This window comes from Hypomesus transpacificus, chromosome 9 (genome assembly GCF_021917145.1).
Source record: "Hypomesus transpacificus isolate Combined female chromosome 9, fHypTra1, whole genome shotgun sequence".
Lineage (NCBI taxonomy): Eukaryota > Metazoa > Chordata > Actinopteri > Osmeriformes > Osmeridae > Hypomesus > Hypomesus transpacificus.
Window position 1 is genome coordinate 16,387,880 of NC_061068.1, and position 54,835 is coordinate 16,442,714.

At 41.3% G+C, this 54,835-nt stretch overlaps 6 protein-coding genes across 6 annotated transcripts; 2 read left to right on the top strand and 4 right to left on the bottom strand.

Moving 5' to 3' along the window:
• Positions 1 to 2,078: 2,078 nt before the first annotated feature.
• On the top strand, positions 2,079 to 17,604 carry si:ch73-267c23.10 (serine incorporator 1). Its single transcript, XM_047025988.1, has 10 exons — positions 2,079 to 2,396; positions 11,527 to 11,688; positions 12,186 to 12,379; positions 12,889 to 12,968; positions 13,196 to 13,333; positions 13,531 to 13,700; positions 13,877 to 13,967; positions 14,169 to 14,370; positions 14,707 to 14,943; positions 15,143 to 17,604. Exons 1-10 carry the CDS (start codon positions 2,358 to 2,360, stop codon positions 15,279 to 15,281), a joined length of 1,452 nt encoding a protein of 483 aa, XP_046881944.1. The 5' UTR covers positions 2,079 to 2,357; the 3' UTR covers positions 15,282 to 17,604.
• Positions 17,605 to 18,317: 713 nt separating this feature from the next.
• tp53rk (TP53 regulating kinase) lies at positions 18,318 to 19,396 on the bottom strand. The gene is made up of 2 exons (XM_047025989.1): positions 19,105 to 19,396; positions 18,318 to 18,941 (listed from the first exon to the last, which is right to left on the bottom strand). The coding sequence occupies exons 1-2, from the start codon at positions 19,391 to 19,393 to the stop codon at positions 18,454 to 18,456; spliced, it is 777 nt and encodes a 258-aa protein (XP_046881945.1). The 5' UTR covers positions 19,394 to 19,396; the 3' UTR covers positions 18,318 to 18,453.
• A 5,700-nt stretch (positions 19,397 to 25,096) lies between these two features.
• slc2a10 (solute carrier family 2 member 10) lies at positions 25,097 to 30,247 on the top strand. Its single transcript, XM_047025347.1, has 6 exons — positions 25,097 to 25,208; positions 26,131 to 26,188; positions 26,962 to 28,227; positions 28,538 to 28,660; positions 28,992 to 29,127; positions 29,214 to 30,247. The coding sequence occupies exons 2-6, from the start codon at positions 26,185 to 26,187 to the stop codon at positions 29,305 to 29,307; spliced, it is 1,623 nt and encodes a 540-aa protein (XP_046881303.1). The 5' UTR covers positions 25,097 to 25,208; positions 26,131 to 26,184; the 3' UTR covers positions 29,308 to 30,247.
• Positions 29,660 to 37,227, bottom strand: csnk2a4 (casein kinase 2, alpha 4 polypeptide). The gene is made up of 13 exons (XM_047025348.1): positions 36,865 to 37,227; positions 34,965 to 35,265; positions 34,693 to 34,804; positions 34,459 to 34,560; positions 34,279 to 34,329; positions 33,902 to 33,961; positions 33,588 to 33,671; positions 33,208 to 33,318; positions 32,400 to 32,501; positions 32,118 to 32,218; positions 31,716 to 31,864; positions 31,451 to 31,540; positions 29,660 to 31,045 (listed from the first exon to the last, which is right to left on the bottom strand). Exons 2-13 carry the CDS (start codon positions 35,063 to 35,065, stop codon positions 30,927 to 30,929), a joined length of 1,182 nt encoding a protein of 393 aa, XP_046881304.1. The 5' UTR covers positions 35,066 to 35,265; positions 36,865 to 37,227; the 3' UTR covers positions 29,660 to 30,926.
• Positions 37,228 to 40,935: 3,708 nt separating this feature from the next.
• On the bottom strand, positions 40,936 to 42,625 carry LOC124471116 (transcription factor 15-like). Its single transcript, XM_047025467.1, has 2 exons — positions 41,911 to 42,625; positions 40,936 to 41,332 (listed from the first exon to the last, which is right to left on the bottom strand). The coding sequence occupies exons 1-2, from the start codon at positions 42,400 to 42,402 to the stop codon at positions 41,249 to 41,251; spliced, it is 576 nt and encodes a 191-aa protein (XP_046881423.1). The 5' UTR covers positions 42,403 to 42,625; the 3' UTR covers positions 40,936 to 41,248.
• A 4,657-nt stretch (positions 42,626 to 47,282) lies between these two features.
• Positions 47,283 to 50,119, bottom strand: LOC124471674 (transcriptional repressor scratch 2-like). The gene is made up of 2 exons (XM_047026243.1): positions 49,914 to 50,119; positions 47,283 to 48,124 (listed from the first exon to the last, which is right to left on the bottom strand). The coding sequence occupies exons 1-2, from the start codon at positions 50,068 to 50,070 to the stop codon at positions 47,283 to 47,285; spliced, it is 999 nt and encodes a 332-aa protein (XP_046882199.1). The 5' UTR covers positions 50,071 to 50,119.
• Between the last annotated feature and the right edge of the window lie 4,716 nt (positions 50,120 to 54,835).

The window sequence follows — 54,835 nt, forward strand, 5'->3', positions numbered from 1 at the left end:
CTATATGTGTATTGTCCGAGACCTGCTGCGTGACCTGTTGACCACAGCAAGAGACAACCTCACACATGTATAGAAAACCCGTGTATCACTAACTGAGAATCATCTGTTGTGGGGCATCATATCTATTTGAATCGTGTATAGTATGTATTGTCTAATTGTCTTATTGTACAACAAATGTATTGTTTTATTTATTATGGTTAGTTTAAGCACTCACATTTCTGTGAAAACTTATAAATTGAGCTAATTTCCCACCAATTTAACTAGCAGGGTTTTTTCATCTGTTCAGCTCACACACTTGGCATTACAATGTCTGAGAATGAAGGGATTTCTATAATGTCAATAAAAATGTCATGCCCCCCAGTGGGGACTCAAATGACAACCATGGCAACCGGGAAACATAGTCACACATTTACAGCCTCAATAGTGTCACTCAGGTCGCCTTTGATTTATTTGGGAGTTCTTATGCCTACAGAACAGTAGCTACCCTTGTCCAATTCTTCACAGAATTATAACATCTTCGGAAACATCCCGTCTTCCAGATTAAGAGAGAAAGAAATTGAACTCTAGGCTCTAGGATAACAATTGACCTTGCCAGGCCGTGCCCAAAAGGATACACCATGTAATGTCTTAAGATGTTTAATTATCTAACAAACTTTGTAATGTTTTGCTCTCTCTTCCATAAATAATGTAATCCCATGGTAGACTTTCTCTCAATTGTAGGCTACCAAAATATTCATTTTATTTATATCTCAAGGGCTATATTCAGTGTGGTGCCTTATGAAAGACGAAAAGATAAAGGTTCTTGTACCATATCAATAATCTTAGTATTGTGATCGCAATCTTGAACTATCTCACCCAGTAGTGAGATAGTTCAATAGGACTACTTGTTATGTGCTGGACAGCCATTAAAACATTATGACAGCCATTTCCTTTGTTCTCATCCATGCTCATCTACCGTCTGTCCAGACCCTGCGGAGGTTGGAGCAGCAACAGCTCATCCGCAGGCGCCAACTGAGCGAGGAACAGAGAACGTTTGCCTTCATCATGACCAAGAGACTTGGTCAGAGGGGTGCCAGGCCTCATACTGACCCTTCCTACTCCACCACCACCTCAGCCTTCTCTGCCCTCCCACTGAGAATGCCTCAGTCCGCCCCTGCTGCCCTTGCCACCCACACCACGGGCAGTGATACCTTTGGCAGCGCCAAGGGTGCCAACAGCAGAGAAACCAAGTTCAAGGTTGAGACATCCTCCAACCTTCAACTAGAGGACTGAATGAGTATTGGGAGGACAATAGGGAGACAAGACAGGGAGAGCACAACTGTGAGTGCAGGTTGCAGATCTGACTAAATCATTGCATTCTTTCTTACATGAGTCAGTCTCTGGAATAACAGTTTACACATCCAGTCATATCAGATCTTTAGAGGAAGGGGGGATCAAATTAATAAAGATCTTAAGAATATTCTCCAAATAAACACTATCTTCTAAACTACCCACCAGCTGCCTTATGGATGGCATGCTGGCATGTTTATAATATTATTTCCTCCTTTTCTTTGATGTAGGATCATGTGAGTATGGTCAGCATTCACTGGTCAGCAATGTTGTAAATAAGGACACTCAAAGCATAGAAAGACTAAGCTGCCACATCTTTCTGCAGTGGCGTTCCTCATAATACTGGCCACAAGGGGGTGTCTGTTGACTATACTATTACTTCTGGATTCAGATGAAGTCAACTGTTTTTTTACTTGGACGTGCAACAAGCAAATCAGTCGCTTATTTCATATTCCCTATCCAAATATAGAACTGAAAAATGTGTAGGCTACAGTAGGCTATATTGCATTTGAATGTTATACAATCACAGTAGATCTTAAAAATCCTTAAATTTAAGTTTCCTTTTCAAGTATCTAATCTTGCTTTAAAATCAACAATGGACACGGGATTTCTGATTATATAGAATCGCATCATTAAACAACTGCTTTCTACAACGTTTCATTCAAAATCTTTGCATTCTGTGGTTGCACTTTATAAACGTTCTTGAACGTAATGACATCATCGAATGACGCATGAAAAAAACAGACCTAATTAATACAGTAGACAACTGTAGATTACTGTAGCGTCTACTGTCTCAAACATAGGAAAAAATTATCGCACTGACAGTTTAAGAAATTAAGTGGCCGATAGCAAAGACTAACCACATCTTGATAATGATAAAATATAATAATGTATTTGTTTGAAAATCTACAATAGGTTACAGTTGTGTTTGCGCTTGAAATCCAACCTGGAGGGGCAGGAAATTAGCGGGTTTCGTTCGAGAAAGAAAACGGATTTACATAGTGCTCAGGCGCTGAAACAGGACGACCATGGGAGCTTTACTGGGGGCCTTTTCTTTTGCAAGCTGGGTAAGTTATATACCGACATCAGGCCATTTATTATCGGTTTTATTTTTTATTTAATTTGCATGGTTGATGATGAGTAGATTGATACAGCGAGTAGCCTACCCTAAGCAACAGGTCAGATGGTATAGCTACACTAGTGAATACATTTACTCATTTAGCAGACGCTCTTATCCAGAGTCACATGTCACCCATTTATTTCCAGAGGAAATACAGCAGGAAACCTACATCTTCGTCTTGACTGTGAAGGCTATATTTGAGTTGTTTTTATTAATGTAGGCTACAGTGATGTCAGCACTGCCAGATATTTCAAACGTTTCACGTAGACAGTGTTTAGGTAGGGCCTACCTTTTTATAAACAAATATACGTTTTTTATAACTAATTAGCTTTCTGTTGTATGATTATTATAGGCTAAGTACAAACGTGTTTATAACTGTCAGTGGATAGAGTGAAGACAAATAACTACACTAAATATGAAAGGGTTAATCAAAGCACAGTAGTCATCTGCTCCACACGTGATGAACTGGATTAATGTTGCTTCCATTGCCTAATACGAAAACTAAAGGCCATATTTAAGCCTGTTAATACACAGCAATGAAGGCACATACTATGGCTGAATCTTGTTCTTGTAAAGCAAAAATGCTTGAGTTAATTTATGCAATGAGAGCAACAAAAAGAGGACAAAGGGTAATCTGCCCTCTTGTTGCCAGTGTTTGGGCCCCACAGATAACATAGTCGTATTTTGAGTATGCTACAGTTGATAAAAGAATGTCAAACCCTGTAGTAAAAACATGCAACCAATACGGTCAAGTCCATTGTCCAAGTCCAAGGTATTACATTATATGGTTATCATACTCTGATTGAGAGTTGTTTGCCTCCCAGACCATCTATGATTGGATGGAGGTCAGAGGCTGGCACACTGGTTGCCTCCTTAGTCATGCTAAGGAGGCAACTGGATAGGTGTCTTGACACGTGCCCATGGCCTGGCCTACACTAAGTCGACCTTGCCTGTCTACATGGAGTATTAACTTGTTTACAATCTTCAAGCTCAGGTGAGTGCCTTAAAGGGACAATGCAAACACAAGCTTGGAGTATGTCAGAATAAATGTACAGTGTCTCATCAAACAAGTTAGATGAGTACATCTGAGTCAGTGTTTATCAGTAAAACAGAGAATTTATCAGTAAAACAAAGCTTATTACAATATTTAAATTAGTCATGCATATTCTGAAAGTACTCAATGGGTAAAATAGAGGAGGAAAACAAAACAAAAAATTATGCGTTATGGATGTGACGAGAAATGACAGTCTAATGTAGAAAGTTTGATATTGACATGATCATGGAGTTTTAGGTGAACATAAACACATAGCAAAAAGTCTTTTATGCATAATTTTATGAGGAAAAACCTGCATTATGGTTGTGACATTATTCTGTTATGGATGTAACGTGTCTGAAAAACACACAGAATCTGTTGGGAAATCAAGAATCAAATTTTCACAGCGCTTTTCTCAACATCTAAAATAACTTGTGAAATAGTTTTATCATTAAGAAAACCATCTGAAATGTCACTGGAGATTTTCAAGATGGCCACCAAAATAGCATTGATAATGACATTTTGGGCCCTATTTTAACAATCCGAAACGTAAGTAGCAAAAAGTGAAACGCAAGTGACTTTGTGGGTGGGACTCCGGCACTGTTGCTATTATACCGGCGGGATAAATGACTCTGCGCCTGGCGCAAATCTAAAATGGGTTGGTCTGAAGTAGCTACATTACTCATAGGTGTGGTTTGGGCGTAACGTGCAATAAACCAATCAGAGCAACATCTCACATTTCCTTTAAGAGCAGGCACGCTTGTTATCTTGCGGATTGCTATTATAACGGAATTTGCCACAATTGTTAAAAATCAAGTTCACATACAGAGACTCATGAAACTTTTTTCAATCATTGACATGGAAGAAATGTAACGTAGCTTGCAGGAAAAGGAGCCTGGCCTTGCCAGTAGTGCGCACGGGCCAAGCATGCACCCTTAAAATAGCATCTGAATTACGCACCATTGACCTTAGACTAACCTTTTCCTGGTCTGTGGCGGAATAGGGGTTATGCGCAACATTCTTCCTGGTTCTACAAAACAGATGAAACTACTTCCGGCCGGCCGCTTTTGAGGTAAACACAGCGTAGTAAAGGCCACCTACTATAGCCGGTGTTTAAAGGAGCAACCCTCAATTACAATTTCCCATGTACACAGGATTGCCAAACGGACTTCCAGAGCCCCGAGTACCCTGGGGAGTAGCCCTTTTTTTTTGCTCGCAGACGATTAAAACAGTCAAACGAAGACTGTACCTGTAGAAGTCCAAGTGTACTCAAAGAATGCAGTGTTTGGCAATCAACTGCAACAACTACCAGTGTGACAGTATTTATTTACAGGTCAATTTTGTCGGTAGCGTAATCATATACACCTGCTAACTTTAACGTTTTGTTTGGCCTAGTGGAAGGCTAGTAAACGTAATTCCTTCTAGGAACGATAGGTCCTAGCTATAGAAACCAGAATAATGATATGGATATGACACTAAATTAAAATGAGCTTCTTAAATTAATTTGCTGAATTCATATATTTCATTGATAACTTAGCATTAGTTGTGTAGCTATGTAGCTTACTGTAACGTTGTAGTTAATGTGTAGAGCTAGTGCTACCTCCTGGGAAACGGTCCAACGTTAGGCTATTATAACATTATATGAACTCATCACTTTATTCCTGTCACACTTACCCTAATGTAGAGAGTAATACAACGTATAAAATCCTTGAACTTCCCTGTCAATATAAGTTATTTGGATCACCTAGCGCTGCAGATGTGTACAAAAGTGAGAAGCGGAAACGATTACATCTGTTTTCCGGTTCGAACGCTGAGCGCTCCGCATAACCCCTATTGTCTTTTGCAAACTGCTAAATAACACCAAGGAACGTTTGTATGGAAGCAAATCGTGACCAAAATTCAAATGAAAATGCATTTCCAGAAATGCATTTTCATTTTAAGAATGTGCCTGCATTATTTGACTCATAAATGAAATTAGTAATCAATCATCCTATTTGCATTTTAATTTTCTTCCTTAAGACTGCTCATTCTTTCACTTAATTAAAATGAAAACGAAAAAGACATTTGAAATTTAATTTTCAAAATATGCCCCAGCAAATAAATACCAAAATTCAATTTGAAATGTAAAATTTGCATTTTCATTTTCAAATTTTACATTTCAAATTGAATTTTGCCGACAACAGCTCCGCTATGTCCTTTATTTTTAAACCATTTAATAAATAGTTTTCGATGGACTCGAACGGGATGTGGATGGTTGGTCGTCCCCGTCCCATTTGAGGCTCCACAGCATCCAGCCGTTCCAGGACTGAAGAGAGGTTTACTATGGCAACCTCATTAATGTGTACGTCTGTGACGGCAGAGTATGCAGCCAAGCTCTCTGTGACTTGTTCTACTCGGTCACGGGCATCAGACTCAGATATATTATTAGTTTCTACCAGCTCAGCTAATTCTATCAGTGTCTGCACAATTTGAGGGAGCGCCATGATCTGTGATGCGTCCTCTAAAGACCCGGCAATTCAATCAATTTTCCCGGCACATTTGCCATGTAATGCAATGCGTATGTGCACACCGCCCCCTACCGAACAAGATGGGTAGCTCGGTCAGCAGGGAGCTGAAGAAGAGCGGCTACTGACGTCACTCTACGGCGCCGCTCAGAATGCATTTTCGTTTTCGAATTATGGGCAGTTCTTTGCGGGCAGAACATGAAAATGAAAATGCAATGTCTGCTCTGTTTTTTTTTATTATTATGGCATAACATGTGCAGTCTTGAGGAAGAAAATGCAAATGCAAATAGGATGATTGATTACTATTTTTATTTATGAGTCAAATAATGCAGCCACATTCTTAAAATGAAAATGCATTTCTGGAAATTTGAATTTTGGTCACGATTTGCTTCCATACGTTTGCGCCGGAACACACCCCCTCTTTTTGCTGAACTGCCCTGGGAGCGCAAGTTCCTTAATCCTTCCCTAATTTACCGACGTGCGTCTGTGAAGGGAAAAGTCTTTCCGTAGAGTGCAAAATAGGAATGATACTTGCGTCAGTGTACAAAGTCAATTGCGCTGGGTACAAGAAAAGGACCCCTTATCTTTTTTTAGATGGAGTTGTTCTCAAATTACTATTATAAAAGTTCAGAATGGTCACCAATCATCTTTAGCTGTGAAAACTCTCACACAGTCTTACAAATGATTTTGAGTAATGAACACAAAAAAGTATTTTTTTTAATATTTGTCTTTTTTGGGAAACCAGCATTTCTGATATGACGTTTGAACGTCATGGATGTGACGCGTCTGGACCAGTCTTCTGCAAATTACATAAAATGCCTACATAAATAGTGATTTTCAACATTAAACTATTAATTAAGCACTGAAATTAAAAACATTGAGTTACAAATAAACTGCGTGAAATACCCCCAAAACACAGTCAATGACCCCTTTAAGACATCTTTGATCGAAGCTGTCAATTCTACCTCAGCTTGATCCGACAGGTAGCGCGAGCAAATTACAGAGCGCCGCCTTAAATGCCTAAACCAATCGAGTCCCTCGAGCACTTTCGAGTTCCCTCTCTAATAGGAAGTAAATATTACAAACATGGAGCGGGGATCGAGGTTATGGCAAAGACGGTTACGGCAAGACAATTAGGCTACTCGAAATTTCAGTATCACTGGAGAAGATGTCGAGCGTTGAAGATGTTTAGGCTATATCATGTTACCCTAGCCTGACGTTGTCATACTCATAATTCTTGTCAGAATATGAGTCTGATAACTTTCCGTTGGGCTGTGACTATGGGGCGTAAATTGGATAGACCTACAACCAATCAGAGCAACGTAATATGTTGTTTGTTGAATTCAACCCAAGCGCTCTTTCGTGACGTGGGTGATTATGTTACTGTTGATCATCTGTCCATCATCGTACAAAGCCCGCCCTGACAATTTGATTGGTCCGAACAGCTCTTGTTTGGGCAGAGTTTTTCCCCAACTGAGCAACCCCAGATCGAACTTCCCGACCAAACTTTTTTGTGGGCGGGGCTAAGTTCGGCTGGCACCCAGGCTACAGTAACACAGTACACAAAGACCATTCAATAGACCAATTATTTGTTTGTAAACAATCGGGATGCGCGCGCACTGTGGCTGCAGAAAACCGGGAAAGGATAGCATTTTAAATGGCAAAAGGACCACACGGCTAATACAAATAGTTAGATTTAAAAAGACCAAAAGCGTCGAGGAGGACATGCCTATAGGAGAGAAGCGATTACCCAATGATCTGTCGCATCAGAATTTTGATTTGGGTCACGAAAGTCTTGAAATTTGAGTGAGAATGTCGCCCGGTACAGACCGCATAGTCGAGCGGCAACCATGTCTTCACGTCATGTCACAAAGTTCATAATTTTACACTTTTACAGTCAATTCTACATTTAAAAAGTCGAGCAGGGCAGCTTTCAAGAGATATGGGAATTCTGCTTTTAAAGTCAGCTGGTCCGATTATTTTTCTGATTTGTTTAAACTGACAATCTGAGTGAGACTACATCCCAGTTACACTGTTTTGACGTTAGCCTCAGTCAGACTCGCTCACTGGCAGTGTGCACAATGTTGTATTTCACTCCATTCTACACCAGAAACGTCAGGGAGGACTGCCTAATGTAGATACGAGTCTGGTGAAGATAGCCAGAATCTCGGATTTCTTTAACCTGTCTGTTTCATTCGTCATTTGCCTGAGAAAGCGACCTCCGTTAGCCAGGCTAGTTTTGCCCGATCACTTGGACAGGCTATTTAAGGGTATCGGGGTCAAGTGACTTTTGTGCATAGACAAGTGAACGTAAATGTATTTGTCCAAAGGCCAAGAGCCTCAACAAGTTAATATCAAGCCCTGCAATCCAGTGGCCAGAGATATATGATGACCTGAACGACACTCCAAGAGTAATAGAACGGGGAGAAGTTCGTCTTTTGCAACCCACATGCGCAGTTGAGCCTGCTTGACAGTTGTGTGACGTAGGGTGATAATTGGTCTATAGACAGTTCCATCTAGTTTCCTAGACAGAACCGGAGAATCCGGTAACATCAGCACCTCCCAGCTGATGCACACTAAAACCCACAGAACTTCAGACAACACATAATTTTATAATACATCGTTCTCAAGAGTCATTGGTCCGTCCCACAATCACAAGACAGACACACAGCTGTCCCAGGGCCAGTCATTGCCTCACTGCACATCAAAGACTTCCATCCTTCAGTAAGATCAGTCTAATCAATAATATGGTGTCGTCCTGCAGACTGGGCAGAGGTCACATCTGTGGTAAGTTAACAAGGTGGTTAGATGGGCCGTAAACATAGAGTAGAAATATAAAGACAGATACCAAAATTATGTACGGTAAATACAAAATAATTTACAGTATTACAATTATTAATACAGATCTTATATTCACATTTACATTTAGTCATTTAGCAGACACTCGTATCCAGAGCGACTTACAGTAAGTACAGGGACATTCCCCCAAGGCAAGTAGGGTGAAGTGCCTTGCCCAAGGACACAACGTCATTTTGCTCGGCCGGGAATCAAACTGGCAACCTTCTGATTACTAGCCCGTTTCCCTAACCGCTCAGCCACCTGACTCCCCATATTCAATTATCCATTTCATGAGTCCGCCCAGATCCTGGTTTTATATAGTTTGTCCCCAATACGAGCCCCTCCAGACCCAACTTCCCGACCAAATTTGTTGGTGGGCGGGGCTAAGTTGGGCTGGAAGCCAGGCTAGTGTTACCCATGATTCCGACTATAATCATGAAACACGTCGGTCAAAGGGGTTATGACAGCCGAAAACACAATTGTTAGCTTTGCCGTTTCATTTGAGAACATTTCCATTGTGTTGTGAACAGTGTATTGTGAAGATTTACATTGTGTAGCGTCCTTAACGTCACGTCCATAACACATCATTAAAGTTTTTAAAAGTAACAAAGGGGCAAGATTTTTTTATTAAACTAACCATTGGTATAAATAAGCTTTGCACAGAAACTTTGGATGTTGTAGCATTGGCACGGTGATAGGTAGAAACTTATTCTACTAAACGTTACGGACGTGACTTGGCCATGGAACTCACTGACTCATAAACAAGAGGCTTAATGCATTTAAGGAGTTGTGCTTTAAACTCAAGCTGAGCATACACAATGCTCTATCATTCCCTTGTCAATCAGGAAAATGCTAATTGGTAACATTTTATTGAAAACTGTAGTCCATTTACCCCGTTCTTGAAATGGTACAAAACGGCCATTTGACAAATGTTTTTTTTGCATGAGTGCACAACTTGAATATTATGTAAAAGAGTGCAATTGTCTATACATATAGATCAGAGTGGTTACATGCAACACAATATAGACCTAAGTGAACATTTTAACAACAGTTATAATTGTGTGGGCACAACTTTTTTTTCTATGGTAAGGGTGAACTTTGCATGGATTTGCCCTTGGTCTAATTGGTCCTCGGAGACCGGACTACACTGCTATAGACCAATTATCACCCTATGTCACACAACTGTCAAGCAGGCTCAACTGCGCATGTCGGTTGCAAAAGACGAACTTCTCCCCTGTCTATTACACTTGGAGTGCCGATCAGGTCATCATATATATCTGGCCACTGGATTGCATGGCTTGATGTGAACATTTTGAGGCTCTTGGCCTTTGGACAAATACATTTACGTTTCACTTGTTAATGCAAGAAAGTCACTTGACCCCGATACCTTTAAATAGCCTGACCAAGTGATCCGGCAAAACTAGCCTGGCTAACGGAGGTCGCTTTCTCAGGCAAATGACGAATGAACAGGCTCGGTTAAAGAAATCCGAGATGCTGGCTATCTTCATCAGACTCGTATCTACATTAGGCAGTCCTCCCTGAAGTTTTTGGTGTAGAATGAAGTGAAAAACAACATTGTGCACACTGCCAGTGATCGAGTCTGAATGAGGCTAACGTCAAAACAGTGTAACGGGACGCAGTCTCACTCTGATTGCCAGTTTAAACAAATCAGAAAAATAATCGGACCAGCTGGCTAAAAGCAGAATTCCCATATCTCTTGAAAGCTGCCCTGCTAAACTTTTTAGATGTAAAACTGACTGTAAAACTGTAAAATTATGAACTTTGTGACATGACGTGAAGACATGGTTGCCGCTCGACTATGCTGTCTGTACCGGGCGACATTCTCACTCAAATTCCAAGAATTTCGTGACCCAAATCAACATTCTGATGTGACAGATCAATGGGTAATCGCTTTCTCTCTTACCGGCTGTCCTCTTCGACCTTTTTGGTCTTTTTAAATCAACTATTTGTATTATCCGTGAGGTCCCTTTGCCATTTTAAATGCTATCCTTTCCCGGTTTTCTGCAACCACATTGCGCGCGCATCCCGAATGTTTACAAACAAATAATTGGTCTATAGAAAGAGGATAATTATAATGGATCTGATCAAATCAAATAAACATTTATTTGTATAGCCCTTTTTACATGCAAGCATGTCACAGAGGGCTTCACATACGCCCATAGAACTGCCCCTCAACCAACGTAAACCCTCAAGGAAGACAAGGAAAAACTCCCAGAAAAATTCACAGCAGGAGAAAAAATTGAAAGAACCTTGGGAGAAGCAATTCAGTGAGGGATCCCCTCCTCCAGAGACGGTTGGTGAAAGAGAGGAGCAGAACACAGGCTTAACATAGTCATACAGCAGGGAATGGTCAATGGGTTTTGAAACACCAAAATCCATTGTTCAACTTGGTAGATGCAGGAAGGGACCGGGAAACTCGCTTTTGCCCGTCATGGAGACTGGTTTCTGGTTGGTAACAAACCGGAACATCTGATGAAATGTTTTTCTGTTTTCAGAGAAGCTGACTGAAACAGTTTGAGAATCACATAATATTGTACACTTAAAAAAAAGAACAAGGAATTGTTACAGTTTCCCACTGGTGGCAATGTACAATGTCTATACACTTCAATTCACTGGACTTCTGTCTATTCTCTGTATATGAGTGAACGTTGCTTGATTTATTATCTGCTCTTTTTCCTTAGGTGCCATGTCTTTGTAGCAGTGCAACATGCCTGATGTGCAGATGCTGTCCCAACAGCAAGAACTCCACAGTGACGCGAGTCATCTATGCCTTCATTCTGTTGCTAGGGACAATTATAGCCTGCATCATGCTGTCACCGGGGGTTGATCAACAGCTGAAAAGGGTATGGACCAATCAATGGCTTCCCTGTGTGTGACAGAAGTTTGTTCAAAAAGACGGACCACCTTTGAATGAAAGATGTGTGTACTGTGAAATTTGCTTTGGTGATGGGGCTTTATGTTAAGATATGTTTTTATCTGCAATTTTATGTACTAGTGCACAGTGCCAGTGATGAAGTCGGTGATAAAGATGTCAGTGAAACACACAAATACAGATTCCTATAGATAGTGCACAGTGCTCGTGATAAAATTGGTGGCGCACACAGACAGATTCCTGAAATTATAGGGCACAGTGCCCGCGATAATGTCGGTGACACTCACAGCTTTCTGGAATTATAGGTAGATAGTGCAGTACCCATGATGCAGCTTGTGATGACAGTTCTTTTCAGTGGTTTTAGTACCTATATTTCTCAGATCACAATTGAAATTCTCTGTCATCCCTGAAATACTTGTTCAACCTCTACATGTTGTTGTGTTTCCGTTGTTTCTCCTTGTGTGACAGATCCCAGGGTTCTGTGAAGATGGAGCTGGCTCTTCCATCCCGGGTGTCCATGCCAACGTGAACTGTGAGATCTTTGTTGGCTACAAGGCTGTCTACCGAGTGTGCTTTGGTATGAGCATGTGCTTCCTGGCATTTGCTTTGAGCATGATCCACGTTAAGAACACCAAGGACCCCCGTGCTGCCATCCACAACGGGTAAATATAAATGTAAAAAATATCCTCTGCGGATAAAGGCTGGTGTGGAAGGTAAGGTTCTAGAAAGATGAAATACAATAGTCTAAATTAAAATTAAATTCAGTACCTGGAAGTTAACAGAAAAGATTAGGACTATGGACTATGGATTAGGACTAAGGACTATGGATGAAAAGGAACCATTTTGCACAAATGAGGTTCCGGCATAATTCAGGAAATTACAGATGTTACAGAGGTGTGCTGGGTTGCAACTTGGATCACGACACATTCAGTTTTCTGGAAGAGCCTTAACCTATTTTCCAATGTCAGATTATATACCTGGAAAAATATACCTTCAAAATATCTTTCATTTCATTCCCACTTGACATACAAACAGGAAATCTCTAGTTATTAATCTTTATTCGAATGTATAATTTACTGATTATAAAGATCCATAATCATAACACATGAATGTTAAATGTTAAGGTAAAAAACACTTTGCCCACTGACAGAGAATTTCCTCCTTCTCTTAGGTTCTGGTTCTTCAAGATTGCTGCCATGGTGGCAGTGACCACTGGTGCCTTTTACATCCCAGAGGGGCCTTTCACCCGCAGTAAGAACTATGTCATCCTTTTTTCAAGCAGTAATGGTTTGGAATTTGACCAATCGCACTTGTTGTAATCAATTAATGTAAAGGATATGAGCATTCAGCTGCAATTAAGGTTATGTCTATAACTATCTACGAACTTATAACTATTTTAGTGCATTGTTTGCTTTGTGATGAAATGCATTGTTGACCTGAATGTTGAACCTGTGCTCTACTTGTGACTGTGGTTGCAGCATGGTTCGTGGTGGGAACATGCGGGGCTTTCTGTTTCATCCTTATCCAGTTGGTTCTTCTGGTAGACTTTGCCCATTCTTGGAATGAGTCCTGGGTGGACAAAATGGAAACAGGAAATGCCAAGGGCTGGTACGCAGGTAAGGAGAAATTATAAAATGTATTTAGAATTAGCTTACAATATTTTTGTTGTGTTATTGTAATTGTTTTACAATATCACAATATTTATTGTTTAGTGTGCATTTTCTACTGTTTAGTCAGACAATTTACTGCTGGTTGAGATTGGCTCCACAGACAAGTTTTGAAACCTAATCCAATCTGATTCTGTCTTGGATAGCCTTACTGACTGTGACAATCCTAAACTACATCCTGTCGTTCATCGCCATCATCCTCTTCTTCGTCTTCTACACCCAGCCAGAGGGATGTCTTATCAACAAGTTCTTCATCAGCTTCAACATGCTCCTCTGCTTCATGGCTTCTGTTGTGTCTGTCCTTCCCAAAGTACAGGTCAGGCACACTGAACCATTCAGCTACATTACCTTTCTACTTATCAATTTGTTGAAGTGATAAGTGAACCGATTTAAATCAATATACTTAAAACACATACACTTGAAAGCTGGAGGCCTTTAGTTATAGCACTGTTGCTGACAACTAAATCTTCACAAGGTACTGTGTGTGTGTAGGAGTCCCAGCCAAGGTCTGGTTTACTTCAGTCATCCATCATCACCTTGTACACCATGTATCTGACCTGGTCTGCTATGACCAACGAGCCTGGTGAGAGATTTGTTTTAAATAAAAACACCCATTTTATTGAGATGAAGCAATCTCTAATAACCTTACATTTTTTAAAACAGGGAACTTGTAGTAGTAACAACCTAAACGTATTATACTGAATATGTCCCCCCCCTCCCCCCCACACCTATCCCTCTTATTTTCCCTTATGGATGATGGCCTCGTCCGAACCACCCCCCTCAGACCGGGCATGCAACCCCAGCCTGCTGAGCATCTTCCAGCAGATCGCCGTCCCAACGCCGGCCCCTCTGGAGATCGAGAACCAGACAGCAGTGGTGATCATCGGCACGGAGGTGCCCACTCCTTCATCGCCCTACCTGCAGTGGTGGGATGCCCAGAGCATCGTGGGCCTGGCCATCTTCATCCTCTGTATCCTCTACTCAAGGTATTATAGCATGGGAGTGACATACAAAATTGAGGTATGGTTTGAACAAATGCACAAGCCCCTGCTAATGTGTGAGAAATGTAACCGCTAGCATGCAGAGGCTGTGTATTGAGGTTGATGCAAATTATGTTGATGCTGTTTTGAGAATATTAGTAAATGGACTGTATTGGTTGCTGCTTAGCATATGTTCATACAGCAAGCAGAACTAACTTTAACCATAACTAACCCTAACTTAAGTATTACTATAAAGCAGTACAACTGTCAGATCAGATAAAACCACTATTGCCTGGGATATTACAAGCACTATTGTAAGGTCCTTTTTCTCCTTCTGGGCAGTATCCGTTCCTCCAACACCAGCCAGGTGAATAAGCTGACCATGGCCTCTAACGATGCCATCATCCTGGCCGAGAGCAATGCCAGCACTCCGGTCGAGTCAGAGGGTGGGGTGGTCAGTGGGCCCAGGCGTGTGGAGGACAACGAGAGAGACGTGGTCCAGTATAGCTACTCTTTCTTCCACTTCATGCTCTTCCTGGCCTCCCTCTACATCATGATGACTCTTACCAACTGGTACAGGTCAGTAGACGCCTCCAACTGCGACATACATTGCTCATAGTATGAGTTTACATATGAGAGTAAAACTATTCTTTTTATGGAAATGCTTTCCTCAGTTCATGTCAAAGAATTGTAGACAGCACTGCTAAAAGTATAATAAGCTACTCTACTCTATTACATGGGAAAGTCTGTACATCACTTTGTTGATTGTTTTTATTAGCCCTGACGCAGACTACAACGCCATGACCAGCAAATGGCCAGCCGTGTGGGTGAAGATCACTTCCAGCTGGGTGTGTTTGTCCCTCTATGTGTGGACACTGGTCGTCCCCATGATTCTAACTAATCGGGATTTCAGTTGAACACACTTTAGCTTCTCTCTTCCTTTTTTCTCCCTTTTCAGGCAAACCTTTGTCATGTATTATATGATTTATGTCAAAACATACAGTACAGTACACCATGTAATCCATAAATATTTGTTCAAATAAATTAGCCTTCACTTTTAGGAGGGTTAATCCCAATAGACTGATGCATACTTAGATTTGGACAACACCACTGAATAATTTGTTCTGTGTATTAAAAGTGCCATAAAGCCTGAACTCGATACCAAATGTTTGTTAGATGCACTATGGGAAATGTAGACCCAACGAGGAGAGATTGATTTGAATTGCCATACATAGGGGGACCAATTACAGTGGATTGGATGCTATGCTAAATAACACTTAACCAACTTGCATGTCACAATCACTGCTTGATATGTGGTGTTGTATTGGACCATGTAGTTTACACTGTGCAGGCCTAAAAGTGTTCATTTAATAGTGTTTGTCTTCTGGAAATAGCACTTATTTAAGTTTTTTTTGTATAACGCTTACTTAGTTGTTGCTATTAACTTTGTAATTGAGTGATTTTTCTTGTTCTTTGGATTGTGGTTATGACCATAGTGTGCTGCTAAGCCTTACATTGCCTTATGTTGATGAATCTTTGAACAAAGCTATATATTGGTACAGCAATTAGAGTTTTCAAAAGTTTTTGAATGGATATACACCACTTAAAATGTGTGTGCTTCTGCCAAACATTTGTGTACTCTTGTCCTAAATGTTATTTAGTGTTTATGAGTGGATCAGAAGAATAATGTCCTGCTTACTGAAGGAACAAAATCATATTTTACTTCCTTATAATACAACTGCGGGCTATGACTTTCTAAAATTGCAAAGCCGTCAAGTCGTCATCAAGTCAAAAACATTTTGTGAGCTTGACCCTTATATGCACAAAAATAAATAATAAAATACTGCTTGATATTAGCACTTTTAAGTATTATAAAATGTCTTTTTATGTCAAATTTATGATAAAAAAAGGGATGTTGTAGGACATAATTTAAGCATGACCATATGACATGGCTTACAGTTTACGTATTATTTTTCGTATCAATTTGAGACCATAACAACCTATTAAGCCATATATATTGGTTCAGTTCTTGTTTAATACCTTAAACAAGTTTTCTAAACTCTTAACGCACCAACACACTTACCACACATTCATTCAATCATAGCACAATGTTGTAAAAAACACTAACATGAGATGGAATTACAGAAACTGCATTCATTTATGCAGGTATGTGTCAGGTCTCACAGTATGGATTATAGATTGTGTTTGCAATGCAGTTTCTTTTGAAGCCTCTCTACATTTTAGTTTTGTTGGGTTTTGTAAATGCATTCATTTTGTTTCTTTTGCTGCATAGATTCAGAACATGATGACCCATCTCAGAGTAGCTTTATAGAATGTACGGTTACTGTATTGAAAAAAATAAGACAGAAACATAATTGCTGCAGTAAAGGCTTCATTTGCAACAGGACATTACTACAAGAAATATGCAATATAGCTTCCATTAACAGTATTACCCTAGCTCTGGCCCTTCTCTGAGCGCCACCACACATTCCAACTCCTCTCCCTCTCCCTTGTCCCACTCTTCTCCCTTGTCCTGGTACTTGTCTTCTACTCCCTTGTTCAGACATTACTGTATTCTTACTTTCTTGTGTTGCTCTATATTGTAATTTTTCCACACCAGATCAGCCCAAAGTGGTCCTCTTTACTGTCTATACCATATGGTCATGCAATTTAAAGAACTTCAACACCTGAGTGTTTCCTAGTTGGGAATCAGCTTTGATATACAGTATTTGCATAACTTCAGCTGTTTCTCAGTAGCAATGGAATAAAATACAGTGGATATATTTGTCTTTCAATTTACAATATAAACAGCTGTTCACTTTGACTTTAGCCAATAATTTAGGTTTTGGCAGTAAAAATCGATTGTTTGGGTCTTGGTTGAGCTTGTGTGTAAAAGAAGTTCAAGCATTTAAAATGTGTGTTTACTCTATGCATTGTGTGTGAAAGCAACAAGAAAAGTGTTTATTGTACAGCCTACACAGACGGATGCTGTGCTAACTGTGTTAAGTTAGCACAACTGTGTTAAGTTAGTTAAATTCCTTGTCTGTGCAAACTTTCATTGCGAATAAATCCCTTTCTGATTCTGAAGAGTTTAGGAAACTTGTTAAAGGTATTGAAAAAACTGTCATAGCAATTGTAAAAAAACTGTAAATACTGTAATTGTGATGCGGGTGTCAACAGTGCTTCAATCCGTTGAACTGTTCGGGATGTGTGAAGAAATAAAGAACAAGTTTTACAACAGTTGTTCAATGCATCTAAATTATGATTTCACAATCAAGCTGTGAGTGTCTGGCTAATAGCAAAGCTTTAAAGGTCTACCTCCAAGGAACTCAAGCATACAAACATGTCAAAAAAGGTGTACACAATAAGAAAAAAAGGATGTTTCTACACCACATTCTGTATTAATACTCAAATTTGAATCGATTCTGTTGTAGATCTTGAGTTTTTTTCTTACAGTATTGTTTTTACCTGTAGCATTTGGAATGTAATACAAAAGGACCCTGTAGATTATGATGAGGGCATGCAAGCAATACAAAACGTAACCTTTCCATCACGCATGCGTGATCTGCCCTGTTGCACCTATTGCCCGAGAGCCATGTAAAGAGTGCTCAGCTGTGCCCATAAAGCCTGGATTTCACCAACCACAATAAACTAACCTTGATAAAGGCTTTGCTACAAATTATAAACATACTTAACTAATGGCTCTTTCACAAAAACTTAATACACTTTGAAAATGTCAAATAAAAATACTGTTTTGAGATCATTCAACATTTTTCAAAAAAAGTTCACTTTTTAGTGGCATAAGTGGATTATATCACCGTAAAATCGTTGGAACTTAATTGTGTAAATGTGTTGATGAATAAATTAAATCAACAAGCTGTGAATGAAATAATCAGCACTATTTTTTCTTACCATGTGTCATAAGGTTACCCATTTGGAAACACACAGCTAAATCAACAGAACCAAATAATTTATTACAAAAGGTATTTGCAGACAGCAGTGGTTACATTTTTTACATTACATTTTCAACCACATCTCACAATCTGTCAAGCGAGTATGTCTAATTTATTTTCATTAATTTGGTTAATTTCAACCAACCATTGACCTCTTCCTCCCTCTCAACCTAACTTCGTCAAGCTTTTTAATGACTGCTGAGGATTTCTTGGATGAGGCTGCATAGCTCTTCAGCAGCTTCTCAAACATGGCTTCTGTGTTGGGGTGGGTGCTCAGAAAGGCTTTCTCCAGCACATACATGTCTACTCCTTTATCCTCAGGTAAGGCAGAGATGTAGCTCAAACCAAAGTCAATGAGAACCAGGTCAATTTCCCCACTCTCTGCACTGGACTTCAGAAGCATATTGGATGTAGTAAGATCTCCGTGGACTACGTCCTCGTCATGCATCCTTGCCAGGATCTGACCCATCTTCTGGGCAAGTTGGTCCAGATGTGCTTCCCGGTTTTCCCGGGCAAGGTGGATAGCAGCAATGTGGTCTCTGACGGTGATGGAGCTCACTATGTCCTCAAGGAAGATGCAGTGGGAGGCATAGTCCACGAAGTAAACCACTGGTGCCAATATGCCTGAAGTGAGACAAAATCGGCTAGTTTAGTCTTTGAGCGCACGCCTAACACATTTTAAGGCTGATTCACTTCTGATATGAAAAGAAAATATTAGTTTCTGGCGAAGTCAACGTCAGAATATACAGTAGTGCTTCATTATAAGGACGTTTTGTTAGCTACATACCTGCTTTTCTGCAACGTAGTATTGAGCGTACCTCTTGAACAGTTCTGCGGTGTGTGAGCTTTTCGTCTAAAATAGGATGCCTGTACAATTTCGGAAACCTTTCTTTCACAATAGTCGGTTTGCCCAAAAATGTTCTCCGGTATATACGAGCTTCGGCTCCTTGCTTCACCAATTCTGTTTTCTGAGGCAATTCCATGCTCATTTGAAGTGCCATGCTTCTGTTTTTAATTTGTTCTACTTTCTGGGATTCTTGTTCTCTCATCTTATAATGGTAGACATCGAGGTGCATTACCCCCACCTACTGTTTGGGAGTGTACGCCTGGAAATCTACGTTCAGCATCAAAATGAACTCCAAAACTCTAAACATTAAATACATAATAAAATATACACATATCTTTACACCAATCCCAGTTTCCCAAAAGAATGAGAAAAGAGCTCTACATAGGTTAACTCCCCCAATAAACAACCCTACCCCAAAAAATACATGCATGGCTGACAGTTTTAACTGTCCACCATATCATACAAACCATCACTATACCGCACTATCACCACCAAAGATTAATTCAATCCAGTGTTCACAAATCTTATACGCCACACCAACTCTTTCCCTCTCCTGTCTAGTCCAGTCATTTTAGGAAAAATCAAATCAAATCAAATTTATTTGTATAGCCCTTTTTACACGCAAGCATGTCACAGAGGGCTTCACATGCGCCCATAGAACTGCCCCTCAACCAACCTAAACCCTCAAGGAAGACAAGGAAAAACTCCCAGAAAAACTCCCACCGGGAGAAAAAATGGAAGAAACCTTGGGAGGAGCAATTCAGAGAGGGATCCCCTCCTCCAGAGACGGTTGGTAAGAGAGAGGAGCAGAACACAAGCTAAACATAGTCATACAAAAAGGTAGGACAAATTGCAACAGAAGCAAACTCAACTGATTTTTTATCCTCAATATGTCCAGAGTAAGGAAAAAAAATCCCTGAAGAATCCCATTAGGGGAAAATTGTGAAAAAGACCCAAATATAGCCTTTTAATATAGGCTAGCTAGCCTATTCTTTTTCTCACACGAATAGGGTAAAAATATTAACCTTTAGATATCACCATGAACATAACTGAGTGGATTACTTACGACAAACAAAAAACATATAGCAAGTTTTTTTAAATTGTTTGTTAACATGGGCAAACGGTGCATAATCTAATTAGGTTTGTGCTAATTTGCATAAATACCACAACAGATCTAAACGTTGGGTATAGCTTGGTGAAAATGTCTTGTTGACATACAACAGTAAAAGACTCAATGTTAAGGTCTGAATGGAACCCATTTAGGCTACCCATAAGCATTAATACATAGTCAGGAAGAAGTACTTTAAACCAGCCTTTATTAATTATTATTGCAGAGATGGGGTTTGGGGCTGGGTCGTTTCACCGTCGTACCACAGCTCAACACACATCCAGATGTTCCCAATAAATTGTAGTTGACCACCAGGTATGTTTTATTAATGTAGGTTGAATAATCCATGTAGGAGAAACAAAAGGAAATCTTTCTTACCTGAGTTACAGCTTAGTGACAGTTGATTGACAGTTGAGTGGACCTTGAATAATTGACTGGATCTCTGCCCCTTATGGTGACATTTGTTTGCCTTTATATTCTTTTAAGATGTCAACAAGATTCTGCAAGACATTTTCACCTGGCTATATCCAATGTTTAGATATGTTGTGGTATTTATAGCGCATACATTATTATGCACCGTTTGCCCACAACAAACCATTAAAAAAAAAACTTCCAATACACTTTTTGTTTGTCTTAATGTAAGTAATCATCATTTTCATGGTGATATTTAAAGGTTAAAATGTTACCCGATTCGCGTGAGAAAAATAATGAATAGGCGTAGGAATAGGCTGTATTTGGATATTTTTCGAAACTTTCCCCTTATGGGATTCTTTGAGTTACAGCTTAGTGACAGTTGATTGACAGTTGAGTGGACCTTGAATAATTGACTGGATCTCTGCCCCTTATGGTGACATTTGTTTGCCTTTATATTCTTTTAAGATGTCAACAAGATTCTGCAAGACATTTTCACCTGGCTATATCCAATGTTTAGATGTGTTGTGGTATTTATAGCGCATACATTATTATGCACCGTTTGCCCACAACAAACCATTAAAAAAAAAACTTCCAATACACTTTTTGTTTGTCTTAATGTAAGTAATCATCATTTTCATGGTGATATTTAAAGGTTAAAATGTTACCCGATTCGCGTGAGAAAAATAATGAATAGGCGTAGGAATAGGCTGTATTTGGATATTTTTTCGAAACTTTCCCCTTATGGGATTCTTTGGGGCCTTTTTTTCCTTACTCAGGACATATTGAAGATACAAAATCAGTTGAGTTTGCTTCTGTTGCAATTTGTCCTAGGTTGACCCCCTTTTTGGCTTAAAATTACTGGACTAATCTGGGCAACACACTCTATCTGGTTGAACAATTGGCTGTACTGAATAAAAGTTTTGACCTTTCACTTCATTGTCCCACTTTCTCTGCCACTCATCCATAACCTTCTCTGTAATGAGAGCCTTCACCTCACCCCTCCCCTGTGGCATTTCTACATCCACAGAACATGACGCTATGCTGCTTTGGCCAACCCATCCGCTACTTTATTTCCAACCACCCCAAAACAACCCAACAGAATCCAACCACAATTCCTAACCCTTGCACCTGGAGCAATAGTGTCATAACCTCAAATATACTACACTACACCGAGCTGAAGCAGCATCCGTCCATAACACCACTCTGAGGGGTCAAGTTTCTTCTATCCACTGTAATTCTGCCAACTGGAAACATATTTCAGTGGAATATACAGACAAATAAGATAAGTCTTATGCAAGTCATATGCGCCCCTCCACAGTTGCAGCTCCACAGTCCAGGATTAGGCACACATTTTCTGTATTCATGGTTACCACCTCACTTTTCGCAATGGACCTGGCCCTTGCAAACTTCTGCACTGTGTCTCAAAAATTGGCATTTTTAACATCTAAGAGGAGGAGGCACTTACTCCCTGGGAGGTTGCAAGCCTTAGAAATCTAACAGCACGGCAGTGGACTCTTGGTGGCTCTTTAAGTGGGTCTTTATACCTGCCCTGGACTTCATCAATCTTTGAACTACAAATCCTCCCAATTGCCACTTCAATGGTCTTTGTAGAAAGAAATTACTATGGTAACAGCAATGTTAAAAAAGGCCATTGTAGGCTGAGACCTTACTCTAGGGGCCTTGGTTTAAATCTATTTTAGACCATTTCCAGCAAGTCCTTCTTTTTCTCTTCCCTACATGTCCAGTCCCTACACATCACTATCAAAATGAAGCAGAAATGCCCCCCCCCCCCCCCCCCCCCCCCCAAAAAAAAGAAAAAATGCCATTCTTAAAATGTCATCATAACAAATGGTCAGCCATGTTACACAGTTTCAAAGTACAAAGTTGTGATGACATTGATCGGTCCTCAGAGCAATATAAACAATGACATAGCCTGAACTATACAGCAATATATCAAACAGCCATTACAACTGTCACTTAGAAGTACATTTTTGTATCACTGTTACAGTGCAGATATGGCCGGATGAGAAGTACTGACTGACAGCACTAGCACAATAGTTTGAATTAGTTTATTTCAAAGTTTTTTCTTCATGAATGAAATGAAATGCTGGATCCTTGATTTTCACTAGAGATCATTGCATTTTATGTTAATGAATTAACATGTTTACTGATAATCCACATGAATGCACTGTAATATCTCAAATTGAACTGTGAAAAGGTTTTACCATCGTAAAAATTCATTAACACCGAACTTCTACCATTCTCAACCTAACCTCTAACCTCTCTCTTTTTCTCTAGTGTCCATCAGTGACACCAGGATGCTATACAAAGGCAGCACACACTGGAAGAAGCAAATCTTTTGTAAAAGTGGAATTCTACTACCATCATGTTTTGTATCATTCTCATCCATAAAGGGCAGATGGTGAACGAAAAGCCGTTTCGTCAAGAACATGGTGCAACATGGAAAAATGGCAAAACTGATCTGATCTGATTGAAAGCAAAGACAAAAGCAGCAAAGAGGAGTTCCAACAATATAAAGTGACTGATGCAGCTATGTCCAGTGTAGTTTGCAGTACTGGGTTAGTGTATGTGCTGTGGTATGAGTTTTACTGGGTTAGTGCGTGTGCAGTGGTATGAGTGTTACTGGGTTGGGTGTTCAGCGAGTCCAGATGAGCACTGGGAGGCAGCAGGGTCTTGAGTAATTTGACTGATTCACCTGATTCAAATGAATGGTTGTCACCGGGCTTCTGCATAGTTAGATAACAACCCATTCATTTGAATCAGGTGTGTTGGAGAAGGGAAACATCTCAAACATGCAGGACAGGGGTCCCTGAGGACCAGGGTTGATAACCACTCTATTAGAGCATTGGCAATTTGTTTAAAATAATGAGAAATTGCTTCAATGATGTGCATAAGTGACTAGAATAGTTGCGGTTGAACAGATACTGGAGTCAGATGGCTGAGCGGTGAGGGAGTCGGGCTAGTGTCAAATGATGTTGTGTCCTTGGGCAAGGCACTTCACCCTACTTGCCTCGGGGGGAATGTCCCTGTACTTACTGAGAGTCGCTCTGGATAAGAGCGTCTGCTAAATGACTAAATGTAAATGTAATATTTAAAAAATGACAGAGAATTTCAATTGTAATCTGAGAAATATAGGTACCAAAGCCATTGAGAAGAACTGTCATCACAAGCTGCATCCCGGGCACTGCACTATCTTTAATTCCAGGAATCCCTGTGTGTGCCATAAAGCAGCAACTGCATTACAGGCACTGTGCACTAATGATGTATCGTTCGTGAACGATTCGTTCATTTTGAACGAATCCTTACTAGGACTCGGGAGTAACGAGTCCTCTCAAAGAGTGATTGTCGCATTGGCTCAGTACTGGTAGCTAGATGAAACAGAAATGATTTGTTCATTTCCCAACTGAGTCGTGTATGAGTCTTTGGATAATTTTTCACGTGACCTGAATAGGTTTAGTAGAGGAAACAGATACCTCATTCCCTTTTGCCTGACCGCTGTGTTTAGAATACTAACACGTGAATTATATTCGTTCACAAGTTATACTGACTGTTTTGTTATTTTCACTTTACATTTACACTTATTTCAGCGCAGTGTAATTGTTCGCCCTGATGATTAAATACTAGTGCGTTAATAAATAACAATTTCAATTCATACAAACTGTCATAATGCATTATGTTAATACGGGAATTTTTCTTTTAAAATAGTATCTGCTGGTTTACATTCACTAACATATACATGAGAGTATGATAAATGTTTGCAGTGGACGTATTCATGCCATTGAATTGGCTATGAAATCTTGAGCCAACCAATTTTACTGAACGAGATTCAAAGAACTGAGTCAGTAAAATGATCCTAACTCCCCATCACTACTGTGCCAATTTTACTTAGATGGAGCCAAACCCACTAAGGCTAGGCACTGATCCTAGTGGTCGGGAGCTCTTCCATTGTGAATGACAAAAAATGCTACATTTTTGTTAATGCTGCGGGTTATTGTTGTTCTGTTGTGGATGAATGCTTTTGGTCACTCAGTGGTGTGTAGGCCTATATTGTACATGTGAATATACCCTTTTTTTGTTGTGAATGGGTAAATGTATTTATGTATTTATTCATTTTGCAAAATAGCCTACTACTGGACATAGTGTCACATTCTATAGGCCCTCCTAGCCTATTGTTAATGGAATTTAGCAGGGACTCTAAATTCTCTGTCTCGATTGACTGACTAACTCCACATCATCTAAGTGTTCTCATTCTCCTGAAAACTGACAGACCACCCACGTGAATGAATACAGAGGAATTATTTTTTTAATGGTCCACGTATTTGGAATCTTTGCCATGTTCTTGGGAAAGTTGTCGGCCCCTGGCGTCAAACTTGGAAAAGCAGCGCCTAAGAAGTTTGCTGCAATTTGAGACTCTTGTTTTGCCACGTAGCTTGAACTTCTCGATGGGAAGATACCTCTTGTGCCCCAAATGTTTTTGAACATTGCAAAGTTTTTTATTGTGGTAAGTTAATTGACCTCAATTGTGCAACCGTGCATGGCCAGTCGCACTATACTATCTGTCGTTTAACGGAATACTAATAGGCTACAACTAGGCTACAGCAATAAAATGTTAACGGCTGATTCCATACATTTTTTTTTACAAAATAAAAACATCAGTTGTAGGCTTAATGGCTTATGTTTGTAAAAGTGTCATGCACGCAGCTTTGAATTAAGTTTGTATTGGGTTATGCAACAATTTCTACTCTTAAATTAAGATAATTTAATGGAATTGTTTACATGGTTGTCATTTCTCGATGTAGGCTGGACACATCGTTAATGTATAAGGGATATTGCTGGATCTTTCTGGTATTCAGGGTGCAACAGGCTACAATTTTTAGGCTAACAATAGGCAGGTTTGGGCTGAAAGCCAAATGTTAAAGTGCATTGTAGGTCACAGACAGAAGTATTTTCAGTCTACCTACGTAGGTTAGCATATCCTGTGGCAATATAAGATAATTCAAGTAGACTCCGCTCAATAGGCCCTGGCCACAGTAGAATTGATGCAGTAGGCCTACGCGTTAAATTCTCCAATGTTATCCTCTCCCATTTCATTGGATAGCATATAACCTGCCTATGTGACATGCTCTTAATCATGTGAACGTCTTAACCCTTTATCACATTCAAGTTGAGAAATGATTGAATTAACTAAACAGGACACGTTGTTGAGGCAAAGTGCCCTTCAATAAAATTATGTGCAACAACAAGGGGGTTGTCATGACTACAGAGCTGGATTGGCTCTTGTGTGCTCCCTTCTGTCGCGAGCACAGGACACTGTGCAAGCCGCAAAGCGCTTCTTATTTTTTAACTCTCAAATTAGATTCATGTTACTTTTTTCTTCTTCTTTTTTTTATTATCGTTGATTACATTTTGGAAACCCTTTGCAGAGCCTGTGTGAAATTCCAATCGCAAGGTGAGATGTGTGGAAAGGGAAATGAATAATGGGTAAGTATATAACGATTTTGTTTAAAAGTAGCCTAATTCTATTTAAGTACTAAATTGTTTTAATTAAGTTAATATTTTTATTAGATTACGTTTTTAATATTTTATTATGTTGATAAAGATCATCACTCAACTGTGAATTTATTTAATATTTAGAATGAAAGATGACGACTGCATTCTGCTTATCATCACCAACCATGTTGTTGTCTGTCTGGAAAATCTGTGAAAATGAAATATTCAAGTTTGTCAATAAGAAAAAAAAAAAAATGTATTGTTACCACAAAAATATTGTCAAATATCAAGATACAAGCTCACATTTTTGCATTAATAGTTCGCTAGGCCATTGTATTACAACTTTGCAAATCGTGTCTCGCAAAGAGAAAAATCTGTTCTAGTTCGAGTCCAGTCCAGTCCTAAACTCATAAAACCTTGACCAGAGAATGGCAGAGCTTCCTTAGCTTGGTCAATGACAGGCATGGAATTATGCCAGATTGATTAACATATCTGTTAACATATTTTGCACATGAAAGACACACACACCTTGATCTGAGATGCACGGTTCTGCTGTTAGATTTCAGTGAAAACATGCTTCCCTTTACTGATATAGATGATGATTTTGAACAGTATAATTTATTTGATCAAAGCACACACATATCTTGTTCGATGTTCTTTAATTTTATGAAGCTTTATTTTTTGAAAGTTGGCAATGGCTTTACAATAGAACATACAAAAAAAAAACGTCTAAACTGCTACTCACACTCTCATTTTCTTTCTAGGTTGTTCTATCCTGGTCCTCTCCAGTGTAGTATCCATATTGGGTGGCCTAGTGTTTGGCTATGAACTGGGTATTATCTCAGGGGCTCTGCTTCAGCTCCAGACAGAGTTCAGGCTCACCTGCTTCCAACAGGAGGCTGTGGTCAGTGCCCTCCTGGTGGGTGCCTTGCTGGCCTCCCTGGTGGGTGGTTGTCTCATTGACCGCCATGGACGCAAGAACTCAATTCTCTTCAGCAACGTCCTGATCCTGGGTGGAAGCCTGGTCCTGCTCTGCAGCTCCTTCCTAGCACTGGTGGTCGGCAGGATGACAGTTGGCTTCGCCATGTGCATCTCCTCCATGTCCTGCTGTATCTTTGTGTCCGAGATGGTGTCCCCCAAACACAGGGGCTTGCTGGTGACCCTTTATGAAGCTGGCGTCACTGTGGGCATCCTGGCAGCTTATGGAATGAATTATATCCTGGCTGACACCAAGGGAGGGTGGAAATATATGTTTGGTTTAGCCATCCCACCCACTATGGGTCAGTTAGTCTCCCTTGGGTTTCTTCCGTGCAGTGCAAGAGCCTCTGTGAGCCGAAGAGCAGGAAGGCACAGTAAAAGAAGCCTTAGTAATTCTATTGAAAATCCTGAAGAAAGGGAAATGGACATCATGTCCAACAGACTTGATAATGCTACACAATACAGTACACTAGGCCTTTTTCAGCGTAAGGACAATATGAGGAGCAGGACTATTATTGGGCTGGGCTTGGTCCTCTTCCAGCAGTTCACAGGTCAGCCCAACGTCCTTCTCTACGCCTCAACTATATTTCATTCGGTAGGGTTCCAGAGTGACTCCTCGGCCATTCTGGCGTCGGTGGGGCTGGGGGTGGTAAAAGTCATCGCCACGTTAGTGTCCATGGTGTTTGCTGACAGGGTGGGCCGAAGGCCTCTCCTTATCGGCGGGTGTGCAGTGATGGCGGTGTGCTTAATGACCATCGGACTTTTGAGCGGATGTTCTGTGCTGAGCACAAAGAGACTCTGTAGCACTGGGAATTACATCAACAGCACTGATGATCGGCCAGGGTTGGACATCTCCATTGGTAGTTCTCTTAGGCACCTGAATACGACAAACACCAGGGAGGGCAACTATGACTCAGTCAATTTGCTTGACATTTTCCCAAGCTCTTTGATTCCAGAACCATCTCAATATGTTCATGATGGATGGGTTAACTGGATTGTCTTAATCTGCCTAATGGCAGTGGTTTTTGCCTATTCAGTTGGATTTGGACCAAGTAAGTATCCTTCTAGTTCAGGAAAACATATCATTTTTTTCCCAATAATTAAAATCAATCTTTAAAATGCCCCAAAAAAGACAGATAAGAATGCATGTTAATTCCTTCCTATGTTGACAGTTTTGATGATTTCTTGCACATGCACCTTGAAGGTGTGCATGTGGACACCTTCCACATGCTCTTGGATAACGTTTCTGAAATTGATACTATAACTTGAAATTATTTTACAAATCTGTCTTCACTCACTTTCTCTGGCCCTTAATATACCTCCTATAATAATAATCCTACATTTTGCTTGCACATTGAACAGTGACATGGCTCATTCTGAGTGAAATATTCCCTTCTGGTGTTAGAGGGAGGGCGTTTGCATTCACCAACTGTTTCAACTGGGCTGCCAACCTACTGGTTACTTTCTCTTTCTTGAATGTCATTGGTAAGTCTTAGTCTAATTTATGTTTATAGTAACATAGGGTGCATTGTAAATTGCGCAGCGTAAGTTTCAAGTAGATAGTAGTTGGCTTTTAGTAGTAAAAGCCAAAAAGTTATTAACTATAGTTAATTGAATAAACTGTGAAGTTATTTTTAGGGAAAAGTTCAAATGTCTGAAAATTTGTATCATTAGCAATGTCTCTATGATCTTGGGATACATTTTTTTCCAAGGCTTTTATCGGGTTAACCATTTTTATGATCATCAAACTGATTGAAAAATTTGAGGAAAGCAAACGTAAGGTTACCAAGATATAAAGTCAAGTGTTTGTTCACAGATGTGATTGGTCTGTCTGGAATGTTCCTTCTCTACGGACTGATTGGAGTGGCAGCTGTGGTATTCTTCTACTTCATGCTACCAGAAACCAAGGGGAAGTCTTTGGAGGAGATAGACAAGGAGCTCCGTCTGAAAAGGTAACACCAAAGATTAACATAGGTTTTGATCAAAGTTGATCTTTCAAACTGTGAGCTCAGCGGGATCTCCTACTTGTTTTTCGCAGGGTGCCGAAGAGTGACAAGTGCTGCAGCATCATTAGTTGGAGAGTCACTTCCCCAGAGTACCAAAGAGTGCAGGTAGTTAGCTCAGCAACCTAATCCAGGAGGTGGTTGTCTACGTGTATTACACAAGCCCCATGATCATCATGAAATGCCATTTTATCTGAAACCAGGCATGATTGCCTATTTTGTCAGGTTACTCTGCCAGGAAACCATTGTGAATTTGTTGCACAGGTGTTCTATATTTATTTGGTGAGTCAATATTTCAGTTTGTAATTAAGTAGAAATAATTTGTCATTGATAATAAAGAAAATTTTGGTTTTAAGTCATGGAATCAGAATTTGCAGGATACTATAAAATTATATTCCTAATAATTAGTGGAGGGTTAACATCGGAACACCCAATTTCAGAATACACAAGAACTCTGGAACCCAACAAGAGTTTTGAGACATTTGATAAATAAAACATGTTTATTTACACAACTTTTCAAATACTAGTCTTCTACATGGGGACATAAAAATATATACAGTGATGTAAGGACTCATACTTTATAATCAAGTTGATTTTGCATGTATTGTAGTCATTGCATGTTGAGAAATTTCCAATGGAAAAAAGATGCATATGTACAGCAGTGTCTTCGCTCACAAGCCTTCCATCTCTGGCACTAAAACACTGGGAAAATTCAACCCGTCACTAACACTTTTTTCCACATCTAAGCGTAGGCGATCAATCACAAGCCCTACCTCTGAAACAAACTAAATACAAAAAAAGGAAAAACATCTTACTTTCCTCCAAAACACAAGTACAGAAACATTTAATTCAACTCAACTCCGGTGCAATTATAATCTGTTTATATTTTACACAACCTATTTTTTCTCCACAAATCAGTATTCAGCTCACATTATGCATTTTCAAGAGTAACTCTTTCTCCCCTCACAGAACTTTGAATGTTTGGTAAGTCTCTTTCCAAGATTGAGTAAGCTTTGGTTATGACTTGAAGTAATTCAAGAAACTGGAAAGCAGCAAGTATGAAGGAAAATAAAATAACCCTGAATGGATACATTTGTAATCAAAAAGGACAATGCATCAGGGCCATTTCAACACAAAACTGAACGTCATTCAGCACTCTACAGCATTTCAGTACAAAAACAAAAAACGATGAGGGGAAACATATCAAAGGCCTGGTATCTAGTCTAAGAGAACGGCAAGTCAAAATTATTCAGGCAAGAGGTGTTGAAGTGTCCTTTAGAATATGCAGATTGAGGAGGCTTCAGAGTACTCACCTGGAGCAGGGAACAGCACCAAAACCCTTCTGTGTACCACAGAAGAGAGCCTTGTGAGGTGGGGTGGTTACAGTTCTAGACTGAGTTTGAGAATTGCTTACAGTTGTTCTTGCCAAGTATTTAGCTTTTGTCAATAACCTACCCAGTGTATTTGGAATATACTGTACAGACAAATGTCCATCACTCATTTTTAGACAGTGAACATATGCACACATACACACGCATTATTTAGCTTGCTACTATTATGTTGTCAAAATGAAAGGAATACCTGTATGTTTTCACGACACAGACAGAACATTCATTTCAAATGTCAGGTTGAACGCGTTCATTCTGAGAAGAGGAACAGTCAGACGGTAATACGTTCAGGTGAATTGGACTGGCAGAATGGCACCGGTCGGTCGTCCGCCCTCCCCAGGAAGTAGGAGGAGCCATCCATTACTGGGGTACACTAGCAGCAGCGGGCATGGGGGTGCTCATGGCAGTGGTGGCAGCAGAGAGGACAGGTGAGCCCGTCAGCGCGCCCAGGGCAGTAGACGCCGGCAGGGCAGAGATTCCTGGGTAGAGGACAAGATCAAAACACTATGAATTGATACATCCTCCTCTTTCTGGTTTTGTTAACCAAACCGTCTGGAAACTTTTGGAAAAGGAACTTCCCATCTAAAATCCCTCTCTCCATCATTCAGCTACCATCGGCAGTCATGTGGCGACAGGTGATTCCCAGGGTCCAAGAAATCACGTTTAAGTGAGATTAAGTCAACGCGTTATTATCGCATTAACTTCCAACAGCCCTAGTTTAAATGAAGCCCTTCTTTTCACTATGTGGAGATGTGGATATTCACTGATTCAGAGATCTCAGTCAAGCAAACAGGTTTAATTCAATCCACAAACGTCAGCTGCTAGATTTGATTTCATCCCATTCCTAACAACACAGTGATTCTTTCCTGTGCATGTGTACTCACCAGTGATCATGCCGGCTGTGCTCACAGCTGTATTCCCACCGGGCAGGTTAGCTGAACCCGCCATTCGAGACTGGTCTTTCACAATAGGATCTGTGTGGGCAAAAAACAATGCCACGTTACACAGTCATGAAACATTTTTTTACAGCCTAAAACAACTGCAAATCCCTCATGTTGGAGTGTATCGGGAAAGGGTTCCACGGTTCCTGGTCCTACAAACGGAACCATCCGTGTCCTAGAGGGCTAAGTGGGAGCTCTTCCTACTCACAGAAGTAGGTGTGCTCCATGGCCTCGCGGGCCGTCAGACGGGCCTGGTGGTCGTAGCGCAGCAGCTTGTCCAGGAAGTCCAGCGCCTCGGGGCTCACCAGGTGCTGGTTCTCGCTGTGGACAAACCTCTCCCACCGCTTACGAGAGTGCCTGAGGGGAGAATGAGTCACAGAGACAGGCTAACCAAAACAGTTGGGGCTAGGGTTATACTAGGGTTGAGGTTACCTCATACCAGGAAACCACCAGCCCAAAAAGTCATATTAAAGCCATGAAAATAGGTTCAACTTAACACCACCTATAACATGGAATTTTCTTTTGTTTTAAATTCCATTTGATGTTAACACCATTTTAAAACAGAGACTGCATGTGTAGAAAGAAAACATTAAAAACAGCAAGTGCATACCTTCCCAGGATGTCATTGAAGCGGGGTTCCAGCTCAATGTTGTACTTGTCAATGTAGTCATACAGGTCTTCAGTCCCCAGCACCTTGGCTATCCTCACCAACTAGGGAAAGATAACGGGTGGGGGTCAACGAATGGGTCACTTCATCTGTAGGTATTGTTACCATTCGGACCAGAGAAACCACAGCAGAGAAAGTAAAGACAGACAAGGTGAGAGAGACAGACAGAAACAAGGAGCAAGAGACAGTGAAAAAGACAGACAGACTGTGTGTGTGTGAGATTACCTGGTCATAGTTATCATGGCCGTGGAAGAAAGGCTCTTTCCTGAAAATCATGCTGGCCAGCATGCAGCCCAGACTCCACATATCCAGACTGTAGTCATACATCTGGAGGACGGAAGAAACAGAGAGAGACAGGTGGTTCATGTGCTGGATATGAGAACAATGTACAATGATTGTTGATGGGAGTCCAGCATCATCTTATCTGTACAGGAATAACTCCACCCAACTTTTCAACGACTAATACACTAGTGATATGCCCTTCAAGCAAAAACACAATATTGAAAAAAAATACAAAAAATTCGATATTTGAACTGTGTATTCGGTACTATTCCATGGTTCTTTGAAGACCGATTCAGGCTTTTCACAACTGTCTTGTTGGTTGATATGATGCAATGCTCGTCTAAATTAGGCAGAATCCAAAACAGAACCTTCTTCCTTTTGTCTGGATCTATGGATGGTCCTTCTTCTGGGTGATCGCTCACAAATTACTGCACAAGGTGGCAGACTAATATGCTTGCATTACCTGGAGAGCTTGCACTGCACCTTATATTCATTATTATTTTGAAGGAGATGCTAACACAACTATCCGAGAGCTGTAGGACTCTTTGGCTTTGTGCGTTTCTACCGTTTACAGCAACACCCAATATCAGCGTCAGCAACCAGCTTAGAGGTCCATTACCACCACCTTCTGGCAGTAATAATGAGTTCCTTCCTACCAGGCACCGGCAAGGGAAAACAATATTTAAGACAAGACGATAGTCGCATAAACTAGATGAGTACTACTACCAAAGAGTTCCGCCAGACAACGCACCTGGTAGTCGACTAGCAGCTCGGGTCCTTTGAAGTAGCGGGACGCCACCCTGACATTGTACTCCTGTCCTGGATGGTAAAACTCAGCCAGACCCCAGTCAATAAGGCGCAGCTGAGAACACACAATAGTGTATTTCAAGTGAAGGTATGCACTGAAGGATAAAGACAATGTATAGCATATCTTGAAATTGAAAACCCCCTGACCAACGACACTACCGTAATCAAACAGCAATTATACTTCTGTCCACAAGAAGTACAATATGTTCCACTTACAGTCAAGTTAAATGCATTTATTAAACAAGGCCCTTTATTGGTGATGTCCTGGGAAGGTGTTTGGGGAAACAGACGCAGGCATCCACCCCATCGCGTGTCGACACTCACCTTGCGGTGTTCGTGATCAATCATCACGTTGTGCGGTTTCACGTCCCTGTGCATAATCCCCATGCTGTGGCAGTAATCGAGGGCCTACAGAACAAGATCCAAAATGCCATCAGTCAGCGATTAGGCTGTTTTTTTTCTCCATGGTAAACCAATAATGGCCAGAGGTGACAAAAAACTGAGGTGGTTTTCTACCCAGCTGTGTGTCCACATGCACACTCACACTTTGGTAGGGAAATCACAGGCCCTACCCTTCAGCCCAAATCCAACAAGGATTCTTTCAAGAGGTCCACAGGGATGAACGGTATGGCACCCACCTTTAGGATTTCGTACATGTAGAATCGAATGTCGTAGTCCGTTAGAGTCTGGTACAATTGCTGGCAGTGCAAACACAAAAGTGTATACGTTTATTACATGGTATTCCGTGTGGCGGAATTAAGCTAACTGCACACTTTCTTTGGGTACAGTATCTTCTGTCAGTACAGAAAGTTATCAACACTTTGTGAACTCATCACAATGTGCCAGTGATGAACTGAAAGAAAGAGAAGCTGTGCTGGACGTGTATCTCCTTCCACACATACACACACAGGGGAGGCGAAAAGCATGTCAAGAAAGGAGGTTTCTCATATGAATACAGCGACACCATGTCGGAAGATCTCCTTGGGGAACTTACAAAAAAGATGTGTGATCTTACCTTAAAGTCAGTATTGTTGACATGTTCAAAGACCAAGGCAGGTGTACGGGACTGGAAAAAGGACGGGGGGGGGGGGGGGGGGGGGGGGGGGGGGGGGTACATGTTATTTCAGGCCGTCTGAATAAAGACATTTTTATTTTTCACAATGGAGCATTAGTATGGGGCCTGGTTTCTACACACCACTGGGTCTTTAACGATATCTATGAGGGAGATAATGTTAGGCCCTCCTCTCAGGTTCTCCAGTATCTTGATTTCACGCTTGATCTTCTTTTTCTTCACAGGCTGTACCGGGGGATAAACACCATTTGGATACATTTTAATCTAGGGAATTTGTCTGATAAACAAGCCTGTTGTCATTGTCCACAAGACTTCAGTACGGGCTGTGTGTGTGAAGTGCTGCCTGCATGGCCCCACCTTGAGTATTTTCACCACCACCTTCTCGTTGTTTGTGATGTTGATGGCTTCAAAGACCTCACTGTACTTCCCACGCCCCAGCTTTCTCACCAACTGGAAGTCGTCTTGGTTTCTGCAAACAGGAAATAAACATTAGCCCCCCCCCCGACTAAAGACTAAACAAAACCTCCAACAAAACTTTGATGACATAAGGTAGAAAAGTTAGTCTTTTGGTTTGAATATATCACGAAAGCTTCAGGTTATCATGTCAGCCATGTTTGTGTTCTACACACCCCCATTCCACCACATGAGACTCGTAGTCCCAGTACTCCCTGGGGCGGTGTGTGTTGACCTCTGTGTACACGCGGGCCCGGCTAGGCACGGGTCCTGACATGTCCCACAGCTTGGCAGAGGTGAGGAAGGGGAGGCTGTTACCACACCAGCAAAGGATGGATAAGGAAGGAGGAAGGGAAGGAGGGAGGGAGGTAGGGAGGGAGGGGAAGGAGGGGGGGTAAGATCTCTTCCTGACAGGGCAAGGGGTTTAAGGGGGGCCTCGCCTGTGGGCAAGGGGCCACTGGAGGTGCCTTGGGACAGCTAAAACAGGGAGAGGGAAAACAGGCATGAGTTAAATATGAGGCACTCATCTAGCATCCATAATCTAATTAGTAGTCAATTTCACCCCCAGATGGTGAGGCTAATTCTAAGTATTCATAGATTTCCAAATACAAGGGTTTCACTGCAGTCAGCGATATATTGTCACCTATGCTTGCAGGTTAGACTGACAATCTTGAGAGGCTAAAAGAAGTTCAACAGCTCTACATTTGAAATTCCCCAAATGGAAGCTACAAATCTTTCACCACCCCTGAAGTATTGACACACAATTACTGAAGCTGGACGGAGGTCAGCAACGTGATTATTGATCTCTACGAATGGCTGAATCAATTCTCTCAATGTCATAGATAGTAGCCTATCAGGCTAAATATAGAAACATATAGCAAAATGTACAAAACATTTTTAAAGAAACCAACAGCGTCATGCCATCGTAGCCAACGCCATGCTGCGGTGTTTCCAGTAATGGTTGTGAAAACGTACCACGAGCTGACAACGTTAGCTACATACCTACAACTTGGGTGTTGACATTGCATATGTACAATGCATTGAATGGTGGTAGTAAATCCAGCAGATACCAGCAAGTTAGGTGACTTGTTGTGTCAACGTACATTAGCTAAGCTAACTTTAACAAGTCCTTTCAATCCTGGCATTTTAATCTTTCATGGAAGTCTAATCGTTAGACACCGTTCTCCATCTTATAGTAGGTTTAACTGCTACCTTACAGGCTTGCTTTATAGCCGATTTATGTTCTCTAGCTAGTCATAATATAATCCTCGTTGATTCCCCTGTACAATAAACTAAAAATCTGATTACTTATGTTACCTAAATCTGATTACCTATTGTCGAGTCAAACATCATAGGCATATGTTCCTCGATTTAACAACGGAAGCCGATTCTACATATCTGCTGTAATGTATGAAACTGTTTCAAGGAAGGAAGGAAGGACAGTACATTTACTCATTTGGAAAATATACAGCAGTGATTAGTGTACTGTAGCTACAGAAATAAATCAAGCTGGCCGGACTGATGCCCATTACGTCTGCTGCTGTGTGGCTAGCCCACCACAAATTAGACTAGCTAGAGCTACCTAGGATAGATAATATAGTTCAAATTCACAGGCGGTTTACAGATTGCTGGTGCTACTACTCAGGATACATTTTCACAAGTGCTATTTTAGGCTAATGGTAATGTTAACGTTGTGTTTGAAATTATATTCCCTGAGCAGGTGTCATATAGAAACTAACGCTACTGTACTCTACTGTAACATGATAGTTTGTTAGCTTCACTAAACTACTAGTGACTACTAGTAGTGGTTATGCTTAGTTTAATGAACGTAAGGCACACTACCAGCTAGCTAAAGCTAAGATAGTAGCAATGGGTTGCTAAAGAACGAGTCTCACTTGTACTGTAGCAGTCTGAGCTAGCTAACACATCAACCAGCTAGCTAGCTTTGTACTGACGCTAGCTAGCAAGCTAACCCTCGCTAAACGAGCGATCTGAAATTTAGAAAGCTAGGCAACTCCAACATTTTTATGAATACATACATTTGACAATGGACCCAATGCCCAAATCCACACCTACCTTGGGGAGTAAGTCGTGATCCCAAATTTTATCAACAAATCTGACTTTTAACAAAGTTCCTTCTTTTCCCTCTGCTGTATACTCGTCTCTTGAGTGTGATTTCTGCTGTCTCAGAGACAATATGGCTGACAATACCGCCACATAAACTACTTACTGGGCCGTATACGGTCGGGGTACCTCTAATCAGCCCCCAAACATATTTTAACTATATTTTGTTAGAAAAATAGCTTTAACTAGTTTAAACTGAATTCTTTTTGGTTTAAATCAATCGAGTGTAGGATTTTAAGTATTTTATATATATCTGATATGGTCGACAATAACGAACTTTGACAAGTTGGTCTTGAGCTGTACCGCCCGCTTATGGGATCTACTATCACCGTAATTACAGGAAGTAAATATTACCAGAAAGGAAGTGAAATGTTTCGGCATTTATTTTGACTCGTAGTCTGTATATGAAATTTGAGTAATACCAGAGAATGTCTAGTAATACTGTACTGTATTCAAAAACCGGCCAAGAGGCAAAAATGATCGAAATGTGCTTTATATGTGGCTTAAATAACAATGATTCAAGCACGAGGGCTAATTTCGCCCCATACTTTTATACCACAAGGGGGTGACATTTTACACGGCATATCTACTTAAAACTATGAAACTGGCACAACGTACAATCAACATGATTACCCACAATGATACACCCTGAAGGCATTTATGATCGACTTAATATAAATATAAACTGCACATTAGGTATTTTTCAATGAAGCTGACAATATTACCGGACTTAAAAGCCCCAAAAAATGATTGGTTGTAATTTAACTAGCGTAACCACTTTTTGTCACAGTAATTATGTTATGTGTTCTAAACATGGACAGCACTCAATCAAAAATTGTTCCAAAGGTTGTTAGGGTTACATTTTCTGTCTGTGAGGTTATGTATTGTGCTCCATAGGATCCTTGATTGAGGATATCCTTTCAATAATTGCTCCTTGTGTCTGTACACCCAGTTCACTCAACAAATACCTGAGAACATAAGGAAACTGGCACAAAATACTTATTATTTAGATGTTATGATAAATATTTGGAGTGTCAGGACATGCACACAATGCACACATTGAGATATAACCAGCTTGTACATTTTAAAGAAATCCTCAACTACACAGGCCGATCTTTCACTGCTAGCTTTGACAGCTCCCCATAACCCATATGAATCTGTGCTCACGTAATTCTGAATACACAGACCAGCATTTGCTGTGATGATGTAAATTAGGCAGTCTCTTTCCTTCCAAAAAGATACTTGTGCGCTCGTATTATTTCAGAATTTTGAAAACAACAAGAAATCTCAGAATAAGTCGCCTTCTGGCCGCAGTGTGAAGGACCCCTCCCTGTGTCTAAGGCCCAGAAGCAGGAGCCAGCGACACACAGTAATCAGGGCCCAGCCCCGGTAGACTGATATTGTCTGTGGTAATGTCTCAGGGATTTCCTACACTTCCTCCTGCACACTGTAGGGAAACAATAGCTCCCAAATTGTCCATCGGGTGGAAAGTGTATCAACAGCAATGCTGTTTGGTACACACACACACACATACACACACACACACATACACACAGGGGCGTATGCCTATGAGTTGACCTAGGGTTCCCCCCACCCCCTAGTGTTTTCTTTATGTTATGTAAGAATCAGAGAACTAGTCAGATGCCAGGATCGGCCTGATAGAGAGCTTTATAAGTAGACGTGTAGTGAAGTTAGTGAAGCTAGTGATGCTTTTGAAGCATGGACATGCCACTGCAGTGCAAGGTAACTGAGTTAGCTGGTCCTGACTTCCATACAAAGTTCAGTATTTCTCCCGGCAAACACACACGCACACACAATACTGTCCCCCTCCCTCTTTCTGGCTATGGTTAGGGTTGCTTGGCTGTCTAGAATTGGATTGCTCCCCACACTCCCACTCCACACCCATGAGTGGAAAATAATCATAAAAAGTCGGAAGCAGCGTATCCAACTTGTTGTCTCATGAAAGCGGGAGGGGGGGGGCCTCTGTGCGTGTCTGATGCCGTTGATCTCCCCTGACACATAGGTTGGACAGGAAGGTATAGGTTGAGCAGTAGGAAGAGAATTCTGTCAAGTGTTTGAGATACAGTACCATAAGGGTTTGTTTTGGTCAGAGCATGATGGTATTGGTGGACAAGAACTGTATCACAATCGTACCCCTTCATCTTATCTGTCCCATGGTATCTCCTGGAAATGACTACCAGATGGGGAGATTTAGAAAGTTCTGGTGAGGACTTTGACAACGTAATTTTAGTCGTAATGTTTATTTTATTGTGTGCAGAAACTAGTTCTGAACCACGAATAATCATTTCATGCAAATGCCTTGCGTTGCTATACTCTTGTTTCATTAAAGTCAAACACACACATAACAATAGTCATGTTGTATATGCCCCTATACTTCAACTATATTGCACAGCAACACTCTTCACCCTTTTCACCAGTAACTCTATCAGCCAAGTATCCTTTACCTTTTGACGTATACAGACCTAAAACATAGAATGGGGAATACCACCCATTCCCACCCAGGAATTAAAATTAGAAGCTGGACATCTGGGTCCCATGCAGCTGATGTCAAGACTGGCGCTGACCCAGGAGCCGGGCCCCACAGGGAGGGCCTCTACAGGGCCGACCGCTCAGCTTCTTCCTTCCTTCTGTGATATCTTCCTGCCCTGGGGGCCTCTGGGAGCCATTTGACAGGGGTAGCAGGATAAGCTCACGCAGCAGCTTCTAATTAGCCTGGCTCTGACAGCAGGTGGAGAGGCGGGCGGGTTGTCAGGAGAGTTTTATGCAAGAGTGTAGTTATTTGGACGGGCTAAGGAGGTTGCACATACGTGATTCTTTTAGACTTTCTCTACAAATTGTCAGTTCCACACGTTATAAGCATGTTTATGTCTGTTATGTCTTACATGAAGATTCCTCATTCTTCATATAACCATAAATCATATTACTGCTGGGATTGGTATAAACAAGCAGACTCACAGTATGAAAACCAAAAACTGACATCATGCTTAGGTTAGTTGTCTGTAAGTTTGGGATCATCAGAAAGTCATATATTCTTCAAGTTTAAAAGCAAACAATCGATTCCCAAACACAAACACACACACAATTCACACTTCACAACCAACAAGGGAAGACACAGGCATGAATCAACACACTTACTCACACCAACTTTGACCTCGTATCGTACCTCTCCACCAGAGACTTCCTTATGATTTACACCATTAATTTATCAGCAGCTGTGTTTAGCTCGACACAGGCTGCTAGGTGATATTGGCTGTGACTAACCAACAACACATGTGCATTAAACACCCCTGAGATTCACTTGGACTCAGCAGTGTCAAAGAACTACAGACCCTTTGTCTTGTACGCCCTGGTAGCCCTACACACTTCATAGACACTCAGATAATGCGTCAAGTGCAGTGGGAACATTTTAAATTTGAGGTTTATGGCCATATACTCCATTTATTACACAATTTTAACCCACTTTTGAATGAACACCGCATAAGATCCGGATAGTCTTCCCCATTTCCCATTATTTATGTGGAGAATGATAATTCTCAGAAATGTATATACTGTGTGGCCTTTCCTGTTTTTGCATGACCTTTGTACAGATATTATGATGATTCAGTGTGATTCATGTCTTCCTCACACGCTGGTATTTGCCCATACCTACACCACACATACAGGCTTCCAGTTAGCCATTTACGCATGGGTCAAGTATAAGTACAGGGAAAGACCCTAGACAAGACTGATTGCTTCCTCTTTTGAGATTGCTTGGCATGGGTCAAAAGCAAAAGGTAAAAGTATATTGGAATTTCCCACCAGCCACTTAATGGCGGTATCCATCAGGTCTTTGGGGCCAACTTTTTGGGGGGCTTATCTCACATAGAGAAAGTAAACCTGTGTTACTGTAAGAGGCGATTGGCTGATGAAATTGCTCAAATGGAAGTTTCTATGAAAACATCACCACACAACACAAAATGGCCAGACAAGTAGGATAAATGTCAGAGTAGCGACAAATACAACTATGTCAAAAATATATTTAATTTCAAAGTATACAAAATGTGTTAAAAAGACAACATAACAAGCTGTCTCTCGAACAGTGTTCAATCAACATATTTTCTTTCAATTTTTGCCAGATGCCCCTGTGAATGATTGTAGAGCCAGTTGTTTGGGTGGAACAGTCTTTTCTCTCTCCATTCCTGAAATGGTCTTTGTGGCAAAGCGTTTTTCCATAGATTGATTCTCTGTCCTTTACATTGGTGAGTAATCGTTTTTCTCCCATGATGTTTGGCCTGGGCTTGGGTTCAACATTCCTCAGAGGCAGACAATTTGGGTTTTAACGCCGATTCATCCGCAGTGTACTCGCTCCATGCAATTTCAGGGTGCCATGCATTTTGGCACAGTCTCTCCCTTCTTTCATCTATGAACAAAATGTATGTTAACACAAGGACTTGTATTTACCATTGCTCAACACGTTACTTTAACCACCAAATAGTCTGAAACAACTTCTTGGATCAAAACAGAATTCCCATGTTTTAATTCTCTGATATTTGCCCCAAGGTCACTTTTAGTACAGAGACTTTAAATAGTTTACTGCACTTGCACATCAGTTATTGCATGTCAGACCTTGTTACTGCCTTTAAAGGATAGTTTTGCATGCAAAATGATATTTATAACTATGTCCCAACAGGGAAATCCCAACATGGAGATGGATCACATCCAACATCCTTAAGTTAATTCCCGGAACACAGCTTGGCCAGGGATTCAAGTAAATTAATTAGTTGGGATTGCAATTTGAAAATGTGAAAACAAATGTGAAAAGTTTTAATTTGACAAAGTATTAGCGGTATATATAGCCTAGCCTATAGCCTTGCAAGTATAGACTTAATCAAAACACACGTCGTCACCATGCGCCTTTGTAAAGTATAAAGTGTTATATATAAATGACACATCTGTTAAAAAACATTTACACATTTCACATTTGACACGATTACATACCCCTTTTCGCTGACTGCTCAAGCAAAATGTGCATATCGTTTTCGGTTGCTTGGCCTCTCCATCACGCGCGCGGTACACTGCGCTCAGACAAGGCTGCCCATCCTCGCGCCCATCCCCAAGCACGAGAACGTTGGCCAGATGCGAGATATAGCTGGAGGCCAGTCGGAGAGTTTCAATTTTGGAAAGCTTTCTGTCCATCGGCTCGGTGGGTATTAGTGTTCTGAGCGCAGTGAAGGCGGTGTTGACACTCTGTGTACGGTCTCGTTCCCTGGCGTTTGCTGCGTTTCGTTGTTTGACAACAACCACCCCACCAACCCCAACGACGCGAGAAATCTTTCGGTATTTCCCTGAGCTGGCACAGCATCCGTAGCTCTGATCCGAGCTACCGTCACTCTCGCTCCTGTTTTCGTCGTCGTCGGACATCATGTTGAGGTCAGGAGGTGGGTAGGAAAACGGATGAGTTGATATTGGCCTCAACATTGTAAAAGCCATGATAAACTAAATTATTAAAACCGAAGCCAGTAATACAATCTCAAAAATTCCCGCTTTAACAGCAAAATAGTTTGCCAATCACCAGAATTAATTTATGTAGACTGACAACTATGCCGTTTGCAATTGAAACGGGAAAGAATTCCACTTCTAAAAAATAAAGATTGACATGTCCCCCATAGGATGGTCCGCCGGATGGTCAGTGTGCTCTTATAGCTTAGACTGCCGTAGCTCTGCAACACAAGGGGAGTGGTTCTACAGTCATGCTGTGAGCCAATAGTGTTGTTTGGGACCTCTATCCCAAAAAACTCTGGATTGTACACTATACAACTAGACACGGTGTTGGTTTATCCATGTGGTCTCTAACATGTTTTATGTTTGAACATTTTTATTAAAAAAACATTCTTTCAAAATAACATCCTTTCAGAATATCTCATTATTGCCTAGGCTAAATACACATTATTTAATATAATGATCAATGTCAACAATAGGATTAGTCAAAAAAGCTTTGAAAAAAGAGTCAGTTGGAAATGATTGCAGTGTTTGTTGAAAGTGAGAGAATGTGCGTGATTAAACTTTGCACAGTAGACATTGGCAAGATGGTACAAAGTGCTCCATTAGAAATAGTTCACGATATGTACAATTAAACAGCACAATAAGAACTCACTGTCCATCGTCAGAGGCTGATCTACCAGTGGCTCAACAGTGTGCCCCACTAAGTTTGTCTAATGGGTTAAGTGCTGTGTGGGTAAATAAACACTAAGCAGATGCTGGCTGGAGCTGACCAAGACCCCATTAGACTTTCTCTGTGGAAAAGCAAATGGCTTCCAGATTGAACAGTAGAGAGTGTCATCAAAGGGGCCTGTTTTCACAAACACAACCTCTTGACAGGCCTCTGGTTTGGGCTCAGCTGCACCAACAACAGTGACCTGCAGAAGACCCAGTTCCACTCATAAACCAGGACACTGTAGATTTTTACTGCTCTTGCCCGGAGCAGCAACACGACCCCTACACATACACACACTTTCTCTTCTCCATCTCACAGTTTGGAAGTGTACATTCTTTGACCCCCTCTAAGGAATGTCATTCAAAACCTGTTGAGGTGATTAGGGGGTTAATGAAGTGTGTGTGTGTGTGTATGTGGTGGGTGAGGTGTGAAGTTAGAAATGAATTGTTGCAGCTAAATAAAGAGATGGGGGATATCAAAAGTAATCAAACCAACAAAATTGTTTTGAGAGGACGAAAAAATATTACAGACAATTTGTAGCCTGTTAAATCCTTGGATTTCCATAGTGCATGAGGTAACTGGAGCAATCTGGAGCTCAGAGCAGCTTCTCTGGACTGCCTGACTGACTTACTCCCCCGTCCGTACGTCCAGCTGTTCTTGATGGAGTAGGTAAATCAACATGTCTGACCACAGAGTCTTTGCTCAGCATGTCTCCACAGCACTAGTCTGCTGAAGCTAACACAATATTGTGGCTGACTTGGTCGTTATCTTATCACTTAGAGTGCTTGTAGTTTAAAACCGGCTTATGTCATATGACCATGTTCATTTTTAAAACATTAGCCTTTTCCAACCTGTGCTCAAATCCCGGCATACATGAAAGATGCACTTCTTTAGTTTCCTGTTAAGTTCGTTTTTTGAAGTTCACCTTAACTTACAGTATTCCTACAATAGGATGTATCATTTTAAAAGACTATACTGTATTTGAAATCAATTTAATGTTGACAGTAGCTACAGCGAGTCGTTTGAGGTAAACATGAAATATAAAAATAGGGAATATACTGTACATTTCAGTTGCATAATATGCTTAACACGTGTAAGATGGCTTATGACCTGTTTTTGATGGACACATCTTCAAATGGGCATGGTTTTGATCATTTATATCCTTGAAACATTTGTTTTCTTTTAGGGTGGTGGGTGAAAGCAGCGTGACTAGATACATCCAAAAGGGGTCTTTATGTTTCATTCATCCTCCTTGAGAGAACTGAGAGGACAGGAGCAACAGTATAGGCTTTCATGTGACCCCAAAACGTTCCCTTTAGATAATGCTCTGCCTTTACCCCTCAACCCCCCTCCCTGCCCCCCTCCCTGGCTCCTGCCTGCCTTCAGTCTCTGTCTCTGTCTGTCTCCTTCTCTTTCCCTCTCTCCCTCTCACCTCAAGATACAGATCTTCTTGCACAGCAGTTGCCATCTTGAAGAATCAGGACAGGTGGGGATTCCCTGCCAGTAAAACAAACAAATGGTCATCCTGACCAGCAGACAAAACCTATATCCCACGCACAAGACAAAATGGGTTTTCAGTAAGTGATTTGAGATTTACTTTGTATTTGTATTTTCACAAAAAACATGTTACCATGGTCAAGTTATGACATCAGCATGATTCACTGTGTACAGAACCCAAGAGAATGACATTTTACAGTGTAGTTTTATAGTGGAACTATTTCTCTTGCGCTAAAAACAATATTGTCCAGGGGAAACTAAAAACATATCTTTCGGGATGGATATCCAAAAGCAGGTGACGTCCCTTTGGACCCCAGGGCAGATAAACTAACTTGTTGTCACTCCAGCCACCACTCCTCACTCCTTAGAATCTGCGCTCCTTACCAGACAACCCGACTGTCAAACCTCCTTGTAACAGGAAGTCTCCTCACACGCGACGTCAACTGCGGGCCGTCTTTTTCTTCTGGCCCATGTTAGACGACTTCCTCCTGGGTCACTGTGGACCCGCGGGCCCCTTGTCTTTTCTCCGGTCAATGAGTTTATCAGGCCAGACATATCGACAAGACAGCCATAAAAGCTTGTCTCTCCTGTTCCAACTTCTAAAGACAGATATTTGATAAAGGAGACTATTAAAAAGGCCATCCGCTCTAGCCTTCCAGTGACCCTACCTGCTCTGGATATGGGGGATGGCTGGAGGTCTGTGTTTGTCTTCCTCCTTCATAGACCAAAGACAAGAGAGAGGCTGGCGCCCTACCATAACTGTGTAGCTACACATACAGTAGGGTAAAGCTGTTACGACTGCATCCTTTCTAGGAGAATGTGGTTTTGTGTATGTCTGTGAGAGTTTAGAAGGTATTTGAGGTAAGTTAATGTTGGATAGTGTTTGTGTGCATTCTTTCACAGAAATGCATATGATTGAGTATACATGCATTTGCGTGTGTTTTCATGAGCAGCATTGTGTCTCAATATAGTCTTGACAGCACATTGGACTGCATAGCTGATTCTTCTCTGGGGACCAGGGGTCTAAGAGGAGCCAGAGGGGGAGGGGGGGGGCGGGAGGGGGGGGATTAGGCCCATTTGGACCAGTCGGGGTAGGGCAGCCTGGTTCTCATGACACCTGACCCAGTACATATCCTGTCCCCAGCCCTCTAGCATGGTGTTGTGAGGGGGATAAAGTGGAGCCAGGAGAAGTCTTTGACCCAAAAGAAGGCTCTGGACCACAGGTTAAGCTGGGGTGTCTAAACACACAAAGAGGAAATCTGTACAATGCACTCCGAATGCTACGTGAGTGAGTTTCCACTTTCATGTGTGTGAAATGTCACTCACCTTTCTTGTTAGTATTTGAGGTTGGTAACATGCAAGAAATGTATGCTTAATTTGTGTACATTGACACAAATTAAAATCATGTGACCCAGTGATGGATTTCTTCTTCCAGAGAAGACATAATTTCAGGTACAGTGACTTGTTTTTTATTGTTATTTGGCCAATGCACAGTGGATAGTTTGTTTTGATGTACTTACTTTACCTTACATTCAGTGAATGCGATTTCCCCCTCTGCTGGGCAGCAGAGATACTACAGTTCAGAACAGGATGACCATATTGAAACATGAGAGAGATCATGACATTCTACATCTTTCAAGGAGTCTCCCAAAAATGTTTTTGGAAGTATATGCTCAATTTATTTGAGACACTGAAATGTCAGATGTTTTACTGTCAGATGTTTTCGGTTTGAAAGATTCTGAAAGAATGTTGATTTCTAGAATAATGATATCCTGATTAAGACCCGATCCTGATAACGTTTCAAGTCATTAAATGGCTGGCTGATGTTGATATTATATTTAGTGAGGACCTTGTAGCAATGTCAATTTAAAAATATTAATTGAAGTTAATTAAACATTCAATGTTTTATGGCTACATAGAGTCAGTTACAGTAGCCCATAAAGATAACATATTAATTCATAATATCAAAACTTCATAAAATTGGGAAAGATAATACTTTTCACATTGGAAGTATAACCACGTTTTGTGTGCGGATATTGTGTCGATAGGTTCAAACGTAGGTTTAAAAGACCTTTCTCCTTTATAGTGCATAGATTTACATATCAATTACTAACATGGTTGAGACCATTTACAGCATTGACTTTTTGTTGAAATATAATACAGAGTTTTATTAATCAGAAGTTCAATTTATAAATTAAATAAATAGATGCACAGTGCACAATTGCACAATTAATTAAGAAATAAATAATCAATCATATAATCTGATCAATAAATAGTCAATACTACATAAATAAATGAATAAATACACAAATACACAATTATAGAGAAATTGATGGTCATTAAGAGCTCTCTGGTTAACAAAATATTACTGGAAATATTGCAGCCTAATAAACAGTGCATCTTTTAGAAATTGAGTCCACACATCCACCTTTGCGCTTTAAGTCAGTTATTAATATTATCTTCCAGTTGTAAGAGGAAACGTAAGTGGCGTTATTGCTTTCATTAAAGGCGGGAGCAGGAAGACGTGCGAGAGAGATTTCAGTTATTTAAATCACCTCTTGATATTAAATGTATTTTCTGAAGTGCTAACTGAATGTGTCTTAACTTGGATGGGACAAAGTTCCAAAATGTTGTTGTTGTTGTTGTGGATGTGACTTGCTCAGTCTTCGGAGCCGCAGTCATCCTCGTCCCCAGACCCTTTGAAACAGGCGGACTCATAGTGCTTGTTCAGGTAAGACTTCAGCGCGAAGCTCTTGTCACACCGTTTGCAGGTGTAGTGCTTGAAGGCAGAGTGTGTCTGCATATGGGCGCGGAGGTTGGATCGGTCGGCGAAAGCTTTGCCACAGTGGGCGCAGGCAAAGGGCTTCTCCCCCGTGTGTGACCTCATGTGACCCTGAAGGAGCCAGGGTCGGCTGAATGCCTTGCCGCATACGTTGCACTCGTGGCGCAAGTCGTGAGTGAGCATGTGCATGGCGAGTGCAGGCATGGATACGTACGCCTTATGACAGGTGGGGCACTTCCTGGCCTGCTGGCTGTCCAGACTGCGGTGCGTCTGCTTGTGGCGACTCAGGTTGGAGGAGGTGGCATAGGTTTTGCCGCACTCGCCGCACGTGTAACTTCCTGGCCCCTTTGACTTGCCCTTGGTTGGTGTTGACTCTGTAGAGGTCACTTCGTCGCTGCTGTCAGGGTTGCTTCCCTTGCGGGGGCACCTCTGAGTGGTCGCTCTCCGGGAGCGTCCATCGGAGATGAGGAAGGCGGGGGAAAAGCCCTCGGAGCTCTCGGACTCCAGACAGCTGCTGCTGTCCGACTCGGCAGCGCTGGAGCGGGGGCTGTCGGGATGCTCCATGTCGTGGTCGGAGAAGTCTTCCCCCCCGCTCCCCCCCCCTGCGTTCCTCGGGGAGTACAGGGGTCCTGAGGAGAGGACTTTGGGGACCCCTCTCGGCAACCCTGCCTCCTTTGTGTTCTGGCACACCGAGGGAATGAGGTAATCCTGGATGTATCCTGCATAAAGAGACAGACTTAGCCTGAAATATATTCACAAAGAGATTTTGATAAACACTTCCTAACTCTAAAAGTAAAGAAAGACAAATGTTCTATTTGAAGAATTCCAATATTTTGTATAGACACATTTATGTATGACTCATTGGTTCTTTATTCAGATTGTCAGCTAAACTAGTGAAAGACCATTGACTGTATCCTGAGGCTTTGCAGATCAATAGGAAATTGCATACAGGAAACCGTTTGCAAGTGCCTGGTTCAGCAAGCTCTGTGAATGAAATATTAATGACCCTTCAGTGCTCACGTTTTACAGCGGATCAATAAGTCATCAGGCTCAAACAAGTGCTATCATAAATATCTGAATGGAAAGTGCAGGCAGATACAGAAGTCCAATGCACAATGACAAAATAAAATTTGCCACACATTGATAATGCAAAAAACACTTGGCTCGCCTCAACAGGCCACTGATCCACCTGTTATTGGCCCATGCCAGCGTATCTAAATCTGTGATTGTAGCAGCAGACACACAGAATGTCTGAGTAGAGAAATCCCTAAACCGCTAAATCATTTTAATCAGATCATTGCCCCATCTGGGGTGTTTTGAAAGTGCTGGGAGGACGGTAATGGGGATATTGAGTGACAGGTGGAGTGTTATTTGGGCAAAATGGGGAAGGAAGGACTTAGAGTGTGTGCATGTGTGTGTGTGTGTGTGTGTTGGGGGATGAAGGAGTGGGGTGGTGGGTGGTGGGTGGGGGTTCATAGTCTGATCTTGACAGCAGTGCGCAGTGTACTGCACTCCCCCCTGCAACACAAAGGGAACTAGACAGCTGGCATCCTAAATCTGGGGGGGACAAATGATGTGGTGAGCCCAAGCTTCGGAGATGCTCAGTGACATTCCACACCAAAAAAACACGACACATATCCATAGACCTTCATTGAAATGCACTTGTAGAAGTAATGTATATGTGAAGTTTACAGTACTCTCAATGAACAAAAGAAGCTTATTCTCAAACATCTGACATTCTATACGTCCAATCGATACACTTCCTTCACAGAGCCTACTTCTCTCTATACCAGAGACAGATTGGGTTGCCGCAATCCTAACCCCTGTGGATGTGTAACGTCCTGTAAGATCAGATAGAGTGGGGGCTGGAGGGATGGAAGGATGAAGGGATGGAGGGATGAAGCACAGGGGGTTGGTGGATGATAAGAGAAAGACTCAAGGGCAACGGCACCAACGAAGGACAAATGGGTCCCATGTGGGGATCTGCTTTCTACAGAGGTTGCAGAATTCATAAAGGCTACGGCCAGGCGCCGATGCTTGCATCCACGTACGTTCATTATGCATGTAGACAATAGTCTTAAAGCTCCCCCAAAGCCTACTGTGTGATGTGGTCTAGTATTAAGCTGATTGTTCTGGCATGACCTGAATACTATTTAGCGTTGCTGAAATTAGAAAACAAAAGTCTGGAGGCATGGTGTGTGTGTATGTGTGCGTGTGTGTGTGTGCATTTAGGGGGTAGGGTGTTGTGGGGAATTAGGAAGCAAACAACAACACAGCCCCCACATCGGGGGGTGCAACAGGAATAAATATGTTGATCTGTTATTTTGTTTTTGTTTCAGCATTTTCTGTTCTTTAAGTGCGGTACAAATGAACACCAACAACAAATCTCACACATAAAATAACATCAACTTGATTAATGAAAATACATCTAATTGACAGAAAAAAACTAAGAGCACATGGCATTCCAGCAGAGGAAAACATGTTTTGTTGTTCCATACACTCACTCACCATTTTCACTTAAACGGACCGCCAAGTTGGTTGCAGACTCGGTGATGGCACGTGTCACAGAATAAGATCCAGTCGAGTGATGGTGGTGAGGATGATGATGACCGGAGGTAGCGAAGTCATGGACTTTCAGCTGTTTAACCAAAAAGGAACGTGGCATTTTCACAACAGTCAAAAGCACTAGAGCCACATGGAAATATTACGGAAAAAAAATACAAAAACACTTGAAGACTAAGTGTAAGAAACCAAAATGGAGGCTGATGACGTAAATAATGATGCTCTGGAAATGTTCCTCTTAAAAAGAAATTGAAAAAAAGAAAACTATTTTTGGCCTGAATATCCTCTATGCCCAGAGAAGAGAGATAGAAAAGGTTGGAAAGGGACAGAAGGCTGGTGAAAGGACAGAGAGGAGAGAGAGAAATGAAGTACAGAGGGAGAGAGACAGAGAGGAGAGAGATGACTACTAGCTGAGCTCAGCACTAACGCAGCCTTTTATATGGGGCACGAGCCCCCAAAGATCAGGTGGTGCTTTGGAAAAGGGAGCTTCTTAGCATTAATCCATCAAACATCCCCAGGGACACACATCAAATTACCACAAGCCGTCTGTGCATCCCCGCACACACACAACCACATGCGTGAGGGTGCACACAGGCTTATACACGCACACACACTCCCTTTCTCATACACACACTCCCACTGCAGCTAAACTTGCCCCTTCCCCCTCCTCGCTTTCACCCCTTCATCCCTTTCCCTAGCAAAGAAAGGAGAGCAGACAATAGCATGGTGGGAGCACATGGGTGACACTACAGACAGCATCTTGTCCCCCCATTGTCTTGAAATGAAGTCGCTAACACAGTTTATGCTGCCCTGAAAAAATCGGCCTCTCCCTCCCTCTATCTCTCTCTCTCGCTCTCTTTCTCTCTCTCCCTCTCTTTTACGTTCTCTGAAAATTGCATCTGCAATGCCTCATGTTCACTGAATTGAATTTGAACTGTATAATGACTTGAGTAGGGATATAGATTTCACTGCAAAGCCATGTATATGGACAAGCAAGTATGACAAGTAATAGGTAATTTTCTTTTTACACATAGTAATTTCACACGAAGCCAAAGTAATTTTTATTTTATATAATTACTAAAGATTTGCCTTTCTTTCAATTTCAATTATGTAGACATCTGGCCATTCTCAAAATTCCTAGAATATTATGCGCTGGTTATTTACTGTAGTATACTGTAGTATAGGACTATGACTACTGTAATATTTCTGTATGTTTCCAATTTTATGGCATTTTTACACACCTCTTCTAAGTTTCTGTTCACCGTCATGCCAGATCAGCCTCCTCAAATCACAATAGCTGTGTGACTTCTAGCTCGTACACTGTGGCGAGCTGACCCCTAAGAGTCAATGGGGGAGACAGGGTCAATCTCTGCAGGGGCCACATACACACACACACACAGCTTTAACAAAGCCTGGACGGTTCTCACATCCAGATGGCTCCACAAGGCGTGTACAGTTTGCCTGGAAGCTTCACAATATGGTATCACAGACTGACTGCCATCCAGTATTTTGCAACAGTGCACAGTTGTGTTTTCATGGAGAAATACCTTTTGGTTTCAAGCAAAACTAACTTCACCAATTGAATGTGTCCCAATAAATATCCTCTTTAGATATTACTTTGATTACTTAATATGGTGTGTAATTTATTTATTATTGGCAAAAAAAGAAAAGAAAAATAGAAAAAAACATCCACACAAACCCCATTTGATTCATTCTTAGAATTTGATTTGTCACATACACCACACCAGCTGAGTATTTGAACAGTGACATACATTTTTGTTGTTTTGGCTCTACAGTACAACACATTTTGAATGAAACAATGACTATGAGGTTAAAGTGCTTAATTTGCACATATTCACATGCATTCAGTTATTGCACATCCTTTGCATGCCATAACTTCCTGAAGTCTGTGACCCGATAGCACCACCCAACCCTAGTATTACGGTGGTAGTAGAAACGTCACCTGGAGGCATAAAGATCAGAGGACAGAATTGAGAGTGAATAGATCAAAACAAAGATGACATACAACCAACAGGTGTTTAATATACAATCAGGCAGTATTGTTTGTTGTATAATCATAGCAAGGCTGTAGCCATGGAGTCAACATTGGGGGGGATGAAATCTGCTGGGGATTCTGAGTGATTATTATTTAAATAATTTACATTTAAATTTATGCATTCAGCAGACGCTATTATCAAAAGCGACTTCCAAGAGAGAGGTTTACAAAAGTAGCCTGGTCCTAACCAGACTCTCGTACATTTCATTTGTACAGAGTCTGGGTCCGCTCCATTGACAAGCGTTGACTTCCTTGTAGGCGGGTACTCTGTTGAAGTTTAAAACTATTGGATCTGCCTAGAGCCACTCTGATCTGCCATAGCCAATCGCTAGCGTTCGCTTTAGCCAATTCCTTCAAGAAGGGCCTCAACATCATGGCCACAAAAAAAACTCAGCAAAACCTGTTCTTGCTCCGGCTTTAGCTTATGGATATTCGGCAGCATTGCCACAACGGACTAAATGGCTTCGCTCGCATCTTTCTCCGCCGCCATTACGGAACTACAACACAAACTAGCGTACGACATTAACGTCATCGTTCTCAGCCACTACCTCTGTTCGCTGATTGGCCAGTAGAAAATTAACCGGAGACATCTGACTTACGTACCTCATGGCCAGACCTAGTACAGAAGCAAAATAAAAATTGAGCGGAAGTACGTAGGAGGGCAGAGCCAGGCTATTGCAAAAGTGCATAGGTCACTGATCATAACAACGAGATAGCCCCAAACATTGCGGATAGCCAGAATATGAAAAGCATACATTGTAAAAACCACATTTTACTACTTAATATTTAACGTTTGTTCACTTAGGTTTCCTTTAAATCAAACAAACTGAGGAGTGTTAACTTCTTTGTCATAGATGTACTTACATTAGGCCTTACATTATGTACATAGGCCTACATATATTCTTGTCATGTCAGTACTTGTTTTCATAGGTGATTCAAATTCAGATTTCACAATTACAGTGAGTGTGGGGAGATTGTGATTCCAGCCAAAAAACATAATTTAGTCTCTAGTCTACCAACTGTATGGTGAGAAGGGCATAGAGCCTAGAGAGGGGGCTTTTGAGGTCTGTTTTAACAGCGATAAGTGAGATAATTTGTGCTAATCACATCCAGTCATCAGTGGAGGGCCCTCGGAAAAACAAACGTAGGTCCTTTTCACTAAGGCATCTTTTCAGCGGCTGACTAAATTCCTTTTCTCTTTGGGTACCTGACAACGAGGCAGCTGCAAGCCAATGAATGACACTGATTGTCTTTTCCTTTTAATCAGCAGTTAGTGGCTCTATTGAATTCAATATAGAAAGAAAAATTCCCATCTTTCCTGTTCACCCTCTTGTAGGACGTGTGTGAATAGCTGGAGAGAGGCCACTTGCCCCTGCAGAAAAATGTTTCTTTAAAAGATGTTTTTGGCCATGCACCACACCTTCCTCCTCAGATTTCTTATCCCAGCTTTTGGCTACATTTTGCAGTCAAGCTTTGAGACCAAATCATAGAAGATCTCAAGAAATTTGACACACACAGTACCTGCAGCTTACACACACATTGCAAAACCTCACCTTCAGTGGGAAGTGGCAGTTTACACTTCCAGGGGAAGGTCAACCATGTATTCCCATCTTGTCCTGGAGATCCAGGAGTATCAGAGTAATGGTTGACCAAAGAGACGTGGAGCTTTGAGACCCCATCAGGGGTGGTGAGTAACAGGGAGCCAGTCAGGGCGGTGATTGCCATTGTGGATGGGTGGGGCCACGTTGATGCACAGGAGGAGGATGTACAACTACATTTCAATCTAGTCAGCCCTCAGTCCTGATAAAAAGGACTCTGTCTCTCTCCTTTCTATTTTGGGACTCATCAATCAACGCTGTCACACTCGCCTCATGGCTTCCGAGCTTGCCGGTTCGATGGTGCGTGGCGTGGCCTCCGGGGAACACTCCCGAGCTGCAGATGCTGCTGGAAATGGAAGCGCTTTCTGAGGAAAGGGCATGAGGGGAGACCCAGTGCATGATTAGGATGATAGGAGGGCTAGCAAAAACATGCCGTATGGTAGATGGAGCCAGGAAAAGTGACAATAGTAGAAACAGATGCATGGTACAGCTACATTGATTTTCATGAGGGGTCAAGGAGCAATGTATTTTGGTGCGACATTCTAAAATTGAAAAGTTTTGGAAGTATTCTCTATTGAATAAATTGAATAATCACACAAAGAAATTACATATTTTGGAAATACGTACTTTCAAACAACACTGCGCAATGCAGACTGATGAATACTGAGTCTGTGTTCTAAACATTTTTGATAAAAGAAAGTGTCCATTACATTACCATACTTTACATCACAACGTGGGCCTCCATTAAAAATGACTATGTACCATTGTCACTCTTCCATTACTGAAATAACCATGTTTATCTGCTGAAAGTCCACTGCCTCGATGTCCTTGGCACCTGGTTCTGACAAAAGGCCTTCCATGCTGCACCAGTGAGTAAATTAACTTTCCCAGGGAAAGATTGGCTCTGACTTCTTTCTCTGATGATAATGCTGAATATTTTTGGCCCTGGGGTGCATATATCACTTCTCTATCCCCCATTCAATACACAATCAACTGATGGTGTCACCAGGGGTGACATTGTCTCTACAAGTGTCATTCGGTGGCCTTGAGAGCACTTACACTAAATGGCTCTCCGCCAAATAGCCCTTCAACGCTGGTCTGGTTCTACTACGCTGTCAAAAGGGGAAATGACCTGCAAGAGGACCCAAATGGAAGCGGAAAGGATGGGGAGGTCTCTATGAAAAGGACGTTGCATATCGTTTGGTCTAATGTTC

Coding starts and splice junctions, on each gene's coding strand:
- si:ch73-267c23.10 (XM_047025988.1), top strand. CDS start 2,358: ATGGGAGCTTTACTGGGGGCCTTTTCTTTTGCAAGCTGG. Junction 11,689..12,185: donor TTGATCAACAGCTGAAAAGG/GTATGGACCAAT, acceptor CTTGTGTGACAG/ATCCCAGGGTTCTGTGAAGA. Junction 13,334..13,530: donor TGCCAAGGGCTGGTACGCAG/GTAAGGAGAAAT, acceptor TGTCTTGGATAG/CCTTACTGACTGTGACAATC.
- tp53rk (XM_047025989.1), bottom strand. CDS start 19,393: ATGCACCTCGATGTCTACCATTATAAGATGAGAGAACAAGAATCCCAG. Junction 18,942..19,104: donor ACTACGTTGCAGAAAAGCAG/GTATGTAGCTAA, acceptor GTCTCACTTCAG/GCATATTGGCACCAGTGGTT.
- slc2a10 (XM_047025347.1), top strand. Junction 28,228..28,537: donor TTCAGTTGGATTTGGACCAA/GTAAGTATCCTT, acceptor CACATTGAACAG/TGACATGGCTCATTCTGAGT. Junction 28,661..28,991: donor CTCTTTCTTGAATGTCATTG/GTAAGTCTTAGT, acceptor GTTTGTTCACAG/ATGTGATTGGTCTGTCTGGA.
- csnk2a4 (XM_047025348.1), bottom strand. CDS start 35,065: ATGTCAGGACCCGTGCCTAGCCGGGCCCGCGTGTACACAGAGGTCAAC. Junction 33,962..34,278: donor TCAACAATACTGACTTTAAG/GTAAGATCACAC, acceptor TTGCACTGCCAG/CAATTGTACCAGACTCTAAC. Junction 32,502..33,207: donor AGCTGCTAGTCGACTACCAG/GTGCGTTGTCTG, acceptor TCCGTCCTCCAG/ATGTATGACTACAGTCTGGA.
- LOC124471116 (XM_047025467.1), bottom strand. CDS start 42,402: ATGGCTTTTACAATGTTGAGGCCAATATCAACTCATCCGTTTTCCTAC. Junction 41,333..41,910: donor TGAGCAGTCAGCGAAAAGGG/GTATGTAATCGT, acceptor TTTTGTTCATAG/ATGAAAGAAGGGAGAGACTG.
- LOC124471674 (XM_047026243.1), bottom strand. CDS start 50,070: ATGCCACGTTCCTTTTTGGTTAAACAGCTGAAAGTCCATGACTTCGCT. Junction 48,125..49,913: donor GGTCCGTTTAAGTGAAAATG/GTGAGTGAGTGT, acceptor CTCTTTATGCAG/GATACATCCAGGATTACCTC.